Source organism: Apodemus sylvaticus, chromosome 6 (genome assembly GCF_947179515.1).
Source record: "Apodemus sylvaticus chromosome 6, mApoSyl1.1, whole genome shotgun sequence".
NCBI lineage: Eukaryota > Metazoa > Chordata > Mammalia > Rodentia > Muridae > Apodemus > Apodemus sylvaticus.
In genome coordinates this window covers 18,716,993-18,788,830 of record NC_067477.1, presented here as the reverse complement: position 1 = coordinate 18,788,830, position 71,838 = coordinate 18,716,993, and the positions used below count along the sequence as shown (strand labels likewise).

The window sequence follows — 71,838 nt, the reverse complement described above, 5'->3', positions numbered from 1 at the left end:
GGTGAATTATATCTTCTTCCGAGGTGAGCCAACAAGGTGCTAGCCCACCCACTGCTGAGCGTACATTCCTGCTGAGAGGTAGACTAGATGAGGACCCAGGTACTTCTAGAATTTTTTATGGCCCCTCCTCCTTGGGAAGATCTCCAGAGCCCAATGGAGTTCATCCCACTTTTCAGACTCAGTTTTTAATGTTTATTGTAGAGGAGAGGAGCCCATGCCATGGCACGCGCAGGGAGGACAGAGGACATCTTATAGGAGTTGGCTCTCTCCATCATATGTGTCCTGAGGATCAAACAAACTCAAGTCATGAAGCTTGGTGGCAGTGCTTCTGCTCCATAAGTCATCTCAGCAACCCCAAATCTCAGCTTGTAACCAGCTCTGACTCAGAGTCCATAGAGAGCCAAAGGAAAACATTCCCAGACAATAATCCTGGCAAACGACCACACCTACACATCTCATGTGACATGCACTCAAAACCAACTTTCTTTTAAAGATTCACTTTTCGTATGTTGTTTGTTTGTTTAGTTGTATGTGTGGGTATGGACTTTGTGGGCATGTGTGTAAGCACAGGTGCTAGCCACAGCCAGAGGCATCAGGTCACCTGGAGCTGGAGTTATACCTCATTGTGGGCCACCGAGTGGGTGTTGAAAATCATATGTCAATCCTCTGGAAAAGCAACAGGTGTTCTTAACGGCAGAGCCATCTCTGTAGCCAAGTGGTCCTCGATCTTCCTAATGCTGCGACCCTTTAGCACAGTCCTTCATGTTGTGGTGACCCCGCAACCATAAAATTATTTTGTTGCTGCTTTATAACTGTCATGTTGCTACTGTTATGAATTGGGCTGTAAATATTGGCTATGCAGCGTATATGTGACCCTGAGGTGTTCGCACCCCAAGGATGAGAACCCCATGCTCTAGCACCTCCAATGCACTGCCATGGGGATCTCAATCCATCTTCCCCACCCACCACTGCCTCACTGTCTATGCACTCACTTCTCTCCTTCCCATGGTTTAGATTTCAGTGGCAGTTACAACTATCTGTTTGCAAACACCTATAACCTAGCTCCTTGCTCTTCTCAGAAAAATGACCTGGCAAAGCTGTATGCTGACAGAAACCCAGAAGCCTAGTTAATTCACCTCTGTTCCTGAAGCTGGGTGTGGTTGAAAGTAATGACCCAAGTGGACACGGTCTCTCCTGATGTCCATGCATGTGAACGAACACGAGTCTATGGTCACTGCCCAAGCCCACATCCCCTCACGTAGTGCTTCACACTCTAGAGCAAGGGCTAGCAACTTCCTCCTCAACTCCCCTCTTCCCTCTCAGCCCTCCTCCCCCTCTCCAGTTCTGCTTAGTGAGATTGCCTCCAAGTCACTGAGAAAGCAGAGTCTGTTATAAAAACTTTCTTTTTTTTATAATCTCTCCATGTCTTTCTGTCCCTGAGTTTGGAGCATGAACCCAAAATCCTTCTCTCTGGATGACAGAAGGGACATCCACTCTGCCTTTTTCTCTGTCCTGATCGTGGATGCTGTTTGTACACTGAGATTTGAAAGTGAGCCAAGTCCCATGGTGCACAAACAGATATGTCGATGGACAAATGGAGAGGTTTCTGAGGGTCCAAGCTTCCTCCTCTCTGCCTCTCAACTTCTTGTTGCTGGAATTGAATGCTTGTCATAAACAGCTTCAGTGGAGGAAGGGCTTTTATGGATCATGGTCTCAGAGCATCATGACAGAGAAAGAGCACGACAGAGCAGCCTCCTGTCACAGCAGGCAGAAAGCAGAGCAGAATAGCAGCAAAAGGGGACTGGAGCAAGACATAGCCCCTGAGGACATGCCCCCAGTCTTTCCTCTCTGTTCCTCCACAACAGGCCCTGTAGTATAACAGGTTTTGAATCCACCAATGGCTAAACCATTCATTAAGGAAGAGCTCTCAAGATGCAATTGCTTTAGAAAGGCCCTAACAGACATCCCCAGTGGTATGCTACTACCCTAGAGTAGTGGTTCTCAACCTTTCTAATGCTGTGACCCTTTAACACAGTTCCTCATGTCATGGTGATCCCAAACATACAATTATTTCTGTTGTTACTTCATAACTATAATTTTACTACTGCTATGAATCATAATGTTTTTGGAGATAGAGGTTTGCCAAATGGATCATGACCCATGGGTTGAGAACCTCTGTCCTAGATGCATCCCAACTGAATCAAGCTGCCAAAGGAGATCAACCATTCCTCCCAGAGGACTTGAGCGGGGCCCAGTGACAATGAAGGTCTTAGAGGCTATACCATGGCTCTGGGCTTCAGGTTGCATTCCTTGTAGAAAGATTTGGCTTCTCTCTCTTCCTTGTTCCCTCAGGCCTTTGGAAGAAACCCTTCCACTTTTCTAGAGTCTCTACCCGTGACTTCTATGTAGATGAGAACACAGTTGTGAAGGTACCCATGATGCTGCAAGATGAGCAGGAACACTGGTACCTTGAGGACAGACGTGTACCCTGCACGGTGCTGCGGATGGATTACAGGGGAGACGAGGTGGTGGCATTCTTCATCCTTCCTAACCGGGGCAAGATGAATGAGGTGGAGCAGGTGCTGTCCCCAGGCATGCTAATGAGGTGGAATCACTTGCTTCAGAATAGGTAATCAGGATGTCTCATGGTGTTCAATCACGGTGCCACTTGCAAGCAGACCCTTTCCATGCAACCCAGTGGACAGAAATTAGAGTGACCACTACTCTGTGAAGGTGCCAACCATGGCTCTGAGAAGTCCATGTGTCTTCTTGGACAGCAGTTAGTCCATGGTGGTTAGTACAAGGCCCCACTCTCATCAGAGAGGACCACTGTAGAGTTAGGAGTCTTAGGTTCCCTTGTTGCACAGGCCTTGGGTAGAGCCGCTTTGCCTCTGCCCTTGAACAGGGAATATGGAGAATACTGTCTAAAGAAGACAGCCAAATGACTGTCTGAGCTGATGTAAAATGGTTAAGAAAATTCTGTTCACCCATCCAATTCCCTATAACACACACACACACACACACACACACACACACAGAGAGAGAGAGAGAGAGAGAGAGAGAGAGAGAGAGAGAGAGAGAGAGACATATAGAGACAGAGATAGACAGAGTGTGCCCCCCACACTCCTGTGCCCCTTCAATTACTTTTCCAGAAATGTTTTGTTGTGGTTCCCTAAATTCTCAATTTCAAATTCAGATTTTGCCAGACCTGGACTCCCAGGACAAGTTCACCTGGCACGCTGACATAGTTGCTTCTGGTAGTCAAAACTCAGGTGAAATAAAGGTCATCATTTCCTTCTGAGGAATGCCCAAATCAGCTGGCGTCCCCAGCTGCTTCAAGCTCTGAAGAGAAATGTTTCCAATCATAAAGAAGAAAAAGACCAGCCAGGAGCCTCACTCAGGCAGGACGTCACATGAGCGGAGACAGGGAATCAAGCCGTAAACCGCCAGTCTGGAGCAGCTGCAATCCATGGGGCCTCACAGGAGGCAAAGCCGGCCTGCCACATGGAGGGCCTGACACCTGTCTCCCAGGATATCTGCTTGCCTCCCCATCCCCCCACCCCCAGCCTCTGTGGAAAAAGAGCATCCAAGAGCAGTAATTTCCCCAGGTAGACTACAGGCAGCTAAGGGATCCTCAAAGATTCAGTCCTCCTCCTCGTCCTCCTCCTCCGAGCCCCTTAACTGCTACAATACCAAGTGGCCAGCCCTAAAATCATAGATGTACAAGAGACACTGAGTGTAGGAGTTAGAGAACGGAGAAGAATGGAGTGAAATGGAGTAATCATATTTCAATAGGAAGTAATTCCCCCAGATAGCTAAGCAGACATCTGGGGCCTATATCTACTTTTGGCACCAAGCTGAGGTGCTGCCTGACCCACATGTGCTTCTGGAAGCTACACTGAAGTGAAGTAAAGGAAGTCACTTTCTTCTCAGGAAAGCTCAGACCAACCAGCATCCAGTTTCTCCGAGAGTCTAATGTCTTGAACTGCCTCAGACCATAGAGCACTTGCTTTGTAAAAACAAGAGCCACGAGGTTTGAATTATAGGTCTCACATTTTTAAAGATCCAGGTGTAGTGGTAGGTGCCTGTAGTCCCAAGAGACAGGAGGAGTCCTGGGGTCTGCAGGCCAGCCAGTCTAACTCACTGGGCAAGTTCCACGGCAGCCAGAGACCCTGTCCCAGTAACCTGAGGTCTGCTCCGTGACTGCCACACATATGCACACATACAACCTGTACTTTTGCATGTGTACACATACACACACACACACACATCTAACAGGCCTTCTCTCTGTGCTTCTTCAGGTTCTTTTACAGAAAGCTCACGTTGCAGTTCCCCAAATTCTCCATTTCAAATTCCTATGCATTGGATGAGATTTTGCCCGATTTGGGCTTTCAGGACCTGTTTACCCCACTCGCTGACTTCTCAAATATCACCAAAAAGGAGAAACTGCAATTATCCAAGGTAAGTAATAAAAGCTCATTGACCCAATAGACCTCTGTGGGGGATTTCTGGCCCTGGGAAGGAGGTGGGCAGTAGATGTCCTCCCAGCTATCATGGTCTCTGCGAGCATATGCTCAGTCTCACACTGGTATCAGCAACCACACACCAGCCTGCTAGTCACTGGACATAGTCTCAGTGTTGAGATTATGTGGCCACGACCAGCCCATGCCCTCAGATGCCTCTGTGTTGGGCAAGGAGTCTGGTACCTGAGTAGGGCCATAGCCATGGAGAGTGAAGGATGCATTATAGGAGCAGCAGAAGGAGGAGTTGAGGCCTGTATGTCTGCGCTTTTATGGAGAACTGAAGATTAACTGTGGAGAGTGGACACATCAATGGTATATACGCCCTAAGAGAGGAATATGAAAATCTGTCTCTTGTCCCCTACCGTGGGATATAGCCTGGTCTTCGATTTAATTGTTCTTATCCCTAAGGCGGTCATAATGCAACTGACCTCCTAGGCGATAACACTAATACATAGATATACCAAGGGGCTCAGGAGTGGCAACTATCACCACTGTACATTTGAAGAGGCTGTGACACCTGTGATTTCTCTCTCAGGTTTTCCACAAGGCTGCCCTGGATGTGAATGAAGTTGGCACAGAGGCTGCAGCGGCCACTGGTTCCTCTGTCATCTTTTATTCTGCTTGGCACAAGAAACGTTACCTTACATTCAACCGGCCGTTCATGGTGGTGATATATTCCACCAGCTCTGAGAATATCCTCTTCATGGGGAAGGTGGTCGATCCCACAGCACAGTAGACCTAGGACTAGCTGGCCTGTTACGAGCAGGAGACTGTGACTGGGGAGGGCTGGGTATCAATACCTCTGCATCCATGACTTGGGGTGGGGAAGGGCTCCTAACCCCCAAGAGTGGTACAGGAAGGCCTGGGGCTAGATTGGCTGGGAAGTAGGAGAGACCCTCCTAGGGGAATCACACTAATTAAACCAAATGATAGCTCTGAGACGCTGGTGTGTGGTACTTCATATGTAGTAGACACTACATCTCTTTTGCCTGTACCTTTAGGCCTTACTCTGTTAGCAAACCTGGCCCCAGACATAAGAATGTGAGGTGCTCAAGTTGTACATGGTTGCTCAGGATGAGGAGAAGGAAAGTGGCCTGGGAAGAATTAGTGTTTCATTCTGGAAGAGAAGCTGAGAAAGCTTTGATAGGGAGACTTTCAACAGAAACAGCCATCTGGGCACTGGCCGGGTCTGGGTGCTTTTCTCTTTTCTTTTCTTTTCTTTTCTTTTCTTTTCTTTTCTTTTCTTTTCTTTTCTTTTCTTTTTTCTTTTCTTTTCTTTTCTCTCCTCTCCTCTCCTCTCCTCTCCTCTCCTCTTCTCTTTTCTTTTTCTTTTTGAGACAGTGTTTCTCTGTATAGTCCTAGCTGTCCTGGAACTCACTCTGTAGACCAGGCTGGCCTCGAACTCAGAAATCCGCCTGCCTCTGCCTCCCAATTACTGGGATTAAAGGCATGTGCCACCACTGCCCGGTGGATGCTTTTCTTATTTTTGCCACATTGTGATAATGCCTACCAGAGCAGTCTATGGAAGGACAGATTTCATTGGCTCACTGTGTCAGAGGGTTTCTGTGCATCACGGCTGGGACGTCCTGGCAACAAACTTGGCTCACAGTGGGGGCGGGAGGTGGTTGATGGAGGAAGTTGTTCATGTCACCATGGACCAGAGAACAGATTGTGAGGTCTGAACCAAGCGTTCTGTCCAGTCTTCAAAAGCCCACGCCAAGAAACTCACTTCAACAAACAAACCCCTACTGTCTGAGAATCCACAGCCTTCTATACAGTGTTACCAGTGGCAAAATGTGTTCAAAGCATAACGTGTAGGGACATTTCCGATTCGTACCCTAGTTCTAGTGAGGAAGGCTCAGAGGGGCCTGCTGCCTGTGGCCTAAGATGTGACTAGTGCCACTCCCAGAATAAACAGCTGTGATCAACAGCATACTGCAGGAACAGGAGACCAGAGCCAGGAATGGTGACTTTTTCTATACTGGCCCTGCTGATGTGATCCCGGACTTCAGACAAGTCTAGGCCCTTCTTGGGGCTCCGTTTCTCCACCTGAGGAATAAGTTATACCCACATGCCCTGGACCTAGCTCAGATCATTTCAGAATGCAGAGTGAATTCTCCAAGGAGGTGCCCTTCTAGCATCTGGGAGAACAAAACCTTACCCATGGAAGAGGCAGGCTGGTAGAAACTGGTTCTCTTCGCGGCAAACCTTTGGTTTCCAGCAGATGCCTTCTCTAAGAAACAGCATGAGGGCTTACAGAGGTTATTCAACGTGCTCTCTGACTTCAACATGGAGTTCCAGAACAGTAAGTGCTGGAACAGGGCGGCCAAGAGGAACTCCTCCCCATTCTTTTCTAGATTCAGATCACTCTCCTTCAATGTCCAGACAAGAACTCCCATAATGCTTTGCCATGACCTGCTTCCCTTTTATTTTGCTCCCACTAGTTGCACATTCAGTATCATAAATCCAATTTTGCTTCTTTGGACCTTGGTACCCTCACCTATGAGATGGGACAGGTTTAGGTGCCTCTGCCTCATGGGATCACACTTATTCTATGTGGGAAAGCTTTAAATGGGACAATGCATACACCAGCCTTGTTACTCTTCCCATGAGACACCCAGTGCTTCTCACATCATCTCTGAGTCTCATTTTGTCCCAGGTTCTTTTTTCATACCATTGCCATTCAGACATGGACACAGGATCCCAGTAGGAGGGCGGTTCTAAACTTGGGGGCATTTTCTTGACCCTTCTTTTTCTATTATCAGCCCTTTAAGTTCTTTACTGAGCTTCCAGAAGGTTCTAGATCAGCACTCAGTCCTACAGCACTCCCCTTTCTCTCTGTAGGTCAAGCTGAGGCAGAACTCCTCACAGTTTGTTCTGGGTGGAAATGGGGGCTGGCACTCTATGGCCGACTCAAGTAATTTTTCAGACTTCAAGATTGTAGGTTATTGACCACACCCACTCCAAGGTGCTTGGTGCCCAAAGTACATAGAGGCAGTTCTGAAGATTCAGTCTATGACTGGAAAATAGGATCCAGGTTCCCTGAGCCTTGTCTGTATCATACAAGAAGCCCCATGGCACAAAAACAGAGTTGTCACTAGGGAGCAAGCTAGAGTACCTTCCAGTTGTCATCTGTGGTGGTTTGAATGAAAATGGCTCCATAGCTCACAGAGACTGGCGCTATAGGCAGGTGTGGCCTTATTGGAGTAGGTGTGACATTGTCCATGGAAATGTGTCACTGGGGGGTGGGCTTCGAGGTCTCAGAAGTGCAAGCCAGGCCTAGTGTGTCTCATTCTCTTCCCGTGGTTTGTCATTCTGGATGTAGAACTCCCAACTCTTTCTCCAGCACCATCTACCTGCATGCTGTCATGCTTCCCATCTTGAGGATAATAGACCAAACCTGTGAATTGTAAGCCAGCCCCAATAAACTGTTTTCCTTTTCAAGAGCTGCTGTGGTCATGGTGTCTCTTCACAGCAATAAAGTCCTAAGATAGCACCCATTCAACAGTCAGAGTTGATACACTTTGTGACAAAGTCATGGCCCTAGCAAAGCCACAAGCCCAGACACAGGATAGAGAGCAATCAGTAGTTCCCTGAGCCCACTACAGAGGGTCCATGGAGGGAGGAAGGCAGGGGACCAAGGAGGATGTGCCCCACTCAACCCTCTAAAACAGATTTGAATAGGACCCAAGACAGCCTTAGGGGAACGCTGAGAGAGAAGGGTCTGTTGGGCAGTCATTGCTGAAAGGGATGATTCTGCGGCTCAGTGCCCTTCCTCTAGATTACAGTCACAAGCACATACACGTGCTTAGAATTCCAGAGGCGCTGAAGATCACAGAACTGCATGGGTGAGCTCAGGTCCACATCCCCTCTGCAGGCTGGCAAGTTGGATTCTGGTTTTCGACATCCCTGTAAGGGATGAAGTTAGCCCCAAGCTGGCTCGTGCCCCTCTGAACCCGACAGACACAAGTGGGTGAGTGGATAGAAGGCAAGCCATGGGCAGTTTAGACTTGCTATGGTAGTGAGCCTGCCAGAGTGGTGCATGAATGTGTGAGACCCTGGTGTAATGAGGGAGAGGGTGAACATACCTCACCCTCAAGTCAACAAGGAGCAAGTCACTGGAGATTGACCTCTCCTTATGTAGATGGTATGCTCAGTCCTCTCTAAGACATTCAGTGGCTCCCTATTGAATGCAGTGAAATTCAAAGTTCTCTACTAATAGTCTAGGCTTCTCTCATCAAGTGCTCACTGCCTTGCCTTCCTATGTCAGGTGATTATTTAAGCACCAGTCTTCTTCATTGCCCACTGCTATTACAGCTCCTTTCTCGAAGGTTCTTTTCTAAGAGTCCATATGCTGCCAAGGTTATCCACAAACTCCTCTGCCTCTACTTCCTCCAGCCAGACTGCTATCCTGTCATCATGCATGGCTAGCATGAGTGTCACTCTGTCCCAACCTCACTCTAGTTGTCTATCAGATGGGACAGCTTAGAGGCAGAGCTTTGATTACCCCAGAATTCCCAAAGCCCCACTGGCCTTAACTAAACTGTATGTCATAGGCCCAGCCAGTAAAAAAAAAATGAAAGAATGGAAGCTTACAGAATTATGTTTGCATCACTGTCCTTTGGCCTAAGACTGGACAGATATTGAGTTCAATCTCTCAAGTTTCAAAATACCCTATGTTTTGAAGCATTGGAAAAATATATCAAGTATATCAACGACTCCATGAAAGAGAGTCTAGCAGACTACTGGTTCTTGTTACATTCCAGAGGCTCAAAGTCTGAACTCTGGCCATAGTGCAAGCTTGCAATGCCAGCACTAGGTAGAGACAGGTGGGTCACTGGGTCTCACTGATCAGTCAGCCTAGCTTATTTGGTGAGTTCTTGGCCAGAGAGAAACTCCGTCTCAGAGGAGTAGAGGGGATGGCCCCTGGAGATGTCCTCTGGCTGCACACATACACAAATACAAGCAATGAACACACACAGCATGTGCACAATACAAGCAGCCACACCCAAGCACATACACACAAGCAACAAGCAACACACACACACATATACGGGGAGGGGGGGAGGTGGGATAGGGATGGAGGGTGGAGGTAGGGTGGGAAGAGCAACTATGTTGGATTAAAGAACCACCCTAGTCCAGTGTGACCTCTAAAACTAATTACATCTGTAGTAAGCACCCTATTAGCAAATGAGGCTACCTCATGCCCTTGGGGATTGAGAAGTCAACATTTGACCTAGAAGATGGAATCACTCAGCCTTGACATTAAAGAGAAGGACAGGGAAGTGCTCTGAGGCTACGCAGGTGCCCTCTGGGCTGGTGTCTATCTTGATTGCTTCTTCATCATACCTGACCCAGACTGGGATTTGCCAGTTCCACCTCCTGCAAGCAACTATGAGTCCCTGGCATGGGGGCCTTGGAAATGTCACAAGGCCTGAGCCAGCACTCTGTACCAGGTCTTGGAAACCTTTTACAATGTTGGGAAGATTGAGTGAGTGAGTGAGTCCTGATTTCAAGAGAGAAAAAGGCAATCCCACAAAGCCCATAGAAGTCCTGGGTGCAACTCCATTCTAAGCAAAGAGCACTGTCAGCTAGCTATCCAGACACTGGGCTGTAATCTGACACCAAATCTGGAACATTCTTTTCTGCTTTCTGGGCCTCGTTTGGGTGCTTAGGACAAACAAGGTAGACACAATGACCGCCTTGTTTCTGCCATTGCAAGACTTTCTCATTGCAACCATTATCAGACTGATGGGATTGTTATCTAGCAAGCACAATTGCCCAAGAGAAGTAGTTCAAAGCCTTTGCCCTGAGTCCATGAGAGTCTGGAAAGGAATGGTGACCTGCTGTTCCCTGCCTCTGTAACATCAGTCTTCAGTAGCCTGACATGCCTATTTCCTGGAGTGCCCACAAAGCCAGGCAATGGTGACTGAAGTGGGTTTGGAAAGCAGTGGCTGAGTAACCTGATGAGGACCTCTGTCCTGGGTCACTTTAGTTGAAACTGGACTGCTGTCTGGAAGCCTTCTATGACAAGATAATGCAGGCTGGGGTTGTGCTGTGGGCCTGCAGGCCATTCTTCAATGACAGGGTTCTAGGAAAGAGGATCTAGGAGACCAGAAGGTAGAAGACAGGAGACAAAGCTTGGGGTCAGGTCATGCCCAAGCTCTGTCCCATGCCAAGCAAGCTTATGAAGAAGCGCAGTATCATATATCTATGTCCAGAGGAGAAAGGGTTTAAAGCCAGTAGAAACTATCATGCAAAGGAACTATACCAATGGAGAGCTAATCAAATAACGTTGCACAAGGGAACACAGGGTGTCTTAAGAACATTACAGGCCTTGAAGCTGATAATGGCAGTTTCTTCAGGGGAAAGAGCCAAGTCCAGCTTAACTCTTAACTCTCTTCAGGCCCCAGCCTCAGGCTAACCTTGACAAGTGCACACCTGAGCAAGGACTCAGAATTAGGTTACTCTTATCCTTCCATAGAGGCCTCTGAGTGTCTGTATCTTGGTTCTACACTTGAAACTTCCAGGTCTAGGGCCCTGATATTTGCAGAAGGAGGGTGTCTCAAGATGAGAAGGGGGGAGAGAGAGATCCCATCTTTAGGAATAGGCAGTAAGTGGGGAAGCTTAGGTCATTGATTGACAGAAGTACATATTTGGAGTCTGACCTATGACGGGTAGATCCCAGTCAATTCCCTGAAGCTTACAAGAACTCTTTAAGTTTACAAAAGAAATAAAAATATTAGATATATTAACACTGACATTGTTTGTAATCTGCACTGAAATCCTAAAGCAGTGGACTTGTATCTTTGAGTTATAACAAAAGCTTGGGGACCCTAAACAATGTTTCTGAGTCAAAAGCATTTAATACTCTTTACTCTGTGGAGAGGGTTATATATAGAGAGAGATTGGGCACAGATGTTTATTTTTTAACAGCTTAGAGCAAGTTACTAGCTTTTATAAGATCAAGATTTTACAGTTTTGTCTCTGTTAAGTTTGAGCCTTGAAGATCCTTTAGCATCAAAAGTAAAGCTTTATTAGATAGTAATCTGCTCAAAACTTCACAGCACTGAAGAAAAAAATTGAGGAAGATATAAGATGAAAAGATCTCCCATGCTCATGGAGTGGTAGGATAAACATAGTGAAAATGACCATCTTACCAAAAGCGATCCACAGATTTAATGCAATCCCCATAAACACTCCAACACAATTCTTTACAGACCTTGAAAGAGCAATTCTCAACTTCATATGGAAAAACAAAACACCTAGATTAGCAAAAATAATCCTAAACAATTAAATAACTTCTGGAGGTATCACCATCCCTGATCTCAGGATTTCCTAAAGAACAATAGCAATTAAAAACAGCATGCTATTGGTATAGGAACATGTTGTTCAATGGATTCAAAACAAAGACCCTGAAATATACCTACACACCTATGGATTTTTGACAAAGAAGTCAAAACCATACAATGGAAAAATAAAGCATCTTCAACAAATGGTGCTGATCTAAGTGGATGTCTGCATGTAGAAAAAAATGCAAATAGATCCATATCTATCACCCCGCACAAACCTCAAGTTCAAGTGGATCAAACACCTCAAGATAAATCAGATATACTAAATGTAATAGAACAGAAAGTGAAGAATAGCCTTGAACTCATTGGCATGGGAGACAATTTCCTGAAAAGAACACCAGTGGCTCAGGCTTTAAGGTCAAGAACTGATAAATGGGACTTCATGAAACTGAAAAGCTTCTGTAAGGCAGAGGACACTGTCAATAGGACAAAACAGCAGCCCACGGATTGGGAAAGAATCTTCACCAATCCTACATCTGATGACAGAGGGCGAATATCCAAACTTTATAAAGAACTCAAGAAGTTAGACACTAACAACCCAAATAACCCAACTAAAACATGGGGCACAAAGCTAAACAGAAAGTCTCACCAGAGGAATCTCAAATAGCTGAGAAGCGCTTAAAAACCTGTTCAAAGTCCTTATTCATCTGGGAAATGCAAATCTAAACAACTCTAAGATTCCATCATCCACCCGTCAGAATGGCTAAGATATAAAACTCAAGAGATAGCACATGCTGGCGAGATGTGGAACACAGGGAACACTTATGCATTGCTGGTAGGAGTGCAAACTTGTACAGCCACTTAGGGAATAAATTTGGTGGTTTCTCAGAAAACTGGGAATAGGTCTATCTAAAGACCCAGCTCTATCACTCCAGGGCATATACCCAAAAGATGCTCCACCACCCCACAAAGACACTGGCTCAGCTATGTTCATAGCAGCTTTAGTCATGATAGCCAGAAACTGAAAACAACCTAGATGTCCCTCAACTGAAGAATGGATAGGGAAAATGTGGTACATCTACACCGTGGAATATTATTCAGCCATTAAAAGCAAAAACAACATGAACTTTTTAGGCAAGTAGGTCAAACTTGAGAATATCATCCTGAGTGAGGTAACCCAGACCCCAAATGACATGTATGGCATGTTCTTGTGGGGTGGTGAGCTGTGATAGGCAGCCTGGCCCCTGGTGAAGCTCAGGTTTAAAACCCTGGTGACCCAGCAGGTGACTGTTGCCTGCAAGGACCGGCAGGCATTTGGCCACATGCCTTGGGCCCCTGACTCCTGTCACATAGCTTCAGCTTCCCATAACTCCCAATAGAGAGGTCTGTGGCCATCAGTCACATAGGAGCAACACCAAGCCCTCGCATGTGCAGATAAGGTATCTCCAAGCTCTTGGACCAAGCCAATGAGAAGTACCTGCTGTCAGATCCTGACTCACCCCAAAACTGTATATAAGAATCCTATCCGGAAGGAAAAAAGTGTGTGAGGACTACCTCAGTCTGAGAGCTTCTGTCATAAGAGCTGTAACACTTGGGAAGAGGTCTGCTCTGCCAAAATGCCACCTGAAGCTCCCCTGCACTCCAGTTGGCTAGTCAGCTTCTCATCAGCCCAGCCCAGCCCAGCCCACCCGGCCAGGCCAGAAATCTTCATGGAAAGCCTCCAGTACACAGGCCCGCATGTACTCACTTATGAGTGGATATTAGCCATAAAATACAGGATATTCGTGCTATGCTCTGTAGACTGAACGGAGCTAAACAAGAAGGAAAGCCCAAGAAAGGATGCTTGACTCTCACTTAGAAGAGGGAATAAAATAGGCATAGGCGGCAGGAGGAGGGAGGAGACTGGGTGGCAGAGGGGATGGGGAGGGGAATGGGGGGGTCAGAATCAGATGTAGGCAAGGACGGGAGAGATGATGGCCATGAGAATGAATAGAAAGCTCCAACTGATGGGGGTGAGAAAATGGGGGGCATTTTAAGGATGCAACAGAGTCCTGGGATAGGGGAGACACCCAAGAATCAATGGGGATGGTCTTAGCTGTGACTCATAGCCTTGGGGATACAGAGCCTGAAGAGGCCATCTCCTGTAGCCAGGCAGGAACCTCAGTGGAGTGATAGGGACACCAACTCAGCCACAGAAAATTCCACCCAAAATTTTCCTGTTTATAAGAAATGCAGGCCCAGAGAATGGAGCAGACACCGAGGCAATGGCCAACCAATATAACCAGCCCAACTTGAGACCCATCCCGTGGGCAGGCACCAATCTGTGACACTATTAATGACACTCTGTTGTGCTTGCAGACCGGAGTCGTACATGGCTGTCCTCCCACAGGCTCCACCCAGCAGCTGATTCAGACAGATGCAAAGACCCACAGCCAAACAGTGGGTGGAGCTTGGGGGGGTCTTGTGGAAGAGTTGAGGGAAGGATTGTTAGCCCTGAAGGAAGTCCAATAGAGTCAAGCAACCTGGACCTTCAAGGCTCTCACAGACTGAACCAGCAACCATACAGCATACATGGGCTGGACCTAGGCACCACCTCCTGGCACAGATGTAGCAGATGTGCAGTGTGGTCTTCATGTGGGATATAGTCTACTAGCTGAGCTGCCATGTCTGACCTCAGAGGATACTCCTAGCCTCACAGAGACTTGATGAGACAGCGTGGGAGGATACCCAGGAGAAGCCGCCATCCTCTATGAGGGAGGGGAGAAAGGGGAGGGGTAAGGGGAGGGGGGAGGGGAAGAATTATGGGAGAGAGTGACAGGAAGGGGCAGTGAGCGGGATGTAAAGTGAATAAATAAAAATAAAAAAAACTTTAAACCATAAATAGAGACCACAGAAGAACTTGGAACTTTATTTTCATCCTTTTGTAGTTTGCTATCAAAGGATATTATAGTTTCTAGTATGACTCACTTTACCCAAGCAGTTAAGGCTTAACAAAGATAGCAAAGAGAAAGCAGCCAAATCCACATCTTCAAGTCAGTTGCTATTAACATAGATAGATCTTAGGAATTTACCAATATATGAATTAAACATCCTGTTGTTCCTTATCTAAAATTTTCTACAAGCTTGGTATTGAGCAGAAACATAACTAGTCATACATACAACTCTAAGTCAGTTTCTGTTAACCTGAGTAACCTTTATAACCTTAGGAACTTATCATTATACAAAAATCCAAACTTAACCCCAAACATTCTGGAGACCGCTGTTGCCTCCTTGGTCTAGAAAGGAGATACAATGATAAACAGAGGGCCCAAAGAGACTAAGTTTTATGAGTGATACTTTAATTGGTTTATACCATGGGGTCTTCTTAATGATTATGGTGGTTAAGTTACATGCCAGTAACACTTAAAAAAAAAACAAAACAAAAAACCTTACTAAAGATGGCTGTCAACCACTTGATTGCTTTCACCCTGGTGAGGTCATTTGCCAAGATGGAGGCAGGTAACATGGTTGCTATTCAAAAACAACTATTTTCCTAAACAAGAGTTGAATCACATATAATATCTGTAATAAATTAAGATTAATTTATGTGTGTATTTTTTAACTATCAACATTTTGTGACATTTTTAACCATACCCCCAAAGTCTTCTAAATCCTGAGACAGAGTTTACAGAGTAGTTTTAGGAGAAGTTTTTAGAGCAGAGAACAAAGAAATCACAAAGATAAAAGGTTTTCAAGAGCAGACATAGAAAAAGCTTAGAGGCTTTTGGAAGTATAGAATAGAGAAAGGTTAGATATAAGAGGTTTGGGGACCTTCTGTTTGTACAGAAGTTGTTACCACACAGCGAATCTGAAAATTGAAGGTGACATTCTTAGGCTATTGAGCTGTACTGAGGACAAGCTGTTTGAAGTAACACAGCGAGGCTTTAAGCAAAATCCCTGAGTCTGAGGAAGAAGAAAGGAAGGGTTGTGTAGGGCTTGGAAGGGAGGGTGTCCCCAAGTGGACCAAGAGACTTGTCAGAGAGACATGTCCCAATTCAGAGATGAGAAGCATCCTTTTCCATCCTTCACTCAGTAGGGCAAGCACACCAGTGTGTCTCTGTTGTAGTAATCCAACAGAGACAAAGTAGGGAGCTCCGGGTGGGTGACACTTACCCAGTAGAGGAAGAGAGACTAGTGGTTAGAGCAGGTAGAAGAAAAAAACTGAAGAGGTGAGGCTTTTGAGGAAAGGGAAGGTTCCAACAGAGGAAAAGGGGGAGGTGTCTTAGTAGAGAGATACCCACATGGTGGGCACCCTGGAGGGTCAGAAAGATAGAAAGCTTGCCAAGTAGGTGAGGAGAGACCAGAGTTAGAGGAGGCGGAGGGAAGAAGGAAGCAGATGAGAAGGTGGACACTCTAGATTTGAAGTCAAATATGGTGGAGGCAGAAGCCAGCAGAAACAAATGAACCATGCATACCTTAAGAGAGTTGAATCCGCAGCTTGGTTTGGTTGGGAGGGGCTGTGCCCCTCGGAAGGAAGCTCATGTGTGCCCCTCCCGGGTGGCCAGCACCACATGAGTAAAATGATGACCCGGCTGCTCCGAGGTTTGGCTGGGAAGGATGATTTTATTGTAGATACGAGGGAGAGAAGTCTGGAATTGTCCAGAGCACAGAGAGAAAGCAATAGACTGATAAACATCATCAGTAGACTAACCGACTAAACGGGGACGGGGTGGGAATGGGGGGGAGAGCGAGAGAAGCGAAGAGGGAGGAGGGAGGGGACAAGCGGACCAAGGGATGGGATGGGGGCAAGAGAGAGCAGGAGCGCATGCCTGCAATAGCAGGCTTATATAGGAATCAGAAGCTGGGGGAAGGGAAGCGAAACCCAAGGGCTGGGCAGGTGAGCTGAGAGGAACCACAGGTACCTGGTGAGCCTGGCACTTGGCCTGGTACACAGCATGCACTTTTGTATGCTAATAGACACCACAATTTCAACAGCTCCCTCCTCATCGTTTAAAAAAGCCAGATGAGTTCCTGAATGTCTAATTATTATACTTACTCAGAACTTTATAACTTATAACCCTTTTAATTTTATATGGTTTTTATATATATATATATATATATATATATATATATATATATATATATATATATAAACATATCCACCTCAATCTTTATGTAAATTACTTATCAAAATAATTTAGTTCTGTATATATAAATTTTCATCAAAATATTTTTACCTCATATCCTTCACATTTTGATACCATATATTTAATCTTTATGGTATTTTAATTTTTAATAACATGTAGAATAACTTCACTTTATACCATTTTCTATTTTTCTTAATATCATGAGACCTTTTAGTAGTCATGTAGATACATCTCCTTTTTTATTTTTTAATGTAAAGCTGGCTGGGAAAGTGTTTTCAGAGCAGTTATCTCTTCAGGCAAAGACAGGTCATTGTGCCTAGGACACTGGGCTCTTTGTTTGAAACTGGGTTCTGAAATCTGTGCAGCCACTGCTGTGAGTTTTGACTGTGTCCCTAACCCCCCAACACACACACACACACACACACACACACACACACACACACCACATACACACACCACACACAGGCCCTCACCCCCCAATCCATACACTTATGCTGTAGTGGGAAGAAATCTAGCAAAACCAAGCAGGCTGTTTGGGTAAGGATGCCGAGGCTCTCCATGGTAGACAGGGAGGTGGGACAGACTCACTTATCTTTAAGGGGGGCTGGCCACTTGGAGTTTGACCATGTTCCTGTGAGTATATGGACAATGCAAACCAGACTTGTTTATTTTTATTTTATTTTTGTGGGGGCACAAGAGGTGGAAAGTGGGGGACTGGGAAGTAAGGGTAATGAGATACATTATGTCAAATTCCCAAAAAACCAATAAAAATATTATATTAGGAAGATGACTTTACTACTATCCCTTGTTTTACTCCTGAAGTTTCTACCCCTTCCTTCAGGTGGTATCTCTGGGATACTTTTTATTTTTAAATTTCTCGATATGTTATGGCCATACTTACTCTTTTTTCTCATATTCAGGCTTCCCTGTGTAGTCACTACTTGACTTGGACCATGCCATCAATTTTTTTTTTAAAGTAACAATGCCTTAAGAGAGAGGATCAGGAAATCAGAAGATAAAGAGAACAAAAGATAGAGAAGACACAATTAATGATCAGGAAATCTTGCTTTCACACACTATGTCTTATACCAAGCAAACTTCTTTAAAAAAAAAAGTACAGTATCTTATATACCAGGTCTGGGGAAGAGATGAGACAGAGTCAGCAGAAACTATCATATAATGGGACAAAGTCAGAGGGAAGCTAATCAAACAATGTCGCACAAGGGAAACCGGATATCTCAAGAAGATTACAGACTGAGCACACAGTGACCTTGGGATTGATAATGCCAATCTCTTCAGGGGAAAAGGCCAAGTCCCAGGAACAGAAACCTTAACACTTTCAAGACTCCAGCCTCAGGCCTAGACTGGCATTGCCAAGAACATTCTTAGACAAAGAAACAGAAGTAGGTTCATTTTGTCCTTTTATCAGAGGCCCTGAGAAAGCCTTAGGCCAGCCCAGCTTCCAATGGGGCAGAGTTGGAGTGGGGTGGAGACAAAGTCTCTGTGATCAGTGACATCTGCAGACTGCAATTCACTCTGCTCTCTGTCCTATTGTAAGCCAGTACACCTTGACACTCAGCCACCACGACACAGAGTGAGTACATCTGCTGGGGTAGGACTGGTGGCCTTAAGGATGTGGGTGGGTGGAACGGAGACCCTAGGCAAGCTGTAGCCAAGGAATACCATGAATGGGGCACAATGCAAAATCCTAAACTTACTTAAAACATTATGAGGAAAAAATGGTGGGTTTTTTGTTTGTTTTTGTTTTTGTTATTTTGGTTTTGTGTGTGTGTGTGTGTGTGTGTGTGTTTATTTATTTATTTATTTATTTTGTAACTCCATTGCATGTTGGTCCGCAAGTTGCCTGCTTCATCTGGTCTTTCCAGAGCACCGAGTACCACTGCTTCTCTTTGTGTCCCCATGACCTAGCTTCCTTCTTATGCTCTGGAGGGTAAATGGGGACATCTTTGCAGACACCAGCTACTCATTGCCTCTCTCACTTTGACCCATGGCTGTTCCCTCTCCAAGAACATTTTCCTATTCTCCCATCCAGAACTGCCACCAGGATGAGGTTCTTCCCCATTCTGTGCCTGGTGCTGTTCTTCAGTCATGGAATGGCTTCCCGCCAACGCCTCCGTTTCAAGGAGAAGAAGAAGGCTAAAGAGTCCACTGTGGGTGCCGTGGGGACTCGCAGAGGCGGGAACTTTGCCATCAACCTCTTCAAGTACTGTATTTTTAAAAAGTATGGTGAGAATATTTTCTTCTCCCCTGTAAGTGTGGCTATGAACTTAGGCATGCTCTCCCTTGGGGCTCGCTCGAAGACTAAGACACAGATCCTGGATACCCTGGGTGTCGACCTCCAGCAAGGCCAAGAGAACAAGCTTCACCAGAGCTTCCAACAGCTGCTGCAGAGGTTCAGCCACCCCAGTGATGGCCTCGAGCTGAGCCTGGGCAGTGCCATTTTTAAAGACCCAGCAGTACATATCCGGGGTGACTTCCTGAACGCCATGAAGACACTGTACATGTCGGACATTCTCTCTACCAACTTTGGGAACCCCGAAAGCGCTAAGAAGCAGATCAATGACTATGTCACCAAACAGACCAAGGGCAAGATTGTAGACTTGATCAAGGATCTCGACAGAACTCATGTTATGGTGGTGGTAAATTACATCTTCTTCAAAGGTAAGCTTTGGGCTCCAACTTGAACTTTTTCTCTTTTCTGGTTTTTTATCACAAGATAGCATTCCATCCCTGATAAAAGAACAACCCACCCAGGTACCAGATGGGTGAAAAGAAAGCAGCCCCATGTAAGACAGAGCCCCCTTATCAGCCCATCAGTGATTCAACAGTCAGGAGGTGGTCCTTGTCATAGCCACCATGACTAAACAACTCTAACTGTCAAACCCACTAGAAATAGAATATGAACCTGATCAGGGCTAAGAGGGCAGGAAACAGGAGGGGTCAAAGGCCACTGACAGCAAATGTCTGTTGCCATGCTAAGACACCATGGCCAGGACAGATTTTTTTTTATATGTATAAAAAGATCCCTTTATTGGGGCTGGCTTATAATTTCAGAGTCCATGACCATCACAGTAGAAAGCAGGGTAGCAAGCAGACAGGCATGGTGCTGAAGCAGTAGCTGAGAGTTTACACAAACACTCAGTAGATGATGATGATGATGATGATGTGTGTGTGTGTGTATGTGTGTGTGTGTGTGTGTATGTGTGTGTGTGTGCTGGTGTGAGCTTTTGAAACCTCCAAGCCTTCTCTCTCAGTGTCATACGAATAAATGCCAATGAGGTCACACCTCCTAATCCTTCCCACAACAATTCGACCAAGCATCCAAACATATGAGCCTGTGGGGGATGTTCTCATTCACACCACCACAGCAAGAGTTTGGAAGAACTGGAGGACAGGCACATAAAAGGTTCAGGCTACCCCAGAGTTATGAGGGGCTTTGGCCTCTGAGGCCAAGGAGCATGGGTGCTGCTGTTGCTGATGTCACTCTGTGGAGACACTCTTTGCATTGTCTCCTCTCTTCAGCCACAGTCAAGGGTCTCTCATTTTTTACTCAGTTCTCATTTACTCCTACACCTTCGTCTTTAGGCAAGTGGCAGACGGCCTTCAGTGAAAAAAATACCCGCAAGATGGATTTCCATGTGACCCCCAAGAAGACCATACAGGTGCCCATGATGAACCGTGAAGATGAGTATTCTTACATCGTAGACCAAATCATTCCCTGCACAGTGGTGGGGATCCCTTATCAAGGCAGTGCTGTCGCTCTGTTTATTCTCCCCAACGAGGGCAAGATGAAGCAGGTGGAGGATAATCTGGACGAGAGGATATTGAGGAACTGGCTTAAGATGTCCACAAAGAGGTACTCTCTGTGCTATTCAGGGGCCATGTCCTTCTACCCATGACAGGGAGACATGCTCCAGGACCTCACAGTGCTGGTGGAAAGGACCCCTCAGGCAGTGAGATAGCTCTAAACATAACTTCCACCCAGGACCTGACCCAGCTTGAGGAATAGCTGAGGTTCTAGGGTGACACCAGAGAGGGAAGCCCAAGACTAAGTATAAAGCAAGGGACACTCCAGAGATGAAGGTTCCAGAAAGTCTGTGAGGCTGTAGAGAGTGACTCCATCAAGCTCGTGGTGTTTAAAAATGGCCCTCCTTACTCTCTCCAGACGCTTAGATCTTTACCTCCCCAAGTTCTCCATTGAGGGTACCTATAAACTGGAAAAAATCCTCCCCAAGCTGGGCATCCAGGACCTCTTCACCACCCATGCTGACTTGTCTGGCATTACTAACCACACCAATATCAAGTTGTCTGAGGTGAGTCTAGAAGCTTCTGAGCACCTGATTTCAGAAATTTCCACCCCACCCCAACTCACCCCATCTCCCCCCATCCCATTCCACCTCACCCCACCCCACCTTACCCCATCCCTCCCATCCCATCTCATCCCATTCCATCCCCACCCCATCCTAACCGCACCCCCACCACACCCCATCCTACCCAATCTTACTCCACCCCATATCACCCCCTCCCTGTCCTCCTCTCTCCTCCCCTCCCATCCTATCCTATCCCAGTTCAGAGAGTTTCCCTTTATATTTTACCCCAGCCATCTCAAAGTATTCATTCCTTACATTCCCACCCCATCCCATCCTATCCTGTTCTAATTATCCATCTTGTTCTAGCTCTGCCCATCTCATCACATTCCATCCTGTTTCACCCCAGCTCATTCTACTCTGTCCCAATATAATTTTCCCCCCAAGATATTCAAAGATGTTCCTTTGTGTCTTAGTCCTCTTACAATGGGAACCCATATTGTCTCCCAACCTTGAAGGAATCTGTGCCTGTCTGAAGCTGTCTTGTGAATCTGTGTGTGTGTGTGTGTGTGCATGTCCCTGACAAAGAGCTTTGCTCTGTATTTATTAAACAGCACAAAAACCCAAACAACAACAACAACAACAAACACCATAGAGATGGAATGGGATACTTTACAGAAATCTTTCAACAGTTTTACAAGGAATTAAGTCACTGATTCCAATTGACCCAGACATTGAGCAGTAGTACAAATATCATCATTTTAAACTGATAACCACAAGTGGATTTCACTTTAGAAGATTACTTTCAACGCCTGTATTTGCTGCTTTTAGCAAATGGTACACATGCGTTGTTCTAGATCAGGGACTTGGAAGAGTACATAAATTAAGGTTGCATGGGAAACCCAAGGCAAGTAAGATTAATTATTCCACTGTTGTCTTCAAAGCAGATTAAGCAAACAGGCTGAGTCCACGGTAGTTTTAATTCTGGCTGTGAGGCTGAACACTAGTTCCATCCTTTTAGAATGTACTTGATACTTTTATCATGATACAACACTACAACCCAGCCCTACTGTCTGCCTGCAGATGGTGCACAAAGCCATGGTGGAGGTAGACGAGTTGGGAACCACAGCAGCTGCCACCACAGGAGCGATCTTCACATTCAGATCTGCTCTACCGAGCTCTCAGAAGGTAGAATTCATCAGACCCTTTCTGATGGCCATTATGGATGGTGTAAATCTCTTTTTCCTTGGCAAAGTGGTCCAGCCATGAGGTGGGACTCCTTCTGAAACTCATAGGCTTCCACAGAGGGAGCCAGGCATAATCTATCCATTTCTTGGTAGCTAGTGATTTTCATAGACTAGATTGACTAATAAGGCATTGTAAGTGATGATATCACTGTCCTGATGGCTGCATCCTTGATCACAGTTGCAAGACACACTTTTGCTCTCATCTTTCATCAACACTGACCGTAAAGAGGCCACTTGATTTCTCCAAGGTCCTACCACCATATTTGTGACATAGTCGTGCCCAGACCCCAGGCCACTCTTGCTCAGACTAGCACTACAAAGTTCTGTAAGAGACTGGTCAGCATAAAGGCCCACCAGGAAGCGCAGTCATGAACCTGGTCTCCCACCCATCAGCACCAACTATCAGTTCATCATGGTTGAGAAAGTACACTGGGCTGCGTGTCTGAAATGACGCTAATAGCTGTGTAACATTGGCATGAAAGTGTTCCTCTCGGGGCATGTGTTTCTTTGTATATCCAATAAATGACCAGAACAAGAAGCCCATTCAGTGATCTGTGAAATTGTTATACAGGGGTTGGCTGCTCTATGCTAGCCATGATTGATGTAAGAACTCAGTTTAGTAGCATACTTGAGCAATCAAGGTAAAAGTGCCTCACCATGACCAAAGGTATCAAATCACAAATCTGGCTGGCTATGGTAGGATGATAGATGTCTGTTGTAAACAATAGAACATAAATTGAAGACTGATCTGTTGATTTCCACCTTGGCAATAGCAATAAAGCGTTTTGAAAGACTGTCTCGTCCTTATGGAGATAGCCCTGGGGATAGCGACACTCACTGTGTTCCAAAGTTGGTGCTAGGTACTTCTTCCATCAAAGAACCTCATGGGGCATGACACCACCATTTCTGCTTGCCTGACAGGAAAAGGAAGACTTACTGAGATGTAGGCGGCGTATCCAGTCACATAGCTTGCATGTGTTAGAGCCAGGATTAATGGTTCAGCACATTAAAGGGCAGATGAGTGGCTGTGTGAACTCCTCCACTGTACCTCGGTCAGCTGCCCCCAGAGCTGAGCATCTGTCCACCTGACTCTGCTTATCAGTGTCATGGTTTCCATGAAGCCATGCTCAGTGCTTTGATCCCTGGATCATACTGAAGAGGGGTGTCCACTAGAAATAACAAGGTGTGTTATAATCGGAGTTCTCTAAAGAAATCTGAGAGGGGGGAAGGAAGAGGAGGGGGAAAGGGAGAAGGAGGGATAGGGAGGGAGGGAGAGAGAGAGGTCTAATGACTGTTTCACAATGGAGGGAGGCTGAGAATCTAGTAGTTGTTTAGTCTACAAGGCTGTATGTCTCTGCAGTCCCAATCTGGTACTGCAGGCCTGGGGCTCCTGGAGAGCAGCTGCTCATCAGTCTACATTGGAATCATTAAGAAGCTGGGTCTGATATGGGTGAAGGTAGGTACAGTGTGGATACGCTTACCAGTGAGAGCGAGGGAAGGAAGGCAAAAAGCCAAGTTCCCTTCTTCCAGGTCCTTTTATCTGGGCTGCCATCAGAAGGTATGGCTTGGATTTAGGGTGGGTCTTCTTGCTTCAGGCAGTCCCACCAATTAAAGTTATCACAGGAATAGCCTGCAGCCTGGGGCTCAGGTGATTCCAGGCGCGTTCAATTTGACAACATTATCGAATAGGTGAGCTATCACAGATCAAAACCTTAATTAAAAAAGAAAGATTTGTTTTATTGTGTGTGTGTGTGTGTGTGTGTGTGTAAGTGCCTGAAGAAGCCTTTAAAGGGCATCAGATCTCTCCGATTTGAGGTTTCAGGAAGGTATGAGCAGCTGTCTTGGCTTCTTGGCATCTCTGGATGAACAGGAAGTACTCTTTTACCATTGAGGGAGCCATTGTTCCAGCTCCTTAAGAAACCTTAAGCTAAAAAATTCATGAAATCATTGTTTTTAATTGCTGAATAGTACTCCATTGTGTATATATACCACATTTTCTGTATCCATTCCTCTATTGAGGGATATCTGGGTTCTTTCCAGCTTCTGGCTATTATAAATAAGGCTGCTATGAACATAGTGGAGCAAGTGTCCTTATTGCATGCTGGGGAATCCTCTGGGTATATGCTCAGGAGAGGTATAGCAGGGTCCTCCGGAAGTGTCATGTCCAGTTTTCTTAGGAACCGCCAGACTGATTTCCATAGTGGTTATACCATCTTACAATCCCACCAGCAGTGAAGGAGTGTACCTCTTTCTCTACATCCTCACCAACACCTGATGTCTCCTGAGTTTTTAACCTTAGCCATTCTGACTGGTGTGAGGTGAAATCTCAGGGTTGTTTTGATTTGCATTTCCCTAATGAGTAATGATGTTGAGCATTTCTTAAGGTGCTTCTCGGCTATCCGAATTTCTTAAGGTAGAAATTCTTTGTTTAGATCTGTAGCCCATTTTTTTTTAATTAGGGTAATTTGGTTCCCTGGGGTCTAAGTTCTTGAGTTCTTTATATATATTGGATATTAGCCCTCTATCAGATGTAGGGTTGGTGAAGATCTTTTCCCAATTTGTTGGTTGCCGTTTTGTCTTAAGCAAGGTAACACAATCACAAAAGAATACACATGGAATGCAATTATTGATAAGTGGATATTAATTAGCCCTGAAGCTCTGAATACTGAAGATACAATTAGCATATCAAATGATTCCCATGAAGAATGAAGAAGAGGGTCCTAATCCTGGATTGATCCAGCATTGTAGGGGAGTACCAGGACAGAAAAGGGAGGGGGAAAGAAAGGAGAATGGATGGAGAGAAGAGGACTTATGTGACATATGTGGAGGGGGGAACTGGGAAAGGGGAAAGCTTTTGGAATGTAAACAAATAATATATAAAATAATATATATATATATATACACATATATGTCTATATGTCTATATATATATAAAAGAAAGAAACCTTAAGCTCTGACTGCCTCCTACAGTCCTAAGAACTTTGGGGCACTTTTCATTTGCAAATGCATTTATTCCTGACTACCCAGCAAGGTCCCTCACTGTCCGTGCTTGACACTAAGAAATAGTGACAGTGAAGGCCCAGACTCTGAGGCCTGGCATATACCTGCTGGCTGGCAATGTAGTTGTCTATGGGCAGATCAGACATCTTGTCTGTGACTGTACTGAATGGGTGGCTGTCCATTATCAGGCCTTCCCTGTGGGGTCATCCCACCCCCTCATGCCTTTCTCTTGCATAATGTCTAGTCTTTCTTGGGAAATTGTCTTTCTCCCTGTTTGTCCAGTCTGTTGGAGGTCACAGAAGTGTCCTATCTAAGGGTCATGTATGAGACCAAGGTCCAGCACTTCTGAAAGTTCACTCAACAAACAGACACATAGCAGCTACTGTGCATGTGCGGTAGCGAGCCAGTGCATGGGAGCTCTATTGCATATCACACATCAGTGTTGTCTTAGAATTTCCTAGAAACCTTTGAACTCAGTTGTCACATGCTCCTGGGATGTTGAAGATAGCATATCAGAGAGATGACCAGAAGGTTTTGCCAAAAAGCAACACAGAACTGGCCTTGAAGAAGAAGTGATGCTTCAGTAGATGGCAAATCTGGAACAGATAGGGGACTTCCAGAGAGAAGGACCAGCTGGCGGTGAGCATGAAACAGACACAGTGTAGAGAAAGGAAGGCCAGAGACTGGCTGGGACCCATGTGGGAAACAAGAAGGTAAACACAAGAAAAGGAAGTGGTGGTCTGGCCCCTTGGAAACAAGAGCCTTGGACACATGACCAGAGTATTTCTAATGTTTTATTTTTTTTTTAAATAACTAACACTATAATGTGACAATGTGCCTTGGTTCTTCCTTGTCCTTCATTACCAATTTGCACATCAGCTGAGATGTCCATTTGGCACTCTAGGGGACGCTCATAGGGCTTCTATACATACAGCCGCTGCTCCCCAGAGATACTCATTCTTAGCCCCCTAGGACAACCATGACATGTATATGTGTGCCCATAGACACCTGCATAAGTATACTCTCTTATCACATACTTGCATATACACAAATATAAATGAATGAAACAAATAAGCAAATAAACCATCATACATCTTCCTGGCTCAAGCACAAGAATTAGGAGATTGATGGCCAGGGCCCTAAAGCTCTCCTTTGAGACTTGGATGTATACATGGTTCTCACTGTACTTAAGAGAAAGAGCTATGCAATCAGCTCATGCTGCCACCAAACCACTCAGACCCAAGGACACCACAACCCGACCATCCCTGTGGCGTTGTCCTTCCTTTTGTCCTTTGGACTAAGAGATGTATTAGAAGAGTTATTGATGCCATAGGCATAGCATGGTGGGGGCTCTGAAGAAAGTCCAGTCTCATAGAACAAAGTGAGTGTCCCCTCTTAAGGGTTTCAGAACACACAGGGAAATCTCATGCCATGGGGTTGATGAGTAGTCCTGTTGCCAGATTGTCTGTGGTTCTCTAGACAGGAGGGAAAAGCATCTCAGGTTCAGTCCTTTAGTTAATATGTTTCCAGTATAGCAGATGTGTTGCCTGCAGCTCTGGATTTCTGGGTGCCTGGTGAACTTCCTTTGGGGAAGAGAGGATTGCAGACTCACAGCAGACTTTCTAGGTCAGCAGTGGGAATCACAGGATAGCTCTGAGAATCAAGAGAGAAACAGCCCATTGCAGGTTAGCACTGTCTGAATAACCCATAGTCCAAACCTGAGCTCTTTGTTTCTGCCAATCCCATCTGTAGGGAGCAGGGAAGGGCACGGAGCACCAAATGGGATGGCCACTAAGCACATCTATTCCCCCACAAAAAGGAGTTGCAGTCACAGAAGCACAGGCAAAGATGCTCAGTGTAGAAGGGGGGTGGATATGGGCTTGGATGAGTCAGAAGAGAGCTGGAACCATGAGGAAGGAGCCAGGAGGCAGCCTGCTATGTGATACCCAGGCAAATATTAAGAATGCCTTGCTCATCAGTGATTGCATCCAGCCAAACTTGAGACAGAATCATCTCTGCAGTGCCTGGTTCAATGCAGAGCTGCCAATGGTGTATTTAATGAGAGGGTCAGGCCACAGGGACCTACCACCCTGAATATGCCAATCTCCTCTGATCCTGGAAGCTAAGCAAGGTCGGGCCTGGTTAGTATTTAGTCGGCAGAGTGCTCAGGGTAGCAAAGAGGTTCTTATACAGTCCCCCAACAGAGGATGTTGTTTTCCTTCCCTTTGCTCAAATTGGAACCCCTGGTTCCATAGGCATGCCCCTTGGTTCTCTGCCTTGTCCTTCATTACCAATAGCACATCAGCCGAGATGTCCACTTGGCCCTCTAGGGGGCACTTGTAGGGCTTCTATACATACAGCAACTGCTCCCCAGAGACACTCTGGTTAGGGTTAGGGTTAGGGTTAGGGTTAGGGTTAGGGTTAGGGTTAGGGTTAGGATTAGGGTTAGGGTTAGGGTTAGGGTTAGGGGTCAAGGTAGGGTTAGGGTTAGGGTTAGGGGTTAGAGTTAGGGTTAGGGGTTAGGTTTTGGGTTAGGGGTTAGGGTTAGGGTTAGGGGTTAGGGTTAGGGTTAGGGTTAGGGTTAGGGGTTAGGGTTAGGGTTAGGGGTCAAGGTAGGGTTAGGGTTAGGGTTAGGGGTTAGAGTTAGGGTTAGGGGTTAGGTTTTGGGTTAGGGGTTAGGGTTAGGGTTAGGGGTTAGGGTTAGGGGTTAGGGTTAGGGTTAGGGTTGGCTCTACAGGGTCATCTCTACTCTAGGGAGTGTTGGAAAGCGGAACAACTGTAGAGGGTAGGGCAAAACCACCTGGGCATGAGGAGATCAGGGTTATTTCAGGTCAGTAGGAAGCCAACAGAGAAGGTTTCTAGAAGATCAGTGATCTCTCTCTCTCTTTTTTTATTAGATATATTTTTTATTTACATTTCAAATGATTTCCTGTTTCCTGGATGCCCCCTCCCTGAAAGTCCCATAAGCCCTCTTCCCCCCCCTTGTTCCCCAATCAACCCCTTCCCACTTCCCTGGAAGGGAGTAATTATCTCAGAACTCACTTTTTGGAATATTGTGGGGACAAGTGTAGAAGGATGGGGTCAGCTCAGAGGTCCCAGACACAGGGCTTAGGAGCACCCAGGAGAGTGTGAGAAGCAGTACTGGAGGGGAGGGAGTGAGGTGCTCTGTGAACACTGAGAGCAAACCTGCCCCATGTAGAGGTGAAGGTGCTGGAATGACTCAGTCCGAGAGGCTAGCAAATCCGGGGTGAGCAAGTGTGCAGCAGCGGCCATCTCCCCTTCAGCTGAGGCTGGGACATCAGGCTCTGCAGGGACCACTCTGCTTTGCGCCATGCTGGAGATGTGAGTGTACCCAGAATGAAAGAACTAGGACTTGGGGGTCAGGGAGGATGCTGAGACAGAGGCTGAGATGGAGGCTAACACAAATGGTCCTTTTGCATAAGAGATCTCTATGCCCCAGCTTAGGGGACTGCTAGGGTGGTGAGGCAGGAGTGGGGGGAGGGAGCACCCTCATAGAAGCAGGGGGAGGGAGGGAAGGGGTAGGAGGTTTGCAGAGGGGAAACCAGGAAGGGGGATTACATTTGAAATGTAAATAAATAAAATAAGCAATAATTTAAAAAAAATACTAAAACTAAAAGATTTTTTGTAGAAGAACAATATATAATTAGCATAATAATCAACAGCAGCACTGAGGTACTGAGGAGAGATTATGGTAGAATGGTAGTCTCTTCTCATAGCTTCAGTGTGGCAAAGAGATTGGAAAGTTTTCTTTTTATCATTGCTAGGGTAACCAAGGAGTACTGAGTTAAAAACTACTGTTGGGGCAAGATACACGTCTCTTGTGAGCAGCCATTATTGGACTGTTGATAGAGAAGGGGGAACAAAAATCTATAGAGATAATTTGTTTTGGTTCTGGAATCCAGATGATTATTAGGTTCTAGTATTTTCAGAGCTGAACCAAAATGGAGGAGCTTTAGATTGGTGTGGCCCAGGCTAACAGATGTTCAGGGCCAGATGGTTTGGGGATGGAGATTGGAAACCAGCAGGAGGGATGGTGAGGGGGTTCTGTTTGTCAGCATGAGTGATCACCTCAGAAAGATGCACCGAAGGCCCCTCTGTCAAAATCTCAGTGCAGAGTTCTAGTCTCAGAGGCTGCTGAGAAGCACACAGGTGCAGCAAGACCCAGGTAGTGAGTTATTACTCAATGGCAGCAGGCACAGGCTCCACCCCTTGAGTTAGAGCCCTTTTGTGTCCTTGAAGAGATATATGCTTGATTCACAGCCTATCCCATCAGCCACAGCAGGTTAGCCTTCCTGGGGTGTTGCCTCCAGAGCATGGGTGCAGTCTCAGTACTGGAGTCAGGTGAGCCCAACAGTAGGGTCTTCTGCTCTGACTCTGGTTACTGTGTCCTCACAGCCAGGCTGGGTATGAGTCAGCAGAACCAAAGTTGTTTTGATGAAGAGGATGAACACCAGCCCGATGGTCTGGTTCTGACCTGGTCTGGCTCAGGACTAACTGACATGTGACCCTGGGAGCTTGCCACGCAGTCAATCATCAGCTGTCAAACGATGGAGCCCACTTGAGAAGCTCACCTCAGAAACCCACCCCAGGAGCTCACCTCAGAAGCTGCAAGTGTGAATGCAACAGGTTCTTAGGCATGAAGAACAAAGCAATCATGATAGTCATTGTGTCCTGAAAGAAAGAAGAGCATAAGGGGGGCTACTACCTATGGAGGAATCTATAGTGTGTCACTGCTGTGGTGTGTGATTGGTTGCTGTCTTCCGATGTCTGTCTCTCTCCCTTGCGCCTAAGGACTAATAGGAAGGCTGGTCATCTCTCTCATTGGCTGATGTAGAATAAATTGCCTCTAAAGCACAGCTTGAAACAATAAAGACAGGGTATCTCATGGTCAGGCACCCATGAGGACCAGGCTGGGTGGTTCTGACTCAAGGCCTCTCATGAGCCACAGTATTGGCTAAAGAGTTGACAAGTACTGGGTGTTCCATGTCCAAGTTCATTCCCATAACCACCACTCTCTCTCTGTCTCTTCTCTTTCCTCTTCTTCTTCCTCCTCCTCGTTCTTGTTGTTCTTGTTCTTGTTGTTCTTGTTCTTGTTCTTGTTCTTGTTCTTGTTGTTCTTGTTCTTGTTGTTCTTGTTCTTGTTAGTTTTGTTGTTGTTGTTCTTCTTCTTTTACTTGTTCTTCTTGTTCTTATTGTTCTTGTTGTTCTTGTTCTTGTTGTTCTTGTTCTTCTTGTTGTTCTTGTTCTTGTTGTTCTTCTTCTTGTTGTTCTTGTTGTTGTTGTTGTTGTTCTTCTTCTCCTCCTCCTCCTCCTCCTCCTCCTCCTCCTCCTCCTCCTCCTCCTCCTCCTCCTCCTCCTTCTCCTTCTCCTTCTCCTTCTTCTTCTTCTTCTTCTTCTTCTTCTTCTTCTTCTTCTTCTTCTTCTTCTTCTTCTTCTTCTTCTTCTTCTTCTTCTTCTTCTTCTTCTTCTTCTTTCCCCCCTTCTCTCTGAACACTGTGGACTGAATCCAGGCTCTTATGTTGACTGGACAAACATCACGCCACTAAGATAAATCCCCAACCCTCTTTTGATGGAAAATCTCTCCAAGCGTATAAAAAGGGCTAAGCTGCACCCTCACCAACAGTATTGTTCAAAACTGGTCCTACCATCCTAGATGGAAGCTGAGCCTGACACCCTGCATGTACTGCCAAGAAACCAGGATTAGAAATGTATCTTCCATGTGTACTCTTTGATTGGTAGCTTAGACCCTGGGACCTGGGGGGGGGGGCAGTGTACTGGTTGGTTCATATTGTTGTTCCTCCTAAAGGGCTGCAAGCTCCTTCAGCTCCTTGGGTCTTTTTTCTAGCTCCTCCACTGGAGGCATTGTGCTCAGTACAATGGTTGCCTGAGAGCACCCACCTCTGTATTTGTCAGGTACTTGCAGTGCCATGGCTCCAGCTGCATATGTAGCAGAGGATGTCCTTGTTAGACATCAAAGGGAGGAGAGGCCCTTGTTCCTGAGAAGGCTTATTGCCCCAGTATAGGGGAATACTAGGACAGGAAAGTGGGAGTAGGTGGGTTGGTGGACAGAGGGAGGGGGGATGGGATAGGGTGTTTTCAGAAGGGAAACCAGGAAAGGGAATAACATTTGAAATGTAAATAAAGAAAACCTCCAATTAAAAAAAAAGAAATAAACCCTCTTCCTTTAAGTTGCTTCTGTTGGGTGCTTTTACCCAGCAACAAGGAAAACAAGTAATATACCCAACACAGCCTGCCAAGAACTTCTAAGGGGAAGGGAGAGAGGGGAAAAAGAGAAGAAGAAGACAAGGGGAGAGGAAAGCAAGGGATATGAGGGAGAGGGGAGGAAGGGAGGAAAGGATAGTTGAGGTGGTGGAAAAACTGTAGCAGGTGAGGCTGTACTCACATGTAATCCCAGCATTTGAGAGACCGAAGCATGGAGACCGGAAGCATGAGGCCAGCCTGGCTATATTAGTTGTTTTCTTTGCTGCTGGGTCCAAATACCAGAGAGGAGCTACTTGAAGGTAGAAGGGTTTTTATTTTGGCTCTTGGTTTCTTTTCAGGACAAGCAGGGTGACAGGGCCAGTTCAAAACTGTGGTAGCAGTGGGGAATCAGCCTCTTCCATCTGAAGGATCAGGAAATAAGAGATCTCTGCAGAAAAGCAACCGAGCTATTGTAGCTCTGGCTCAAAGTTGGCCACTGGGCTCCTAAACCAGTGTCGCCAGCTGGAGTACAAGACATCAAATGTCTGAGCCTCTGGTGTCATTTCACATTCAAACCATGATACTTCACTATGTAGCAAGATTCTATCTCCTAAGATAAAACTGGACAAAATCCAATCAGGGAGGAGGGAAAGATGGGACGGTCTTTTCAGAACTCAAACCCAAGACACTCTCCCTGTTTGCTGCTCACATGCTATCCATGAGATGCCAGTGATAGCCAATGCTCTCACAGAAAAGCCACCACTGTGATGAAGAGTCTACTTTACTCATTGATGAAGACCTCTTGATTATGGAGAGCTGGAACATTGTATTATAGAGCTAAATCATCTTGAGCTATTACTTAATTCTTGTAAATACCCACTCATCACTGAACGTATTAAGTGAATGTGGTATCGAGTTTCATGATTAGGGTTCTCCTGAGGAACTAAAGTCATAGAATAAATCTATAATGAGAAAGTACATTTATTAGAATGGCCTACAGGCCATGGTTCAGGTACTCCAAACATGGATGTCTACCAACAGAAAGTCCAAGAATCTAGTAATTGTACAAGTCATGAGGCTGGATGTCTCAGCTGGTTTCAGAATTCCAGAATTATGATCTTATCCCAGTGAAGGAAGAGGAGGAACTTTTTGCTTCTATGTCTTTTATATAGGCTTCAAGTAGAAGCTGTAGAGTATCTTCCTGATTCAAATTATAAAATCAAACATTTAATTTAATTTAATCAAGAGTCATAACCCCTCACAGGTGTAATCACCCACTTGGATTTTAGTTAATTCCATGTGTAGTCAAGTTGACAACCAAGAATAGCCAGCACACATCCATCACTTGTCAACTTGACACACAATCAATCATATCTCCATAAGTCATGCTTAATTTCTAAATAAAAAAATCACCAAGTCATATACCTCAATGGTATAACTATCCCATGTACAATTGCAAACCCATTACATATTTAACAAGGTCATAATTATGCCCAACACAATATAACTATCCCTCATATAACCACAAGCACAGTATAAATTATAGAATAGATGTCAATACCCCTTGAGGAACATTCTCTTAATGTCTCAAATGTAAATCTGTTAATCACTGATGCTATTTTAATTAATATTACATTACATGATAAAAAATGGAAGAAAGAAAACAGAATTATCTGTACAAATGCATTCTTAACAAGAAGTAACCAAAACACTCATGCCAATTACATTCCTCATTTCTACAGCTGGTCACATGGCCTTCGCTGGTATCTGTCACCACCTTCTCTACTGCTCATACTGCCTCTCTCAGCAGGTCTCAGCTCTTTTCCTGGAGGATGACCCATACCTTCTGAGGGTCATCAGAATTACTACCTACAATTAGGCTGTTGTAGTTTCCCATTGACTTAGGACCTGGTGGCACCAGGCGATGTCCTAAAGGCTCTTCTGTACTCCAGACATAATCTTTCTTACCTCCATTGTACTGAGGCAATCCAATGTCCCCTTAGTAACCTGGAACAATCACCCCTTCTAACACTGTTATTCTTTTCTTAACCTACTTGTTAAAGTGCAAAGCCGCCTGTACATTCAACGTACAAATGTGTGGAGTTCAATGGCATGCTATTTCTATGTCCTGACAGAAGCACTCCCTGCTCTTTGGCCAAAATTTCTAGTCTCCAGGAACAAGAAATTAAGGTCACAAGGACAAGAAGCATAAAGTTTTATGGTGAGTCACAATGAGTAATATTTAGTTAAACTGTCCATTTTTTTTTTTTTTACACATTGATTTCAGGACCTGTGTATCCTGGCTATGAGAGAAACTATACAACACATTAGATGCTGATTCAAAGTATATATTCTCTCTGAAGTACCCTGCCCCATCCTTCCAGGCTGCTGTCACTGAATTGGTACTATAATTGTTTCTTCAAAAGGCCATTCCATCATTTTATCAGGGCATTTGCTTCAGGATGGGAGGGAACGTGCTAAGACCAGAAAATTCCATGACCCTTGGGCCCACTGTTGTACTTTGATGGCTGTGAAGTGAGTTCCTTGGAAGCAATACTGTGTGGAACACCATGAGTATAGATAAAATATCCTGTAAATCCATGGATGGTGATTTTTGCAGAAACATAACATGTAAGAAAGGCAGATTCATAGCCAGAATACATATCTATTCTACTAAGAACAAAGCATTGCCCTTTCCATGGAGGAAGTGGTAGTCAATCTCCCTCCAGAGTGATGACTTGTCTCCCCAGGGAGTGGTGTCACATCTAGGTCTCAGTGTTGGTCTCTGCTGCTGGCAGATATGGCACTCATCTGGCAGCTGTAGCCATGTCAACCTTGATGAGGCCCTGGATAACCCCCATCTCTGATAGCATAGCAACTTTGTTCATAGATCTATGAAATCAGCTTCTAGTTAGTGTTTATGTGAGACACAAGTACCTTTACATCTTCTTTCCATTTGAAGAGATCTATCTACATACTGTTCCCAGAAATATCTTTCCCATCAATTTTTTCCAATCATGCCCTTTCAAGACTCTGTTGATCCAGTTAATCCATTGGCTACAGCCCATAAACCAGTGAACATTCCCACATAAGAGATGATAAAGGAAGAGAAAGTGAAGTAGACCAGGGATACTAAGGCAAAGAAGGCTGGGAGGGTGCTGGTGGGGGACATAGGAGTGATGCTTGGCTAGGGTTAGGTTATGTAGGTGTCTATGGAGGGGCTGCTCTATCAAAATTGAAAAGAGAGGGAGTTGAGAGCTCTAGGTTATGATCAGTCTTGGGAAGAGGTTTTGCCATTGCCTGGAGAAAGTGGAGTGTGTCATGAGGTGCCCAGGAAGGGATGAGAATGGAGTTCAAAGGAAGAAAAGCCTAAACACAGGGCGTCTGTCACCACTTGACAGCACAATGATGAAATTTGTCAAAGATCAGTGGGAATCCGATTGTCAAATATATCATTTACTGCCTGCCGAGATTGTTTGCCAACCTTATATTGCAGCCAAGACATATCAGCCAAGACTCACAAAAAGAAGACAGTGAGTCTTAAAGATAGTTCTAATTCTGAGGTAACAAAGAGACTAAAAGAGACAAGCAAGTGAGGTGGAAGATTCCAGTTTGGAATGGGAAGAGCCCAGGATGGAGCAAGAGAGCAAGAAAGAGCAAGCAGAAGAAAATAAACAACCTTGAAAAGGTGGCAGTACAGAAGAACTTCAGAGTAAGGATGACAGGGGGAGACTTGGGAAAGAGTCTTGAGGAATCCCTCCAGGAGGAGGAGTCCATTAGCATAGGAGCTGAGACCTGGGGAGGGATGCTTTAAGTGCTGTGGGCTGAGTCTCAATCCCTCAATCCAATCGGAAGGTATTCCCCAAAAAGAGAAAATCCTCAGAAAGATGCTAAGCATGGGGTGCCCAGGAGAGCATAAGGAGCTGCCTGAGGCACCAGCAGGACTTTTGCTCAATAGGCTCAAGGAGTCCAGAAAGACAGAGAGACAGCAAGCTCCCGTGATGCAAGAGGGAGACAGACACTGATGAGTCAGTCACAAATCGTCACTTAAACAAGTAGTAAAGAACAGATGAATGAGCAGAGTAGGGCACGCCTCAATTATGGCTTCTATTGCTGTCATGAAACACCATGACCAGTAAGCAAGTTGGGGAAAGGGTTGCCATGGGTTACACGATGGTCACCATTGAAGGGAATCAGGACCTGGCACCCAAACAGGAGCAGAAAACATTAGGAAGGAGCTGATGCAGCAGCCATGGAGGGGTGCTGTTGGCTGGCTTGCTTCCCAAGGCTTGCTCAGTCTGCTTCCTTATAAAGCCCCAGGACCACCAGCCCCAGGATCATACCAACTACAATGGACTGAGCCCTCTACATTACTATAAAGAAATGCCCTACAGGCTTGCCAACACCCAGATTTTATGAGGGCATTTGTCAGTCAAGATTCGTCCCTCTCAACTTGGCTATAGTTTGTGTTGACTTGACATAAATCTAGGCAGCACAGTGGAGGAGAAAACCAGCTGGGAAGGCCAACTCTAAAATTTGGAATTGAATATGGTAGGCAGCAGCAGGCAGATGAATCAACTGATCTGCTCCCAGAAGTGTATAAATATGGCGCTTCTGTTCAGTCAGGGTGGACGGGGCCCTGGGAAAGGTGCTTAGTGTTCTCTCCCTGGTTTCTGAACCAGATGAAGTCATCAAACTAGGCAACTTAGTGGGTAAGAAAAGCATAAATGGAGATCAAATCTCCAAGGTGCTCTCCTTTTCCTAGGGGCAAGAGAAAAAAAAAAAGCAAAATTTCAGAGAAATAACATGTTTTGCATGACAGCAGGGCAACTTTGAGCTGATTCAGGCTTTCTTCATGGAAGGGTATCAAGAACCATTGCCTGAAGGAGCTGATATTTGTGGTGACCAAGTGTCTACACCACTATTGATACAAAAACCAAAGGTCTCAGAGCGAAGGGAATGGCATACTTTAATCTGGAGATATTTTGCACGGCAGTGGTCAGAGACCATAATTTTCTGTTACCCAAAATCTATGTTTCAACACGGAAGCAGTTTCACAAAAACTATAGCTTTAAAAAAGAAAGAATTTCACAGATGAAGGCAGGTTTAAGATGCATGGGTTGGATACCTGAGAGAGGCAGCCACATCAAGATGGAGGAAGCTTCTCTCAAACTGTCATCTTCTGCCGTTCTTAGCATTTGGGTTGCAGCTAGTCGTCTGCTGAGGTCACCGTCTCTATGGTCACAGGCACTGGTTCTGACACACAGGGAGGCAGAGCATGGATGTTCCACAGAGCCAGAACTGTGACTGTGAACTGTTCCTCCACACCACAGTTCCCAAAATAGTGGCTCTGAGACATGACTTATGAATAAAATGCAGAGGTCATAAGCTTTGGATCACTTCTGCTAGCTTGTAACCCAATTATCCCATTTAAACTAGTCTAAGGTCTGCCACAAGGCTGGTTACCTCTCCTCTGTTTCATAATCTGTTTCCTCAAAGTCCAGGATGAATCTGTTCCTGCAACTGACTCTATCCTAGTGTTCCTCTTCCTATCAAAATGCTCACCTCCTATGTCCTGCCTCAGATAATAGGCCATCAGGTGAGACTTCCAGCCGGTGCACAAGAGATTCTCTTTACAGAGAACTTAGCACACGAGAAGTTAATGGGCATCTGGATAGAAGCAAGGCTCCAATCTCTCTACTGAGCTGAAATTCTTGTCAGCCAGTCAGTCTCTGCAGTCCTTTCAGATCTGAAAGTCAAGCACAGGTGTCTTCCTTTCAAAAATCTGTTAGCCAAACAGTGTAGAGCACATCTCTGCTTAGAATGTTCCTGATCCTGGCAGAAAAGATGGTAATATAGATGCAGGCAAAGGCCTGTCAGCATTGAGACATGTGATTATTAATCTGTAGTTTTTCCATAAAGAAACAAAGGTGCATGGACAGAGTTGTATTTTTTCTTTTGAAGTGACTTGGGAACTCCAGAACAAAGGTTAGCTGCAGCTCTTCCTGGTGACAAGTGGGTCAGGGCTGGTGCCCTGTCTTTTTGCCTTGAATGCTCGCCTGTTCCATACTGACCTTTGAACTTTTATAGAAACAGAAGCCACCAATGGGACGTCCACTGGGTCTATTGTTTGGAACATTTTTAGGGGTTTTCCCACCAGGAGGTGTTTCTGCAAGATAGAGCCTGTAAGTCATTCTCACCACAAACCCTCCTGTCTGTCCATCTCCGGTCTGAGCACAGAGCACAGTATGTCTAGATCTGCATTTCCTCCTCCATATAAATGGGCATCAGTGTGCAGGAGGAAAAAAAACACTCCGGGAAGGCAGCAAAGCCACACTCAGGACTCACCTAACTGATACTGACCACTGGCTTCAGCTCTGCAGGTAGTGCCCTGGAAACCTTCTCTTTGGGGACAGATGAAGGAGCCTTCCCAGGAGTTGTGTTACTATGGCCTGCAGTCTTGGTTTGGGGGAGGTGAGAACTTATTCTTAGGGAACTGGGGTTGAGTCAGGGGATATTTCTGTAATGCATAAAAAAGTTCTCTCTAGTCTGGGTCTCCATGGGTATGGAAGGTGCAGGTGCCATGGGCTATGCTCCTGGAAAGCGAATGGAGCCTGCTCCTCTGACAGAGAGGAAATACTGAGATGTTGCCTAGTCCCGGGTGCTGATGTAGGGCCCAGAAGGGGACAAGACTGTTACAGAGTCCCTCTGGGAGAGGTGACATCACTGCCATGCTCACATCAGACAGGAGATGCCTTGGGGACAGGGACCACAATGTCCTGGTAAATTTATGGCCAAGAAGAAGAAATGAAGACAACAACTCAGCCTCTGAGCCAGGTCTTCTCCTTCACAATCACACTAGCCTGTTTTCTGTGGAAATCACTTTGGATTAAAACAGTTAAATGCCTCATTCTGATGGAGGATGAAGGCAGCCGGAAGCTGTGGCTCCTCTGCAGACATGTCACTGCCTGGGGACATGAGCCAAGGCTCTAACGCCTCTCTCCCCAGCTCTCCATTCTCATACACTCTTGCTGTCTCCTCTCCCTCCATCTTCCCGGGCTCCCTCATCCTATTCCCTCTTCCCCCTCCTATGTCCTGCCCTCTCTTCCTTGCACTTCCCCCTCCTCCTTCTCTCATAACCCACCTTGTCCCCTCCCTTCCCTGTCCTTCCTCACCTTTCCACTCCTCTCTCATCTACTTTCCCATCTGAACTCCAGTACAGCATGGACAAAGGCTCCAGCTGGGTAGCCATGTTTGCCATGATCACAAGATTCAACTGTGCTCACTACTGCAGGGGAGTATGGATGAGTTAGCTCTCTGGACATCCTCCACATCCACTCCCATACCTGTGATGATCCAGATACTTTTGTCAATTATGTCACTGGGTCACACAACAGGCTGCCCAGAGAAGTCTAGATATTTGCTTGCCACCACACAGCCACCAAGACAGATGAATTGAAGTCTGGGACAGGAACTTAGAGACACAAACAACATTTGTTATTCATTCTGTCAGGAGGCCTTCCAAGCCTGAGGCCACATTGTACCCGGGCAGGGTTGAAAGGACCTCTCCCTATTGGTCCTTCTAATAGCTATTCTCAGGGGAGACAGGGCTTTATCCCTGAGACAGATGTCTCCAGTGTTTTCTCTCAATTAATCTCCCTACTCCCAGAAACATGCACTAGATTTAGCCCAGGGCATTGAGATTTCTTAGATATGAAATCTGGAAGTAAGGTTAAGTCATAGCCTAAAACTTTCATCCAAGGTTCCTTCCTTCACAGCTTATGGATAGGAGAGGGCACAAGTGCAGAGGAAGGCCGTTCCCTGCCTTCTAATGGGGCCTTATGCCAATCTAGAAATGGAGAAGAGACATTAAGATTACACATGACTTGTGCCCCGCTCTGGTTTTTTTTCTCTCCCTTTATCTGTGAGGCTGGAATTGCCCCTCCCCTTTCTGGTTCTTTTAAATAGAAAAATTGGTTTCTGCAACAGCACTTCCTCCATGGTAGTAGGGAGCTCATGATGTAGTAATGCGATCTGAGAGGCATAGCACCTCCTGTGGGCAGGCACAGAGGCAGGCACGGCCGCAGAGCAGGGCACATTGCTGGCCAGGTGGGAGAACTAGGAGATAGATGGTCGGAGCACCAGCTGGTCCTCCAGACTCAAAGGATGTTTTCCTTTCAGCCTGGAGAACAGAGAAGATGGCCTTCTTGCAGCTCTGGGGCTCTTGCTAGCAGGAATCTGCCCTGCTGTCATCTGCTCTTCAGATGGCACATTGGGAAGGGACACTGCAGTCCACATACACAGAGACCATGAAGTACACTGGAAGTCTAACATTAGCCTCCATCAACACTGACTTTGCCTTCAGCCTCTACAAGAAGCTGGCTTTGAAGAATCCACATAAAAATATTGTCTTCTCCCCACTTAGCATTGCATTTGCCTTGACCTCCCTGTCTCCGGGAGCAAAGGGCAAGACCCTGGAAGAGATTCTAGAAAGTCTCAAGTTCAATGTCGCAGAGACCCCTGAGGGAGACATGCATCACGGCTTTGGGCACCTCCTACAGAGGCTCAGTTAGCCAGGGGACCAGGGACAGATCAGCATAGCCAGTGCCATGGTTGTTGAAAAGCACCTGCAGATTTTGGCAGAGTTCAAAGGGAAGGGAAGGTCTCTGTATCAGATCAAGGCCTTACAGCTGACTTCCAGCAGCCTAGTGAGGCCAGAAAGCTAATCAATGACTATGTGAGGAGACAGACCCAGGGGAAGATCAAGAAACTGGTCTTAGACTTTGATAGGAACACATCCATGGTACTAGTGAATTTCCTCAACTTTCAAGGTGGGAGTGGTCATTGGTTGGGGAATTGAGGGAGAGGATGTTGGCTGGGAACCTGTGTCCTTACACTGACCACTCGAGAGGATGTAACTCCCATCCTCAGAGCCATGTGTGTCTACCTACTTAATACCCACATTCCTTACTACTCCTCTGATAATTTTTTTTTAAATTTTAGATATTGATGTAAATCCTGGGACATGCCTAACAGAAAACCTTAGCTGTCAATTTATGAAGGCTCATCTGGGCTGTGACTTAATCTTACTGACTAGCAGAATGCCATATCTTCTACTGCCAGTCCTATCTGAGTAGGATGAAGCCATGGCTACTCAGTACACAAATGGAATCCCTACATCTGCCTAGGACAGGCATTTCTGATATGTTCCTGTTTGAGGTATCTATCCGTCTGGATAGCCTCAGTCTCCAGCAGGGTCCCATTGGGCTGGGACTTCTTGACCCAAAGAAGCCTAGGGACATTAATCTTAAGGAGAAAATACAACCTAAAACTATGAGGAGCCTTGTGGGCAGTTCCTACACAGGCCATTCCCCCTGAGGCTGTTGTGTCATGAGCTGGTTTGGAGCATGGAGAAGTAGAAACTGGGGAAAAGTCACGAGAAAAGTAGAATGTCTGCCTGGCATGCCGTGTGTTAATGTCTGGTTGCTTCTTGGTCAGCAGGGGACAGATGGAGTTGAGTTGAATTCCCCTCCTCTGTCTCAGTTGTTTGAAGTCTTATTTTACCATGGATTTTGTTGTTGACAAAAATGAATTTAGCTTGAACAAGGAGCTGAGGTTTCCTGTGTCTCTAACAGGCTGTAAATGACAAGGAGTCTTGAATGTGTGTGTGTTGTTTTTTTTTTTTTTTTTTTGTTTTTTTTTTTTTGGAAGGCAGAAGGAATTGTGATTGACAGGAGATGAACTTTCAAAATCATCTGTGCCCTGTGTAGCTGTCTCATCCCCTTATCAGCCATTCATTCACCATCTGGGCAGTGGTGACTAGAAGACCTACTCTGTGCCATGCTCTGACTGACGCTCTGAGAGAGTATCACCCAAGAATAAACAAAAAATTTCAACCTTGTGGGCTATCTTGTAATTGAGGAAAAGACAGTAGGGGATGAAAAGGGAACTAATCATTATTTAATAAGTTAAAGAAGGACAACCAAGGGTAAGGAAAGCTGGAGTTTTAAACGGAATGGTCACTAGGTGATGACCGAGTGTCAGCATGACAGGGAAGGGCTGCATTTTGTGAATCTAGGAGGAAAACATTCTCAGACAAGAACAACTAGTATCCAGCAAGGTTGCCTGTCTACTGCCAGCACTCTTAGGCATGGAACAATAATTAATGCATTAGGAAGAGGAAAATCACATGGCCTAGGTATGGATGGAAAGAAGGTTCTTCTCCAGAGAGAGAGGGCTGCTATAGAATGCTGCTCCTGAGACATAAGGTGTGTTGATTGGGCAAGAGTTCCAGTGGCTCCTCAATTTCTCTTTTATTCTCAGGGTGATAAATGAGCTCTACTTCCCCAAGTTCTCCTTATCCCAACAGTACGACCTAGAAGACATCCTTCCAGAGCTGGGTATCAGGGAACTCTTCTCCACACAGGCTGAGCTGTCTGGGATCACTGGAGCCAAGAACTTAACAGTCTCTCAGGAAAGATGAGGAACAAGGGCCATTGACTTTGGGTCCTGAATGTAGACAGTGAAGGCCATGTGGGCATGTGGGGATGTTCAATGTGTGAGAAAACCTGCGTGCCTGAGATCCCTCATTGTGGAAGAAATAAATCGGACCCAGATACTCCTTCTTGGAGTATGCTCTTTACCCTCTGGACTTGAACTCATCACGAAGTCAATGGTAGGGAAAGTTCCTGTGCTTGTTTTTAAACCACGTGGGTCCCATCCTGTGCTGTGCTTCAGGGTTTCCCACAATCCACTTTAGGGCCTCCCACAATGCACTTCAGGTCCTCAGCTTCTTCAATGCAGGGCTCAGCCATTACTACTTGACCAGCACACTATATTATTAGTAGTAAAGGTAATAACAAGGGATCAATGGCAGTTCTGATGAAAAGCCTGAGAATAGGAGAGAAGATGCCCTTAGACCCTCAGACCACATCCTTAGGTGCACAGCTTCTTCGTGCTTAGTGTTCTGTCCAGTGCCCACGCAGAGCCCTGGGCTGAGATCTGTACCACCGAGATATAGCAGTCTGGAAACCTGAAGCCATGCCCTGTGCAACGCTGGTGTATTTCACAAAGTGATTGGAGCAGGAGAGATGCTGAAACTTGCAGAAATTATTTAATCCCGGCTGAGGTTTCTACCTCACCTTAGCCATTTAATTCCTGGATGAAACACACACCCAACCTTTTATATTTACAATAAACCTTAGACAGCACAATAGCTGTGCAGTGGCCTAGCCTCTACTCTATTAGAATCTACTTTCCTATCGATACTCCAAGTTACTGCTTACTATGTTGCATCTGGGTTCTCTTAACTCTTTTGGCCAGCCAACACTTTGTTGGCAGAGTTTAGAAGTTGACCATCCTGCAACCATTTCTCCTTTTTCAACAGCATTCTGTCTACCAATAAAGGGTTAATCATGCCAGGCTCCCTCTCTTGATATTTCATTCTGTAATAGATGAACCTTATAACCAAAATTTAGTTCTATAAAGACATTTATATGGAATGTGCAAGGTACACAGATCAGTTAAGGAGAAAATTTTGTTCCTTGTTTGATCAGGTGAAAGTAACTGTCCCTTTACGAATTAGTTTAATTAATAACCAAGTTGTAATAAATCTTCATTCATGCCATAGGTCATTCCTATGTAGAGGGATTAGCAAATCATGTCACCTGTCCTGTTTGGTCTTGATTTTTTTTTTTTTTGCTTCCTGTCTGCAGCCAAGATCTTCAAGGACTCTTCCTCTGTCAAATCTTATCCTTCCTTTTTCTTTTGTTCTTTTCTTTCCTGTTAATAAAAATGCAGAGCCCCTCTGCTTGGTCCAGCAACCCAAAGTCATCAAAAGCAAAGACAGACTCACTTTACTTTACAAGCTCCTTTTTATTTAGGTCGCTCTACAGAGGATCTGTAATACCATATAACCTCGAACTTATAACGACCTTCATTTTAATAATTAAAACAATTATTATTGTTACGATCATTATTATTTATTAAAATAGTTTTATTCTGTGTCCATACCCTTGTTTCCTAAACCTTGAGATCAAAGGCCTGAATTAATTTTTCCCCTTCATTCCTTAAAGAGTGTTTATCATTTTTTATATCTCTCCTGTCTTTGGGTATTAATATCTCTGTGGATAAATATGCTTATATCGCTCTCTCTTTATATACTTCAAGACTTTATATTTCTCTTGACTGTGAACCCATGGTGGTGGCTTCTCCTTCCTCCTCCTGCACTGCTTCTTCCTTGTCCTTCTCCTTGGACCTCAAGCCCAGGAACCTAAACCCCAACTTTGTCTCTTCTGCTCAGCTATTGGTTTTTGGCGTCTTTATTTACTCAACAAAAATAACGTGGGGGCAGGTTCACTTATTCTCCATGTATGTTCTATCTTCTCTGGAACAACCTGGTCCTGGGGGCCCACACTGAGCTTTATAATAGATAGCAAAAGACCAAACCTCAACAGAACCAGCACTGTCTGCCAACACACTGGCTGTTCCCTGTGGGGCTCTTGTGAGGCCGCCTGTGGTGAAATGCCTGGCATTGCCTGCTCCTATCCTCCTGTTGTAGAGGTCTGAGGGTAGCACAGATTCAGACACTGAGCAGACCAGGGTGTGCCCTAGCTCACACCCCGAGCAGAGATTTGGAAATCCAGGGTTAGAGCTCATGGAAGGAGCAAAGAAATTCCCCAGCAGTGAGGCCAGTAGTCACTGCTTACTCCAGACCCCTCTCCTGCCCTCCCTGGTCTCCAGTTACTGATGTGTTTCTCTCCCCATAGGTGGTCCACAAAGCTGTGCTGGACATGGCTGAGAAAGACACAGAAGCAGCTGCTGCCACAATAGTTGAATAAGACTTCCTGCCTGCAAAAATTAAACCTACATTTGTTAGCTTTGAGGAGGAAATTCCTGTACATTGTTTTAGAACTAGGTCATGTGTTTATCCATTTTATGGGCAAGGTTATCAACCCTTTAGAAAAGTAGAACTTCCCAAGTGGCGGGACTTCTTTCCAAGTTAACAGATTGAGTCTTGATGTGCTGTTTTGGCTTCCATCCTCTGATAGGCTGTGGCCTCCTTGTAATGAAACAGTGACCTTGACTAACTTTAGCAGTCACCCATCACAGGAGCCTGTGCATGGTCTGTGTCAGGCTCCCTGTCCTCTTGGCAACACTAGCTCATAATCCTGAGCCTGAACTCTGCCTTTCTTCCACTCCCATGTTTACTCCCCTTTACCTGCCTCTACCAAAGCCTGAGCCCAGCAGGTAGGTCCATTGTCCAGATACACTCTGTTCATGTCTGCCTTCCACTTCTTTAGCTTTGGTGGAACTGTGCAAGCTTACAGGACAACTCATACATGGCACAAGATGGGAACTTTCTGCCCTGTCTATTTGCAGCATCTGGAACACTTGGTGCCCAGTTTCTGCCCCACTCTTTCCCTCCTACAGTCTGCACCCAGTGGCTCTTGCAGGGTCTCCTGACTCTGTCCATGTACTTGGAGCCCTCACTTCTGCAGCTGCGTGGCGCCTGTTGCTCACACCAGCTCCTCTCCCCCAGCACTCCTAACCAGAGCAGAGTAGTAGCCTCTCTCTCTATTCCAAACTGACCAACCTCACAGGACAGCTGGAAAGTTCCACCTTCATCACCCAAAATGAAAGGGAGGAGAAAAGGATCAATAAATGAATACCTGCACAGAAAGTATCCAGGCAGTGTTCAATCAGCTCCCTTTATGGACGAGGAAACTGATTAACACAGAAGCTTCGTCTTTACCCCATGACACACAGCAAGACATCATGGTTTCCAAGTTCTCTGATGCCACAGAGACAAAGTTCACCAAGCAGGGTATCTGATCATGGGGTCACCACAGTTGGGATTGGCAGGTGGAGGATAAAACAAGACTCTTGGTGCTTCACAGAGAGCACACAAAGAGACCTTAGAATAAGAGGGGAGTTATGTGCTGAGGTCAGAGGAGGAGGAAGAGGAGGAGAAGAAGGAGGAGGAGGAGGAAGAGGATGAGAAGGAGGAGGAGGTGGAGGAGGAGGAGGAGAAGGAGGGGTTGGGTGTGGTCTGATGACCAGGATGAAGATTTTGTGCATGGCAAAGAACAATGGTGCCATTTATATGAATCTAAGATGAGGTTGGTTTAGCAAAAGAGCATCACAGACACTAGATGGCAAAGAGCCTGGCCCAGTAAGATCCTTCAAACACTCAGACCTGCAGGGAACTTTGGAGGGGTCAAGGGTCAAACACCGCTCATGTCTTGGAAATGAGTGGCTACAGTGCAGAGAAATGGGCAGGGCCCAGGTGGTAGGGATTGTCCTTGAGGACAGCTCCTGCAAACATCAGGGTCATGGAGAGAGGAGGGTCTGATTCAGTTCAAGGGCTAATCCAGATTAGTACCTAGACAGTGGAGGAGAGGGGGCCAAGGTGCATTTGTGTTCAGTGCTGGGTCACCATGGAGAATCCTGTGAGCCTGGAAACACAGCCAGAGGGAAAGCTGCCCATCCAGGTTGAGACACCTGAGCTTCAAGGCACCTGAGAACACACAGTGACAGGTGGACCTGTGGTCAGCAGAGAATCACACACAGGATTCCCTTCCCAGTGAGCACTGAGACCATAGGACCGTGGGATGAGAGAAGAAGGGACCCATCCATTGACAGCAGCCAAGTGTCCCCACAATGACAATGTGCCTAACAGTCAGTCAAGGCTCTGATCTGGACCTCACATGCACTCCACGAATAGTGACATGACCCTACTGTATCCGTCCATCCGTTCTGACTTCAGCCCAGCTATCTAAGGATCCTGGGGTTGAATCTCTCTCATCTGTCCATGTGGTGTGTCTGAAACCTGTGGTCAAATTCTGAGTCCACCTCTTCCTGGAGTCTAGAACCTAGATATCAAAGTTTATTTCTCCTCATTTCTTGGGAACCAGGGGTCTCAGCCCCTTTGCAATTATAGTCTAGGTGATAAGCCCTCTAAAGGGAAAGACCCAGCATGCCATAGAGTTAACAACAGGAAGTAGCTGTGGAATGGGTTGATGTGAGGCTCTCAAAAACACCGTGCGTCTTGTCCTTCCGACATTGCTTCTGTCAGAAGGCTTACCAGGCTTAACATGACAACTGATTATCTTGTAATTCTAAGCAACGTACACAACAGAGGTACTTTCCACATGATCGCATGCACACCAATAGTCAGAGGCTATCCACCCCGGAGCATATCAGGAGCGACAGGAACAGTCGTGACTGGAATGATGACATCCATTGAACCAATGGAATTTCTTGCACTCTCCTACTTCTGTGGCCTCTTCAGCCACACCAGAAAGTGACTTCACAACTGAAGCCTCAGCAGAGCACCGTCTTCCCAGGTGACACATGGTTGTCACAGCCCTGTGGGGCTAGAATGCAAAGCCTTGCTGTGCAGCAGTAGAAATGGAGAATGGTGCAGTCTCAGGAAAGGTTGATGCAGCAATTGAGCTGTAGGCAGGGACTCAGAGGAACAGGAAGCAAGGACATGGCAGACAGTGCAGCCAGTGTCCACCATGCTTCTTCATCGTCCGCAAAGGGCTTGTGACTCAGTGTCCCCAACAGATGAGTGGACGAGCAGAGCTTGCTCAGGACACACACTATTACTGCATTAGACAAATGAGGGAGGAGCCATTTCCTGCTGCCCTGTGTGTGAGTCTGCCAATGTGCTCACAGGGAAAGAGCCAGACACAGTAGGGCCTGTGAGTGTGATCCATAGTCATGTGATATCCAGACCAGGGGGATTCGTGTACATAGAGAGTGTTGTAATGGTTGTCAGGAGCTATGGGGAGGGAGGGCGTGTGACTCATCAATGGATATGAAGTCTGTTCAGCAGTCACTAACAGCTTGAAACTAGACACTGGAAAACCAGCCCAGGCAGGAATGAAATGTGAGTCCTGAGGGGAGATTCTCTGAGCTTTAAGGATGTGAAAGGGCCGGGCTTCAGAGGGAAGGCCCAGCTGCACTGGGAACTTTTGTGAAGTATGGAGTGGGGAATACCAGCCTCCACCCAGAGCCTTTGGGAGTGGGGAGCAGAGCTCCTCTGAGTCAACCCCAGGCTGGCTGAGGAGGACTTGGACAGCTGCCTTCTCTCCTTGCCACTTCCCTGGCTTTGCCCTTTTCACAGTGAGGAGAAACAGAAGTGCATTTTATCCTTTGAAACATTCCACCTTCTGGGGCTAAGGAAGAAATACCTGATAGTGAGCTTAAGATCAGTAAGGCAACCTAGTGAGGTGCTGTGTCAATATATATGTATATGTGTATGAATGCATGTATGTTTACACATACAAACACACATACATATGAAGATGGCTGTGTACATTTGTGCACACATACACATTCACAAACACACAGACTCACATTAAGCACCTGCTCAAGGATGATTTAGAGCTAGGGCATTTTTATATGCTAGGCTCTGAGTTCAAATTTCAGTGCTCTCTAGAAAAGGAAAATCCATCTTATGATGATTGTGGGATTGTGGGCATAATTTGCAACATTTTCACTCTGGTCCTGGGTAATATTTTGACTTTGCTGTTACTGACAAACTATTTGAGGGTTTTTGTTCCTTGAGGACAGGCCTGTGCTTTGCACCCTACCCAGCCCCAGCTCCCTGCATATTCATCGGCTGCACAACATGAGCTCCCAGAAGTAAATGTCACTGTGACATGGAGTTCAGCATGTGCCTTTGTCACCTGAGTCTATATGGTGGGAAACAGGACAATCCTTTTTGGTTTTGATTGGTTGGTTTTTTGAGGCAGAATTACCCTATGTAGTTCAGGATTTCCTGTAACTCACTGTGTAGACCAGGCTGACCTCAGAGAGATTCCTCTGCCTCTGCCTCTCAAGACCTGGGATTAAAGACACGCACCATCATCAAGCAGCTTTGAAAATTTCTTGGAACTCAAGAATGTGTAGCATTTACTTCAATGCCTTCCAGGGGGGTAAAGAGGTATAGAAACACTATTATATATAAGAGGCAATAGCTGTGCATATCTACATACCACATATAAGTATGTGATATGGATATATGATGTGTATATGACATGGGTATACAATATGATATATATATATCACATATATGTAATGTGATATGTACATATGATGTGATATATGTATGTGTACATTGCATGATGTCATGCAGATAAAATGATAGCAAGATAGTGGAGAAGGACACCTGGCTTGCAGACTTCTCTCTGAGTTTCTTCAACCAGGTCACTTTTACTCCCTCCCTATCCCCAACCCCCCTATGGAAGGACCAGGGATGCAGTGGATAAGGTTTATCCTCTTCCTCAAACTACACACTCACTTTTCTGCTTCTGAGTGTCAAGCCCTACTGACTGATCCTTTTCCATCATTAGGTTGATATGTAATTCCCATGACAGTGTTGTAAGTACCAGACCTAGTGTGGATGAGCCATTAGGACATTTTTAACAGTCACAGTCCTCTGTTAAGACAAGAGCAGGGACACAGGCAGCTCTGCCCCAGGCATGAGCAGCAGGCATCCACAGTGTGCAGTGCACAAAGGGAGCCAGCAGAGGTGACACTGGCGGCTCAGGATGTGAGTGTCCCTGGATGTAATCGTCATGGAAGCCTGGAGCAGGAGGATCAAGAGTGTATTAAACAGCAAGCAAGAGGTTGTTGTGCCTCATGCTCACCACTCAACCTGTCCCAAAGTGCCCAGGCTCCCCAGCTGTCATGTGAAGGGGCAGGGCAGGGCTGCTGTCCTCAGCATGTGTATGCTGTGGACGCTGAACCAGGTGGAGGCTCTGCTCAACCTCTGCACTTGTAGAAGTCCAGCCTGCAATTACTGTGCTGCAAACAAACCTCTGTGTAGGCCATGCTCTCCTGCTGAGTCTTTGCAGCTCCTTGCAAGTTTCATTTAAAAATTCACTTCAACTGGACAAGGGACCAGGATGTCTCAGCCAGATCATCATGAAACAGTCCACCACAGCTCAACTCCTGTGTACACACACACACACACACACACACACATACACACACACAGGGAGAGAGAGAGAGAGAGAGAGAGAGAGAGAGAGAGAGAGAGAGAGAGAGAGAGAGAGAGAGGTGAATGAGGAAAGGCCCCTTCCCCTCTCTCTCCTTTACTTCCTCACAGGAAAAAACATACCTTGAACCAAAAGTCCCCATGCTCTCCAGCTGCACACCCTAGGCAGTGGGAGGTGGGGACAGTGATGCCTGCTCCCCCTGTCCTGTGGCCTTCAGCATGTGCCCACATCCTCTGAAGCCCCTCCCCCTTCCCTTCCTCTAGACTTCTCAGTAGAGAGGCTCCTCCTCAGGGCAGCCTGCTGGAGCTCCCTACCCACCATGCCTCTGCCTTCCTCTTAGTACACTGCATTTGCCTTCCCCTCAGAAAGTGCTGACCAGCTCTCTGCCATTTCCCATACTAACAGAGACATAGGGTGACTGCCAGGACAGATGCTGCCAGGAAGATGCAGGCGGCCATGACTCCCGCCAGGAAGATTCAGGCGGCCATGCCTCCCGCCATGACTGCTGAGCGTCCACTTAAGGAGGGGCTCAGTGGGGAAGGGAGCAGCTTCTCACTGAGCTTCACTGAGCAAGGCAGGTGTGACTCAAAGGCTCTGAAATTTGAAAGCCTGGGCAAATGCATTGTCTACAACCAGACCTTCCCAACAAGACACTCGTAAGCAGGAGAGCATAAGTGCTTGGCAGAACACTAGACTTGAGATGCTCTATCACCAGCATGGCTATGCAGTAGCTTATGCACCATCACAATCTCCATGCTTCTGTTCACACCTCCCAGAGCCAAGACCCAAAGCCAGATGCTGTGGTGGCCCAGTGAAGTCTGTAAAGTTGATATTTTACAGACAGAGACGAAAAAAGAAATGTCTCCTGGGAATAATGGAACTCTCTGTAAATTTAGAAGCAGAAATCTAACCTGGCACTTTGCTATATTCTCTTACATCCTAGCTATTTAAGATGGGCCTGTAGTTCTCAAGTAGCAGTTTGCCCTGACTTCCTTCTTTTCCCTCTTCAAGGGGATTCCTATGGCCTGGCTGATAATCTGGTCTTTGAAGTCCATTCACTAACCACCAAACTCCCTTTTAAGAATTGCAATGCTTTGCCTCATAGTTGTTTATATAATTACAACCTCTCAACTACATGCAGGTTTTTATGGCTGTGCATATGTGTATGAGGATGGCTCTGGCACTCTGGTACTGAAAGCATTGATTAAGTCAGGAAGTTTTGTTTTACAAGGTAGAAGGCTAAATGTAGATAAGGTTTTCTCATAAGAACTTGTTAAAGACCCAGGTGGTATAAGAAACTTCAAACTCTTTGAAGGTTTACTGTAAACTATGAGTGACTCTGTATTCTGATTGGGAAGTTTGATGGCATCTGTAAATTGATCTTTTGTATCTGTTACTTGAGAAACTTTGTACCTGATTGATTTTGCATTTCCTTGTACTAAATGGCTGTGATAATTGTACCTGCCTCACTGACTACATCTTTTGAAATGGTAATACCAACTCTTCCTGTATAAAAATCCTTGCCTTAGAGCTCCAAAATACATTCAGATTCCAACCACCTCTGTGTGTGTGTGTGGTTTGTTCTCTCTGTCATCTCAGCCAGACCTGTGCCTTCCTAGACCAGAGGACCCTGGTTATCCCACAGCAGACCCACAGTCTGTAACAGCCAGTAATTAAGGCACTTAACCCAGACTTTTCCTCTGGATAGATATCAGAGCAGCAATGAATGAATGAATGCAGGAATGTATGAATATAAGCACACATCTTTGTATGATGAACATATGAATGTTAATATAATGAGAATGAAGCCTCAGTATGATCAACAAGCCAGGACATACACCAAGGCAGATGACCATGCACAGAAGGAAACAGACAGGTCCTCTTCATGGAGGGGGCTCTGATGACAAGAGGCTTTCTGGCAAGCTCAGCTTCTGGCTGACCTTCTCTGGATCCTTTGACACAGATATGAATTAGACTCCAGAAAGTTCCAGACTGCCTAAGGTCACATGGAACAATGGCATCAGGAAATGGGTTGGCATGATAATAGGTTCTGGCAATAAATAACCCCAACACAGAAGAACCACTACTGCAGGGGAATTATTTTCTGATAGTGGGAGATGGAGCTAGGTCAGGGAAGTGCCTGTGATCTGAGGCAGGGGGACAGATCCCTAGGATGAAATCCTCAAATTTGGGTAAATAAAATAATTGGGGCATCTCTCAGAAGTCATAATAGGACAAGCTAATAACTAGCAGGCAATCTTTCTGAGATGGTCATCTTTGTATTAATCTGAGAAAACTTTGCTCTTATAGGCAAGGCCTAAAAGAATTCATTTTAGGAATGATTCCTGCTATTAATATGCTTTTCCTATTGTTATTAAACATGTATAACAATCACTAGGTATTAGCCTACCCCTTTTGAGCAGATCTATGAACATGTAGTGCCTTGTAGTGATGCTTTGTAGACAAATAGATGACTTCTTAAGTCTTAATGATGATCCTGTAAAATTTGCTATAATTATATCAGTGATTATTAAGCTCTTTTTTAGTGGGACTGCTAGTAGGTCCTTTTCTGCTAGTCAAAACTGCAATGGGAACTCTGTCAGCCTCCCATGTGTCATCTGTTAATTTCTCTTAGTAACCAGAATTTATCCTACACAAAGCACAGTCTAAAAGGTTGTAAAACAACTAACTAAAGGTTATAAAAAGGGAATTAACAATTTCTTATAGGTGATAGGACAAAAGATAAAATATTGACTGGATTTATCTATACAAAACTGAAGGCAGATGTGCTCAGAGCCTATGCTGGGACTGGCTGTATTCCAATGCCTAGGTTTGGGGTACAGACAACATAAGAAGGAGTCACCAGGGAAGAGGAGTAAAGACAGATTCCAGGTTCAGAAACATGCGCAGATGCTCCCAAGAGGCCTGAGAGCCTGACACTGACAGTTCAAAGGCTCCTATTCATGTGGCAACCACAGAGACAGTCAATGTCACTGTCTAAGCCACCTTTGCAACAGCCAATCAGAGCATGAATTCCAGGATATATACAGAGATCCACATGCAGGCTCCATTCCAGGGTCCTGGGCAGAATATTCAGAGCTTGGAGAGCTTTTGTCTCACTTAGGGTTGGTGACTTTGGCCATAAAGAGGGTAGTGTGAACATCTGTCCTAGAGACAAACATCAGGAATGGCTTGTTGAACAACACAGTTGTTCTTCTTCTATGAACAAGAAAATTGGCTCCCGTGGCAGCAGCTGCTTCTGTGCCTGTCTCAGCCACGTCCAGCACAGCCTTGTGGACCACCTGTTGGGAGAAAATACATCACTCACTGGAGACCAGGGAGGGCAGGAGAGGGGTCTGGAGCAAGCAGTGAGAGAGAGTAGGCCTCGTCGCTGGTGTTTCCTTGTTCCTTTCATGAGCTCTAACCATGGATTTCCCAAGTCTCTGCTCAGAGTCGGAGATGACACATGCCTTGGTCTGCTCAGTGTCTGAATCTGTGCTGCCCCCAAACCCACTACAAATTGGAGAATGGAGTTAGGCAGTGGTTGGTGTTTCCTCACAGGCAGTGTCCAACTTCTTTTGAGGGAATAGCCAGGGTGCTGGCAGCCAGTGCAGGGCTCTCTATCCCTCCTGCTCCAGCCTCCTTGGAATATATACAGCAGCAGTGTACAACCCATGGCTTCACATTCCCAGACTGCCGTGTCCTGCTGGTACAGATCTGAGACCAGGGCTCTGAGTGGACACTGGACAGTGAGAGGCGATGCACCTAGAAATGTAGTATGAGCGTCTAAGGCACCTTCTCTCCTATTTTGGGAGTGTTCATCAGAACTGCCAGAGATTCCTTGTTGTTACTTCTACTGTTAATATTCTGTGTGCTGGTCAAGAAGTACTTTCCCAGCGCTGCAGTATAGAGGCTAAAACTGAAGTGATTTGGCCTGCAGTATTGTGGGAGGCCCGCAGTGTATTGTCGGTGCCCTGCAGTGAATTGTGGGAGGCCCTGCAGTGTATTGTGGGAGACCCTGCAGTGAATTGTGGAAGGTCCTACAGTATATTGTCAGTGGTCCTGCAGTGTATTGTGGGTACCCTGCTGTACAGCACAGGTTGGTATCTATGGTTTTATAAGGTAAGTACAGGTCCTTCCTCACAGTGGTCTCCTGGTGAGCTTATGTACAGGGGACGAGGATGTACATTTGTTACGGGACCACAGAAATGTAGGAGTTCTCACACATGTACTGCCCCCACATGCCCACATGCCCACATGCCCTTCACCATTCATATTCTGGATCCAAGGCAAAGCACCCTGTGTTTCTTGTCTTACTTGAGAGACACTCAGGTCCTTGGCCCCCGTGATCCTACTCAGATCAGCCTGTGTGGAGAAGACTTCCTTAATGCCCAGCTCTGAAAGGACGTCCTCCAGGCTGTAGTCAGTGGAGACTAAGAACTTGGGCAGGTCGAGCACATTGATCTTCCTGAGAATAAAAATAGCAAAGTAAGAGTCCCTGGACTCTGTGGACTCCTCAGTCCACCCTGTTGCTACAGCTCCTCTCCACAGACAGCCCTCTTCGCACCCATGCCTAGAAGACTTGACTTTCCTCATGCATTAATTATCCATCAGGGCCTGAGAGTGTGTACAGTGGACAAGAAACCTGACTGGGTCCTAGCTGTTCTTTGACAGAATGTTTTCCTCCTAAATCCACAAATAGAATCCTCCCCTGGCATGGCTAACCTAGAATATGTAACGAGCCTTCTATTTAAAGTTGCTGACTGCATCAGACTCCAGCTTTCCTAAAACCTTGGACACACCCTTTCTTAACTCACCCTTTCTCACATTTAATCTACTAAATGATGATTAATTTAATTTTCACTCCTACACTCTTTCTTTGTCAACTTATAAGAGGAACCTCAAAGATACATTTGGGCTTCAGTCTCTGATAAACTGTCAGAGTCTACATCAGAAGGCACATAGTAGGTCTTCAAGTCTTATTGTGTGTATGGTGATTGATGAGCATTGAGAAGATGAGATGGCTCGACAGGGCACAGCTGCTTCTCAGAGCTCATCTCCTGTCCATCATCACAATTCCCTCTGCCTTCCTACTCATTCTAGATGCCATGTCACTTACAGCCTGTTGGAGGGAGGAAACCTCAGCTCCTTGTTTTCCTGATCTCATCTTGTGAACAACATTGACAGCAACTCATGGCCCAAAATACATAGCAGAGGGATATTCAACTCAAGTTCAACTGTCACCTGGGGACTGTCCACCATTACACTGGGTTCTAGTGTTTCTGAGGTACAAGGTCACTGGCCGTCAGGTAACAGAAGGACAGGGATCCAGGCCAGTTATGGGTCCTGAGGACACAAACCTGGGCCTCAGAGAGTCCTTCCACTTCCTCAGGGTCTCTGGTTGCAAGCTGGCTTCCACCTGCTGCATCCTGCCCTGGTCAGGGAGGATGAACAGGGCGCTAGCATTTCCTGTGTACTTCAGCTCCACCACAGAGCAGGACAGCTCCTTATCCTGGAAGTAGGGTGTGGTGAGGGCCTTAATTTTCATCATGGGCACCTTCACAGATCTCTTCTCATCTAAGTAGAACACAGACTCAAATGTGACACGGGGGTTAAAGGGCATCTTCCATTTGCCTAAGGATGAGGAAAATGATCATGTTATAGCAGCAGGACAAACACCCCACCTCCTCCTCATTTATGATCAGCCTTTGAGTTGTGACAGCAATCCATCCATCTTCAGTCACTCCGAGTGCACCTTAGTGTGGCATATGCTGATTTGCATAAAGCTTGGTAGTTGATCAAGTTGCTAGTTATGAGAATTTTTTCCAGGCATGGTTTGGACAGGGGAGCCTTAAAAGCTCAGCTTCAGTACTTGAGTTCCTGACACAATTAGGGATCTGGGGTAGAGTGTGTAAGAGAGACAAGATGGAAGGTAGTGAGACTGGAGCCTGGGAAGAGTTGAAGGTTCCGTCTTCTTCAGGGGAACCATGTTTAGAAGGCAATGCCTTGTGGGACATTTTTTAGGGGAAATAGGAGAAAAAAGTCTAAGTTCTCCTATATGATGAGCAGTCCATAACCCACAGACTGTGGGCTCAGACGTGGGTAATGAGTCCTCATCATACACATGGTCTGTGACGGTCTCCTCATATCACAGAGACCAGCTCAGGTTTATCCCAGATTTCTAGTTTATGCCTCTGCTACCAGAACCTAAACATACATCCAACTCTACACCAAGCAGCCTTGATCCTAAGTCCTGGGGAGAGTTGAGAGGGCCATGTCCTTCAGGATAACCCTTCAGGATGTCACTCTGCCTCCACCATACCCTGCCCACAGCAGCTCTGGGGCCAACCTGTCCTCCTGTCCTCCTATCCTCTGTCTGCCTGTCCTCTGTCTTCTGTTCTCCTATTCTCTGTCCTCTGTCCCCCTGTACTCTGTCTTCCTGTCCTCTATTCTCCTGTCCTCTGTCCTCCTGCACTCTGCCATTCTGTCTTCTGTCCTCCTGTCCTCTGTCCTTCTGTCCTCTGTCCTCCTGTGCTTAGTCCTCCTGTGTTCTGTCCTCCTGCCCTCTTGTGCTCTGACATCCTGTCCTATATTTCTCTCCATTGTCACCTTGATTTTCTGTCTATAGCTCAGACCTGCCCTACCTCTGTCCTGGACTAACTGTAATCAGCTCCACATTCACCCAAGTTTACATCATGACTTCTGTTAGGCATTCTCTGTTCAGGTCTGTCACTTTGCTCTATTTTGAATCTAAGTCTCATTGGAATCTCTGGCTCAGGAATATGTCTTGAGAATTCTGACTTTTCATGCTAAGTCAGTAGTTATTTTACAAAAGCAGTATTACACAAAGCAGTCAGACACTAAACCCAGAACACTGCCTTGGTGACACATCCCCACCTCTAGTGGCTCTTCCCTAGTCTCTGCTTCTCCATGCCCAGGACCAGTTAATTACAGAAATGGCTCAGAGGAGAAGTACTGCGCAGTAACCGTCTACAGGGCTCTTCACTAGTTGTGGGCTATGCTACCTTCTCTGTTCCAATTACTGTCTCTAGACTCATTTTTATTATTTTATTCGATATATTTTTTTATTTACGTTTCAAATGATTTCCTCTTTTCTGGCTCCCCACTCCCCGAAAGTCCCATAAGCCCTCTTCCCTCCTCCCTGTTCTCCCATCCACCCCTTCCTACTTCCCTGTTCTGGTATTGCCCTATACTGCTACACTGAGTCTTTCCATAACCAGGGGCCACTCCTCCATTCTTCTTGGACATCATTCAATGTGTGGATTATGTTTTGGGTATTCCAATTTTCTAGGCTAATATCCACTTATTAGTGAACGCATACTATGATTGATCTTTTGAGACTGGGTTACCTCACTTAGTATAATGTTCTCCAATTCGTCTAGGCTCCTTTTGATCACGACGTCCCCATCCCACTTAGACCCTCCTAACGACAGAAGCTCCCCAGCAGGTATGGACGTCTGCTATAGGGACATATTAGAAATGCCTACAGTGGGAATCCTAAGGAAATAGCCATGCAGGGAGTAGCCATTGCTTCTGACCAACAGTTAGGACCGGACATATGAGGTATGGTATTCTGCTTGTAACTAAGGTTAACTCACAGTCAATAATCAGCCCTTGTAGACTGAGAGCTCAGGGCTCCTCTTTAGCATGTACCAGGAAACACAACCATTGTCCAGAAACATCTCAGAAGAGGTTTGTGAGTACCAAGAAGTTAGGTACCTATGTCTGCAAGGCTTTGACCACCTCCTTTACAGTGGTCAGCATAAAGGACACAAACTATCCAGGCAAGATCCTCTCCCTCCAATTCCCAAGCAGTCACCACTCTCACCTTTAAAGTAGATGTAATTCACCAGCACCATGGATGTCCTCTCATCCAGGTCTGAGATCAGTCCTTTGATCTTCCCCTGGGTCTGTTTGCTCACATAGTCATTGATGAGCTTTTCAGCCTCATGAGGCTGCTGGAAGTCTGTTGTGAAGGCCTCAGTCTGGTACAGATTCCTTGCCTTCTCCTTGAACTCTGCCAGGATCTGTAGGCACTTATTAATAAACAAAGCATTGCCTGTGCTGATCTGTACTTGGTCCTCTGGCTGGCTGAGAATGCTGAGGAGGTGCCTAAAGCCCTGGTGGATGTCTGCCTCAGGGGTCTCTGTGAGATTGAACTTGAGACCTTCTAGAATCTCTTGCAAAGTGTTGCCCTTTGCTCCCAGGGACACAATAGCTAAGGCAGCTGAGATGCTAAGTGGGGAGAAGACAATATTTTTATCTGGATTCTTCAAAGCCAGCTCCTTGTAGAGGCTGAAGGCAAAGTCATTGTTGATGGAGGCCAATGTGAGACTGTCCAGTTGTGTCCTGTTGACTTGGTCTTCATGGAATAGAGTGTCCCTTCACAATGTGCCATCTGGGAAGCAGAGGACAGCAGGACAGATCCCAGCCATCAAGATCCCCAGAGCTACAATGAAGGCCATCTTATCTGTTCTCCAGGCTGAAAAGAAAACATTCATTGAGTCTGGAGGACCAGCTGGTGCTCTGATCATCTTTTAGCTCTCCCATGTGGCCTGCACTGTACCCTAATCTGCTGCCCTTACTGCTTCTGTGAATGCCCACAGGAGGTGCTCTGGGCACTTGGGTGGCAGTATTACATCATGAGCTCCCTACTACCATGGAGGAAGTGCTGTTGCAGAAGCCAATTTTCATAGTAGAGAACAAAGATCCAGATATTTGAAGCGATATGCTCGGTCACAGACCAAACCAGAAGCGGAGCCAGGGATGGGTGTGGACCCTGACTGCACTTTGCACTTGAGCCACTTTCTTAGGCTGAGCTCTGGAACCTTGGAGCAGTTTGTAACACAGGTCCTATCTTAGCCCTTTGATGACAAATCTTAGAAATCTTAAATCATCTGTGTTCATTTGGTGCTTGAAGCTAGGCGTGGGGAGGATTGGTGGAGAGGAAGCAGTAGAGATATCTGGTGCAGTGCAGAAGTCATGAATCCATGAGAACCTGTGGTAGAAGGACACACACAGGGGAAGGTTCTCTCAGCCCTGCCAGGGAACTGTATAATGGTTTGTACCTGAAGCTTGGAAGGCCTCCTGGTGGGAAGAAGAAGGAGTAGTATCTGTCTCTGACACCTGCACTAGATTTCATGTGGGCTGTCAGGCTGTGTGGAGCAAGCAAATGCGTGGACCTCACTGTGCAGGTTGGTGAGGGGTACAGGTTACATTTCTGGTGACTGGCTTGTTGTGGACATTGGGAGTGGTTGTCGGGAATGTCTAGGGGTTCATCTCCTCTTTATACACCTGGTATTGGGGGGGGGGCACAGGCATCCTAATGAACTATAGCTGGAAGTTTGCAATTATGGTAATTATGACTGTCTATTTTTAGCCTCTGAACATTTGTTCAGGTGTGTAAAGGTGAAAGTGGATTTTAAATGAACAGGAGACAGAGGAAGAAGTGGAGAGAAGAGAGGAAAAAGGAGAGTGGAGAGAGGAGAGGAAACAGGAGAGATGAGAAATGAGAGTGGAGAGATAGGAGAGGAGAGTGGGCAGAGAAAAGACAAGGCAGGAGAGAGGAGAGAGGGGAGAGGACTGAGGAGAGAGGGGAAAGGACTGAGGAGAGAGAAGAGAGGGGAGAGGACTGAGGAGAGAGGGAAGAAGGGGGAGAAGTTTGGAGAAAGAAAATAGAGAGAAATGGGGAAAAGAGGGGCAGGGAGATAGGAGGAGGGAGAGGGAAAGAAAGGAGGAGGGAGCTAAGGGAAGAAGGCTGGGGGAGAAGACCAGAGGAGCACACAAGGAACTGGGGGGAGCAGAGGAGGGTGTGTTGTCTCTAAGCCAGTTGTTCCTGTGGCTGTGACACACCCTCAGATGAGCCAGGGATCTCAACAATTTGGCTACGTTTACCCTGCACTTTACTTTCAGACTGATGCAATCATTTCTTTGGAAAAGCACTAAACAATATTTTGTGCCAAAATTATATCCAGAGAAGAGAGGCTGCTCTGCTTGTACAGGAAGAGATGTGGCTCAGTGATGGAGCCTTCTTTGTGGTCACAGGAAATGAGCAGGAGTAGCCATTCTAATATCAGATAAAATTGACTTTCAATCTAAAGTCATCAAAAGAGACACAGAAGGACACTTCTTGCTGGTCAAAGGAAAAATCCACCCAGAAGAACTTTCAATCCTGAACATCTATGCACCAAATGCAAGGGCACCCTCATTCATAAAAGAAACTTTACTAAAGCTCAAAGCATACATTGCACATAACACAATAATTGTGGGGGACTTCAACACTCCACTCTCCTCAATGGACCGATCGGGAAAACAGAAACTGAACAGGGACACAGTAAAACTAATTGAAGCTTTGGACCAATTGGATTTGACTGATATTTATAGAACATTTCACCCTAAAGCAAAAGAATATACCTTTTTCTCAGCACCTCATGGTACCTTCTCCAAAATCGACCATATAATTGGACACAAGGCAGACCTCAACAAATATAAGACAATCGAACTAATCCCATGCCTCCTATCAGATCACTATGGTGTAAGAGTGGTTTTCAATAGCAACAACAACAACAGCAACAACAACAACAACAAAAAACAGAAAGCCCACATACACATGGAGGCTGAACAATACTCTACTCAATGACACCTTGGCCAAAGAAGAAATAAAGAAAGAAATCAGAGACTTTTTAGAATTTAATGAAAATGAAAGCACAACATACCCATATCTTTGGGACACAATGAAAGCAGTGCTAAGAGGAAAACTCATAGCCCTGAGTGCCTCCAAAAAGAAAATGGAGAGAGCATACACTAGCAGCTTAATGACACACCTGAAAGTCCTGGAACAAAAAGATGCCAATTCACCCAGGAGGAGTAGAAGATAGGAAATCATCAAACTCAGGGCTGAAATCAATCAATTGGCAACAAAGAGAACCGTACAAAGAATCAACGAATCCAGGAGCTGGTTCTTTGAGAAAATCAACAAGATAGATAAACCCTTAGCCAGACTGACCAAAGGGCACAGAGAAAGTATCCAAATTAACAAACTTAGAAATGAAAAGGGGGATATAACAACAGAAACTTTCTTTGTTTCCTTAGTTGAGAGTGAAGCCCCTCTGTTTGGACTTGGCATCTGAGCTTGAAGAGGGAAGTGGGGTCCCAAACCCCTCAGTGATGTTAGCCTGGCAGAGCTGCCACCTCCCCCAGAGTGACTCTGCAACAGTCCTGTCTCTCCCTAGCTATGACTGCAGCATGCATGCTAGGCAAGTTCTCAAAGCATCCCCCCTCTGGAGTCAGAGGAACAGGCTCCATTTCCTGTCCATGAGCATAAACCACAGCATCTGCATCTTCCACAGGCAAGAGAAACAGACCAGAGAGATTTTATGAACCGCAGAAATGTTCCCTGACTGTAACCCAATATCTCAGAAAAAGCCCTAGCCCCACCCCTACACACAGGTTGCAGTCCATAGCCAGCACCACACAGTCCTAGGAAGGTTCCTTCCTGGAGTCAAACAATCCCAGGCATTACCTGCGGAGCTGATACCAACCAGCTGCCAGCCTTGTGACAGCTGACTCCTGATGTTCAGGGTTGTCGCTTGCCTGGAGTGTTGATCTCCCCAGTGCACAGTGATGTGTATTTATCCCCACCAAGGGCTCCTCCTTCCTCTTAGGAAATGCTGGCGTGGACAAACTGTTTTCTGTGCTCAGGCTGAAAATGGACAGACTGGGTGATTTCTGGTAACATGGATTTATAGTCTCTATCAGAACTACTTCCTGATGGGAAAATTCCCACCTCTGTTCTACAGAAGCCCACTGACATCCTGGTCATGTCTTCTGTTTATCAAATGCTTCAAAGTTGGCGTGAAAAGAGGGAGAAGTCAGAAGCAAAAGGAAAGTGCACCATCTCTACCCTACTTGTCTCTAGGGATGGCTGCAGTCAACATTTGTCTTCGATTGTCTAACCATTTCAAAATGAACACTGAAAACTAAAAAACAAAACAAACAAACAAACAAACAAACAAACAAAACCCAGTAGCCCTCCTTTATACAAATATTAAATGGGCTTTGAAAGAAACTAGAAAAACAACATCCTTCACAATAGCCACAAATAATATATATTATCTTGGTTTAACTCCATCCAAGCAAGGAAACATCCTGTAGGACAAGAACTTCAAGTGATTAGAATGTGGCAATATCTCTCATGATCGTGGATTTAACCTAGTAAAAATGGCTATCTTACCTAAAGCAGTCTACAGATTCAATGCAATTCCCATCAAAATTCCAACACAATTCTTTGCAGGCATTGAAAGAGCAAGTCTCAATTTGACGTGGAAAAAAAAAAAACAAAAACACCCAGGATCACTGAGAGCTCTGCCAGAGCCTGACAACTGAAGATGCAGATGCTTGCAGCCAACCATCGGACTGAGCACGGGGACCCCAAAGGAGGAGTTAGGGAAAGGACGGAAGGAGATGGAGAGATTTGCAACCTCACAGAAAGAACAATATCAACCAAGCAGACCCCACAGAGCTCCCAGGGACTAAACCACCAACAAAAGAGTACACATGGAGGGACCCAAGGCTCCAGCCTCATATGTAGCAGAGGATGGCATCAAAGGGAGGAGAGGCCCTGGGTCCGATGAAGGCTTTATACCCCAGTGTAGGGGAATGCCAGACCAGTGTGGTAAGAGCGGGAGTGCAGGTGGGAGAGCACCCTCATTGAAGTAGGAAGAGGGGGATGGGATGGAGGTTTGTGGAGGGGAAACCAGGAAAGAGGGTAGCATTTGAAATGTAAATAAATAAAATATCCAATAAAAAAGTAACAAAAAATGTTGTACAATAAAATAACTTCTGGAGAAAGCACGCCTAATTTCAAGCTATACCACATTGCAATAGTAATAAAACCCCATGGTATTGGCATGAAGACAGACATGTTGATCAATAGAAACAAATTGAGTGATCCAGGATAACCCATTGAGCAAAGCAAAGGTTTGGTTTGAATCACAGTTTCAATATTCAGTTCAGGGTCTGCTGCCTCCAATGCTGTCCTGAGTCTATTTCCAATGTCTGTGCCTCCCTGGTGTCCAGTTCCCGCCTCTCTCATTCCCTCCTCTAGGCCCTAGGCTCTGACACCCACTGCTCTCAGCAGGATCTCTGACCCCGCCTACATCGGGCACAGTGCTGGCACCCAAACTCCTTCAGCTGCACGGGGCCTGTGGTTCAGACCAGCTCCTCTCAGCTAGCACTCCTACTCAGGGCAGAGTAGTGGCCTTTCTCTCAGTTCCCAGCTGAGATCTCTCCTCATACTTCTTTACCAGATGTTTTCCTCACCAAATTTCTAATCATGCTCTTTGTATGAAAATCTATTGACAGTATCTATGAATCAGTGAGCAATTACACCTCTGGTCATGTCTCCTTCCACACATGTATGACCATGTACACTGCCTGAAGTTCTACCAACCAAGAAGATGTTCCTTTGCTGTTCTCATCAGGGTCGTCCCTGAAAGGGTTGCAATGCTCCATCTGTCCATGGCTGGCTGCTGCCTACATAACTTGCAGAACCGTCAGTAGAATGGGCCTTAAGAGTACTATTCAGCCATTAGAAACAATGAATTCATGAAATTCTTAGACAAATGGATGGAGCTGGAGAACATCATACTAAGTGAGGTAACCCAGTCTCAAAAGATCAATCATGGTATGCACTCACTGATAAGTGGATATTAGCCTAGAAACTTTGAATACCCAGGACATAATCCACAAATTAAATGATGTCCAAAAAGAATGGAGGAGTTGCCCCTGGTTCTGGAAAGACTCAGTGCAACAGTATAGGGGAATTCCAGAACAGGGAAGTGGGAAGGGGTAGACAAATAGATGGAGGAACAGGGGGAGAAGAGGGCTTATGGGACTTGGGGGAGTGGGGACCCAGAAAAGGGGAAATCATTTGCAATGTAAATAAAAATAAAATAAAATAAAAAAATATTCTGTGCCTCAGTTGGCAGATCATAGAGTCCACGTCATGAGGCTCTAAGTGCATGGTTGGCAGCAGACAGCACTGTCAATGGAGTAGAAGCCATAGGCATTTGGGAAGCTTCTTCATGTAACTTTGTGGTGTCTTCAGGACCTGCTGTGTCACATCATGTAAATATCATTTTCTTTTAATAATGGCTTGCTACTGTGCATTTCCTAATTCATAACTTGGTGGGTCAAAGAACAGCTAGCTCATGATGGACAGTTCAGATCATATGGTAGTACAAGAGCCTGTCTACACTCTAGTTGGTGGTGCAGCCTGGGAGAAGGGAACCTAAAAATGCAGTAGAATAAAGTCTCATGCAATAGCTAACTTTGTTCAGAATATAAGCCAGTTTATACTCACATGGTTAAGTAGAGTCACCTCAGTAAGTGTACAATCACGAGTACTAGCCATAAGTGGTTTAAACAAAACAAAACAAAACAAAACAAAAACAAACAAAAACACTATGGTTTTCCATACAGGCATATAAACAAATGTTAATAGGCATCTCTAATGAATAATCCGAAGGAAACTCCCTCCTGTCCCCTCCATCTGGAAGAGGCAAACAAGAGTAATCCAAGAACAATTTTGTATGTTTTGAAAAAGCTGAGGTCACAAGACTCTTGTTTTCTTGGAGTTTTCTCACAAGAAATCAGAATTCCCCCAATGTGACTCCATTAGGGAACAGCCTTCCCAACAGCCTGGACCTATTGAAGAGCCTTCTTCTGCCCCAGTCCTATACAAAGTTAGCACTTCTCTGTCACTTGGTATATGGACAGAGTAGCCCATTCAAGTGAGGAATGTGCTCTCTCTAGAGCTCAAATAGGCCCACTATCACTAACCCTAAGATACTGTGTTTGGTTCACGATTTTACCTGCCAGAGGAAGATCTAAAGGCTTCTTTAGTCTTTATAATCCTTATAGCCTTCGCTAGGGGACCAACATGAGAATGTTGACAACTTCAAAGTATGTTTATCCCAACTACATTCTGGGACCAGGAAAATAACTAGTCTAAGAGTTCAGGGGTCTACTGTGAGTTGGGGTTTAGCCAAATCTCCACTAATCACATAAACCCACTAATCACATGACCAAACTCAAACACTGTTTTTACTGGAGGACCGTAGTGTTTCTTGAGTTCTCTTGGAATCACTGTCAATTCGGAACCCAGGAAAGTAATTGTTTCTTGTTGCAAGTGTGCTCTTGCCCTTGTAAAAGTCTGAAATTCCCTTTTGTGAAGGCCTGGGAAGGGTGAACACTAAAATTCCTAGATGTTTTATCAAAGTCCTTTCTCAGGGGAACCTGGTTGTCCTTTTAGTCAGGGGCTCTAGATCTACACTAGTAAACTGTCTCAAGTCTGGGAATTGGTTCATGGGCCTAAATTTTTTTCCACAATTTAATGGAGCCTTTAATTTGTTTGAGAATTTTTTTCTATTTACATAGATTAAATAAAAATGCTTTTTATATGTCTAAGGGTTGGATCCACTAAAATTAGTTATGCAGTGCCAGTGGTCAATATGAGTCATGCAAATCATAAAAATTACTTTTCCTGTGCTGCCCATTATGTTTAGATTATTTAGGACATTGATTTTTCTCTGTCGCTGCCAATTATGATAATTAAGATGACCTTGCCTTTGCTGATTCAGTTCATCCTCTTGCTCCTGCTACATCAGGGTCCAATAAAACTCATTACATTGAATTCATCCAACTGAGCAGCATGTCTCCAAACCTCAGGTATGTCACAGGAAAAGGGTGACCACAAAGCTCTTCAAATGTGCTGGTGCTCCTCTCACCATTACTCATGTTACAAGATTAGTGAAGAGTATATATTCTAGGCCTTCCCATTATGGTGGACTGGGTTTTAGACAGCATGCCTTCTCTAGCATTGCAATTTCTTGAGTCTTTAGAGCCCTTCATCAACCCTTAAGCCAAGGATTGTCAGGCATCTCCAACCCCCTTTAAGCAGTTGTTTAGACAAATGCATCAGTGAACCACATTATTGAAGGACATTCATTTAGAAACTTCATAAATTTCTAAAATGAAAGAGAATGTCCACTAACTGAAGGAATATCAGTAATCTTAGCCTGATCCAGTTTTATGTCCTTTCCACCATTACCCCTCTTAAAATTTGTACCTACCCATACTCCACAGCCCTCTGTTTTACTGAATTGATCTCTGGCTAGATTATGCCACCTTGACACAAGCTAGAGTCATCAGAACCTCGATTAAGAAAATATTTCAATGAGATCAACCTGTAGGCAAGCATGTGGATAATTTGGTTCATTGCTGATTGATGGTGGAGGGTCCACTCCATTGTGGGTGAGGCCATCCCTGGGCTAGTGGGCCTACATTTTTATATAATCAGACTGAGCAGGCCATATGGAGTAAGGAATTAAGCAGTACCCCTCCATAGCTTCGGTATCAGTTCTTGCCTCCAGGCTTCTGCCCTGATTGAGTCCTGTCCTGATTTCCTTCTGTAATGAACAGCAATATGGAAGTGTAACTCGAATAAACCCCTTCCTCCCCAATTTGCTTTTTGGTCATAGTGTTTCATCATAGCAACATAAACCTTAACTAAGACAACTAGCAAACTCTTTGAGCTCTCTAGTAGTATCCTTTACTAGGACCCAACAACTTATGAGGCCCCAGACCCTAGCACAACCTACACCAAAGACCTAATCCATCAAATACACAGTATGAGAAAAATCTATAAATATACTAACTTTAGTTCTCAGTTTTATCAGTCTGATTGTGGCTAAGTGTTTGAAACTGAAGTATGTCAATTCAGAATATTGTTTTTCTGCTTAAAAGTTCACCCTGAGAAAGGTTTAGGGATGCAGTGACATCCTAAACACCCATCATAGTCTCCATCCAGCTATAAAGACTTTCTACTAACTTAAACTAGTGTCCAAGTTGTCTTCTCTGGTAAATACCCCACAACAGTAGTGTACCTCCCTATCAACTACCCTTCCTACCTTCTTTCTAGGAGCATACTTAGCCTTAGGGCTGGTTATAGGTTTAGAGGAGAGTATGGGAGGGCCCCGAGGCATACCAGAATTGTCCTGTCTGGTGTCTCCTTTATGGAAAATCACTTCTGGTTCACTGTATAGTAAAGGATTAATTTCCTCAGTCAAAAGTGGAAAAAGGCAATATTTTAGGAGGTAGGGGTTTGGTGGAGGACTCAGATGATTTAATTCCTTGAGAAGCTGGACGTACAAAGTGTCAGTTTCAACAGGATCCCCTTCAATCTCCATCCTAGGTTATAGGATCCCTTTCTTTACCAATTGATGCCCTTACTTTAACTGCTGACATTCTCTGAGGTTGGAACTTGAATTTTCACTGTAGTTTAGCCAATCTATAGCTTCAGTTTGATTTTCTGCAATGTGAGCTCTGTGGCTGCTGGAGAGAAGATCCTCTTCCAGTATACATCTAGAGACCAGTAGAGTATCGCTTCACATCTGGAGCCAGTTGACTTTACCTCTGAATATATTGTTGTCCTTCACCTCATTATGAGGTGCTAAGTGTTGGTTAATGTTATCAGGGAGCTCACTCTCTTCCTTTGTCAATTCTTCCAGAGAGGCTAGGATCAACTTATCAGTGACAACATTTTGCTTATTTTTCTACAAATTGTCCATTTTTTTTGGTCACTGTCTCATGTTATAAAAAGACATCATAAACAAGGCAAGTCTTACTAAAGAAATCATTTAATTGAGTGCTTGCTTGAAATTTCAGAGGCTTAGTCTATTATTACCATGCCAGAGAGCATGGTAATAGTCAGGCATGGTTCTGGAAAGTAGCTGAGAGCTTCAGACTGATATGAATGGAGATAGATAGATAGATAGATAGATAGATAGATAGATAGATAGATTGGAGACAGACAGATAGATAGATAGATAGATAGACAGATAGACAGATAGATAGACAGACACAGAGACAGAGATTGAGACTACACCTGGCATAGGCTTTAATATGACCAAGCCCACACATGTTGACATACTTCCTCCAACAAAGCCACACATCCGTGTCTTGCTCATCCTTTCAATGTGTTCCACTCTCTTGTGACTGAGCAGTCAAATATATAAGCACATTCTCATTCAAACCTCCACTTTTTCATATACAGAGACGAGAAATCATTGCCTCTCATGATTGCTGGATCAAGATAAGCCAATGCTTTTGTCTCTTCACATTTGTAAAAATTCTTCCACTCTGCACCTCCACCTGCACCCATGGCAGAGCCTTCCTGTCTCTGAGGAGGTCTGCCAGAAGGAAGGACATAGATGAGACCCCTACCCTAATACCCACAGCAGCCGGGACCTCTGCAGAGCCCAGCAGAAAGTGGGATCTACTTGGCTCTGCCTAGGCCCATCCCCTTTCTTGTCTGAACCTCCACCTGCACTCATGGTACAAATAAGAAAGCCTACAGAACACCAAAAAGATTGAACCAGGAAAGAAAATTCTCCTACCATATAATAAGCAAAATACTAAATGTATAAGACAAAGAAAGAATATTAGAAATGGGTAAGGAAAGGGGCTAAACAATATATAACGGTGCACCTCTCAGAATTATACTATATTTCTCAAAAGAGATATTAAAAGCTAGAAGATCCTGGACAAATATCATGCAGGCCCTAAGAGACCATAGATGCCAGCCCAGACTACTGTATGTAGCAAAACTCTCAGTCACCATAGATGGAGAAACCAAGATATTCCATGAAAAAAATCAAATTTAAACAATATCTTTCTATTAATCCATCCCTACAGAGGATAATAAAAAGAAAACTCAAACATAAGAAGGGTAACTATACCTAAGGAAAACCAAGAAATTAGTCATCTCACAACAATCTCAAAAGAAAAGAAACACACATACATAATACCACCTCCAGCAAGAATAACAGGAAGTAACAAACATTAGTCTTTAATATCTCTCAACATCAATGGACTCAATTCCCCCAATAAAAAGGCACAGGCTATCAGACTAGATGCATAAACAGGATCCATCATTTTGCTTCATACAACAAAATATACCTCAGCAACAAAGACAAACACAGCCTCAGAGTCAAGGGCTACAAATACATTTTTCAAGATAAATGGTCCCAAGTCACAAGGTAGAGTAGCCGTTTTAAATATCCAATAAAATAGACTTTCATCAAAAAAATAATAAGAAGAGATAGGGAAGGACATTTCATACTCATCAAAGGAAAAAAATCCACAAAAAGGAAGTCTCGTTCTAAAAATCTATGCCCCAAATGCAAGGGCATCCACTTTTGTAAAAGGAACTTTACTGAACTTCAATACACAAATTGAACCCAAAATACACACAATAATATTGGGAGACTTCAATACCCCCCTCTCACCAATGGACAGGTCATTGAAACAGAAACTAAACAGAGACACACTGAAACTAACAGAAGTTATGACCAATTTGATTTAACAGATATATACAGATTTCATCTCAAAACAAGCAAATGTAATTTCTTCTTACAAATTCATGGAACCTTCCCACTATATAATCAGTCACAAAACAAGCCTGGACAGATAGATAGATTGAAATAGTTCCATGCATTCTATCAGACACCATGGACTAGGGCTGGACTTCAATAACACCAAATCAACAGAAAGCCCAACATCCTCATGGAATGCTACTCAATGATAACTTGGCCAGTGAAGAAATAAAGAAACAAATTAAACAATTTCTAGAATTCAATGAAAATGAAGGCACAGCATACCAAACTTAAGAGACATAATGTAAATAGTGTTAAGAGGAAAACGTCATAAAGAAATTAGAGGGATCCTATACTAGCAACTTAACAGCACACCTGAAGTTCTAGAGCAAAAGGAAGCAAACACACCTGAGAGAAGTAGATGGCAGGAAATAGCCAAACTCTGAGCTGAAATCAACCAATTAGAAGCAAAGAGAACTATACAAAGAATCAACAAAACCAAAATCTGCTTCTTTGAGAAAATCAAAAAGATATATTAACCCTTAGCCAATCTAAATAAAGGACACAAAGACAATATCCATGTTTGAAAAATCAGAAATAAAAAGGGAGGCATAGCAACAGAAACTGAGAAAATTCAAAGAATCATTAGTTACTACTACAAAAGCCTATTCTTGACAAAACTGGAAAATCTAGATGAAATGGATGATTTTCAAGATATATACCACATACCAAAGTTAAATCAAGATCAGTTAAACTATCTAAACAATACAATAATCCCTAAAGACATGGAAGCAGTCATCAAAGAACTACCATACAAACAAACAAGGCAAAGCAAAGCAAACAAACAAAAACATGGCCAGATGCTTTTAGTTCATAATTCTATCAGACCTGTAAAGAAGAGCTAATACCTATACTCCTCAAACTTTTCCACAAAATAGAAACAGAAGGAACACTACAAGTCATTCTATGAAGCCACAGTGATAGGTAATCCACACAAAGACCCTACAAAGAAAGAGAACTTAAGAGCAGTTTTGCTTATAAATGTTGATGCAAAATTTCTCAATTTTCGCAAACTGAATCCAAGAACACATCAAAAATATCATTGTCCCAGGTATGTAGGTATGGTCCAATATATAAAAATCCATCAACTTAATCTACTGTATAAACAAGCTCAAAAGACACCACATGATCATCTTATTCAGTGCTGAAAAAACCTGTGATGAAATGCAACACCCCTCATGTTAAAAGAACTGCAGAGATCGGGAATTGGTGGCTCATATATAAACAAAATAAAAGCAACATATAGCAACCCAACAGCCAACATCAAAGTAAATAGAGAGAATCTAGAAGCAATCCCACTAAAATTAGGGGCAATACAAGGCTGCCCACTCTTTCCCTATCTATTCAATTCAGTACTTGAATTCTACATAGAGCAATTGACAACAAAAGGAGATCAAGGGGATTCAAATCGGAAAGGAGGTCAAGATATTCCTTTTTGCAGATGATATGATCATTTACATAAGCGACACCCAAAATTCTACTAGAGAACTCCTACAGCTAATAAACAACTTCACCACAGTTCCTGGATTTAAAACTGACTCAAATAAATCAGGAACATTCCTTTATAGAAATGATAAACAGGCTGAGAAAGAAATTATGGAGACAACACCCTTCACAATAGTCACAAATAATACAAGCTATCTCTAACCAAGCAAGTGAAAGATTTGAATGACAAGAACTTCAAGTCCTTGAAAAAGGAAACAGAAGACCTCAGAAGATGGAAAGATTTCCCATGTTCGTGGATCAGTAGGATTAACTGTTCAGTGAAAGTGAACATCTTACCAAAAGCAATATACAGATTCAATATAATTCCCATCAAAATGCCAATTCAATTTTTCACAAATATGGAAAGAGCAATTCTCAACTTCATATGGAAAAACAAAACAAAACAAAACCCAAGATAGTAAAAACAACTCTCAACAATAAAAGAACTCCTGGAGGAATCACCATCCCTCACCTCAAGCTGTGCTAAAGAACAGTAGTTATTAAAACCACATGGTATTGGCACAGAGACAGGTAAGTCAATGAAATAGAATCAAAGACCCAGAAACAAACCCACCCAGCTGTGGACACTAGATTTTCACAAAGGAGCCAAAACTATACAGTGGAAAAAAGAAAGCATCTTCAATAAATGGTGTTGGTTTACCTGTCGACCTGCTTTTAGAATAATGCAAATCGATCCATTCTTATCTCCTTGTACAAAGCTCAAGTCCAAGTGGATCAAGGACCTCAACATAAATAAAACCTCAAAATAAAACCAGACACACTGAATATAATAGACAAGTAAGTGGGAATTATCTTTGAATGCATTGCATATGGGAAATTTACCTGAACAGAACACCAATGGCTCAGTCTCTAAGATCAACAATTGATAAGTGGGACCTCATGAAATTGAAAAGCTTCTTCTGTAAGGCAAAAGATACTGCCAAGAGGACAAATTGGAAACCTATTGTTTGGGAAAAGATCTTCACTAACCCTACATCCGACTGAGGTATGAATAGATCCAAAATACATAAAGGTATATATCCAAAATATATAAAGAATTCAAAAGGTTAGACTCCAAAAGAACAAA

General features: G+C 45.0%; 3 protein-coding genes and 1 pseudogene across 3 annotated transcripts in view; 3 read left to right on the top strand and 1 right to left on the bottom strand.

Moving 5' to 3' along the window:
- The window catches only part of Serpina4 (serpin family A member 4), a 5,873-nt gene extending 614 nt beyond the window's left edge, over nt 1–5,259 (top strand). The window contains exons 1-4 of the mRNA XM_052186667.1: nt 1–23; nt 2,353–2,629; nt 4,302–4,461; nt 5,059–5,259. The exon at nt 1–23 is cut by the window's left edge and continues 614 nt beyond it. Of these exons, the coding sequence (XP_052042627.1) occupies nt 1–23; nt 2,353–2,629; nt 4,302–4,461; nt 5,059–5,259 (661 nt within the window). The remainder of the gene's footprint in view (nt 24–2,352; nt 2,630–4,301; nt 4,462–5,058) is intronic.
- A 13,259-nt stretch (nt 5,260–18,518) lies between these two features.
- LOC127687854 (plasma serine protease inhibitor-like) lies at nt 18,519–22,538 on the top strand. Its single transcript, XM_052186693.1, has 5 exons — nt 18,519–18,535; nt 18,995–19,623; nt 20,548–20,818; nt 21,128–21,275; nt 22,353–22,538. Exons 2-5 carry the CDS (start codon nt 19,008–19,010, stop codon nt 22,536–22,538), a joined length of 1,221 nt encoding a protein of 406 aa, XP_052042653.1. The 5' UTR covers nt 18,519–18,535; nt 18,995–19,007.
- A 15,974-nt stretch (nt 22,539–38,512) lies between these two features.
- On the top strand, nt 38,513–44,577 carry LOC127687817 (serine protease inhibitor A3B-like; annotated as a pseudogene).
- An 8,288-nt stretch (nt 44,578–52,865) lies between these two features.
- On the bottom strand, nt 52,866–58,235 carry LOC127687853 (serine protease inhibitor A3C-like). Its single transcript, XM_052186692.1, is given in 4 exon segments — nt 52,866–53,051; nt 54,067–54,217; nt 55,110–55,383; nt 57,599–58,235. Coding segments are annotated over 4 exon segments (1,248 nt in total).
- Nucleotides 58,236–71,838: the final 13,603 nt, after the last annotated feature.

What these genes read in the sequence shown, in the direction of transcription:
- LOC127687854 (XM_052186693.1), top strand. Translation starts at nt 19,008, where the DNA reads ATGAGGTTCTTCCCCATTCTGTGCCTGGTGCTGTTCTTCAGTCATGGA. An exon ending in CTTAAGATGTCCACAAAGAG is followed by an intron (nt 20,819 to 21,127) that starts GTACTCTCTGTG and finishes TACTCTCTCCAG; the next exon opens with ACGCTTAGATCTTTACCTCC. An exon ending in CCAATATCAAGTTGTCTGAG is followed by an intron (nt 21,276 to 22,352) that starts GTGAGTCTAGAA and finishes GTCTGCCTGCAG; the next exon opens with ATGGTGCACAAAGCCATGGT.